Genomic DNA, 72,089 nt, shown 5'->3' with positions numbered 1-72,089 from the left:
CCTGTTATTTTCAAAAACACAGCACCGTGTGTACTAGTCCTAAAGAAAGCAGGAGATGGGTGCTCTTCAACCTCGAAAAGAAAAGTCCTCTTGCTGTTGGGGTTGCTTTCATCCCGGCCTCAGGTTACTGTGGCAATAAGCGGGAGGGCTGAGGACAGGCTGGCAGGATGAGTAACTTCATTCATCGTCTCCCCACCCATAATTCCCCATGTTCACGTCACTTCCATCCCGTGTGGCATATCTCCTGCCACTCACTGCCTCTGCGTCTCGCATTCCGCAGCCGTGTCATCATCATCCGCCGTGTCAGATCGCCCCACCAGATGCTACCGCTGCAACATGGAAGCAAACAGCCATGTACTCAGGCCATCGGGTTCTATAATAAACTAATCACATTGTATCAACATGGACTGGGTGTAAGCTTTCCACATGCCTCAAACATTTTCATGGACAGGACGCATGTTTGACTGCAGCACTGCAGAAAAAAAATTAATAAACTCCCTTCTGGGTGAGATGATTGGCATGTATAGAAACAAATTCATTATTTTGTATAAATAATCTGGGCCCCTGTGTAGTAATTTCACTGCTTATTTTTCTTTTCCAAGCTGATCTTAATTTTGGGGCCAGACCAGAGAATTTTGTTGTAAACCACCAAGACTAAAAGACCCCAATTTCATTCTCTTTGAAGAGGCAAGGAGGTCTGTAAGGTCCTGGAAGATCCACAGTTATTCGACAGAAGCCGTTTTTCCGCCAGGCCAGAGCTTAGCTTGAAAGAAGGGAGAGATTTCTGAGGTTGAAACTTCCAGACACTGTCGAGATTTCCCAGCGTCTTGTAGCTTACGTCCCTAACCTTATATAGAAGTCCAGATCACTTTGTTTTTTTTCTGACCATTTGCTGTCCTTTACGCCTTGGATGAAACCTGAGCCTAAGTTTATTACTACACGCCACAGGAAACCTGGGCTCCTTAACTGTATAGTGGACAATTGAATTTGAAGACACAAAGCCAACCTACATCTCCCACCCTCCTACCAGCACCCTTTAGTCAAATAAAGCTCTCTCCAGGGAAATCGCAGCCAGGTCATGCAAACACAAAATACTTTCATTTCATTCTGGTTGTGTGTCTTCCGCGATCCACTTTGTTGCAGGAGTTCCTTTCAATCAGATTATATGGAATAACAGAGACATGACAGTTGTTTTGTAACCACATAGCTTACAAGAGTCATTTAGCGGGTTCAAGTACAGGTATGTCTGTCCGTTCAATGGCCTGACAGAATTCGTGGTTTGATCTTATGTTACCTAAGGCTATAGCGATCATAATTAAGCAGGTCTTTGGGTGGAGATCTGCCAGTTCACTCCTCCTGGGGAGTACACCACATTTTAGCAGCTTTGTTATACTGAGGAGAAAAAAACCTGCAAAAAACAAAACATTAAGAAACTACCAGTTATGAAAAAATTTACATTTTAATTGAAATATTTTGAAGTTACATTTGATAAGCGTTAGCAATCTCCACAAATTTGATTCACAATAAATGTTTTTTGACTAGCACATTTAATTCTTTTTAATTCAATTTTATTTTATTTATGGGTGGGGTGGCTGTAGCTCAGGTGGCAGAGCAGGTCAGCCACTAATCAGAAGGTCGGTGGTTCGATCCCAGGCTGCCTCCTGGCTGCATGTCAAATATCCTTGGGCAAGATACTAACCCCATGTTTGCCTACTGGTGGTGGTCAGAGGGCCTGGTGGCGCCTGTGTCCGGCAGCCTCGCCTCTGTCAGTGCGCCCCAGGGCAGCTGTGGCTACAATGTAGCTTGCCATCGCCAATGTGTGAATGGGTGAATGACTGAATGTAGTGTAAAGCACTTTGGGGTCCTATGGACTAGAAAAGCGCTATACAAATGCAGGCCATTTACCATTTTTATATAGTGCCAAATCATAACAACAGTCACCTCAAAGCGCTTTATATTGTAAGGTAGATATTACAATAATACATACAGAGAAAACAATCATATAAACCCCTATGAGCAAGCGCTTTGGAGACAGTGGGAAAAAAACCCTCCCCTTTAACAGGAAGACAACTCCAGCAGAACCAGGGCGGCAGATGGCTGCCTCTCCCTGGCAGATTTCTCACAGTCACAGTTGCATATCAGACAGAATGCAGGTTTAAGAAACTTCTGCATTGGCTTAATTTTTTGAACCTGACAACTAGGGGTGTGGGGTTTAGCACTGTTGCCTCACAGCAAAAAGTCTTGGATTTGACTCCACTATTTGGCCGGGGCCTTTCTGTGTAGAGTCTGCATGCTCTCCCCGTGTCTGTGTGGGTTCTCTCTTGGTACTGTGCTTCCTTCCACAGACATGTGGTTAGTGGGTGATTCTAAATGGCCTGTAAGTGTAAATGGTTATCTTTCTCTGTGTTAGCCCTGCATCAGATTGATGACCCGTCCAGTGTGTACTCCCCTCTTACCCTATGGTAGATTTACACCAGCTAGTGGGCCTGATATGTTATTTCCAACACTACAGTTTTTCTGGACACTTCTAGAGTTGTTTTGCATGATTCACAGTTCAAATTAATCCTTATAGGAACTAAAAACCCTTTTAAGCTCAATTCTATGTTACTTTGAGCCAACTTTCTTTGGATTGATTGTGTGAGGTGAGCATATACTAAAGGTTCTGCTTCTGGATTTTGACTTCTAGTGAGTTCTATAACTTATAGATGCAATTTTTATTTTCTTTTGAGCACACATTTCTGTTGCCTATTCTACTGCCAAGAAGCCATATTTGGTTTTCACTCACGTTTGATGAATTTCATCTTGTGTTTCAGCTTTAGGTGGCTGTGAATTTCTTGGAATTTGGAAAGGAACTGTTTTTGATTGTTTGTTTCAGATGTCAGATGAAACCGACACCTTCAGATGCCATAGACTTGGTAACCAGATGTGCATACATGTGGACATTCCTGTATGCCTGCCTGCAATATCTTTGTGGCTGTGTTGGTGTGTGAGCGTAGTGAGGTATAAAGGAAGCTGTAGTGCTAGATTGGCTACTTCGGGATCCCCCAGTTGCAATATGGCTCATGTTATTACCCGCTGAGCTCCAGCTTGTGTTAACGCAGAGCAGTACCGTCTGCATGTCTTGCTTTACATCAGCTTTCACAAACACTGTGCCCAGAGCAGGTTGTAATAAAAAAACAGACCCCCCACCAGCACCACACCCTACTAATACCTTGTGCCTCCCCTCGGGCTGTGAACTGATATTGTAACAATAGTGTGTATGGGATTGGTGGAGGGGTAGCCTCTTGCTTCCCCACAGCTATAACCTTGACTTCTTCACAGGGCTCAGAGCAACTCCCAAATTCACTTATGGAGATGGATTTCTGGGCTCGTTTTCCCAGGAGGCAGCAGTCCTGCACTCAGATATTTACATTCATCCAATCAAGTGTCAGACAGTAGCACGTATATATATTTCATTGAGCTCATGAGCTGCCAGCCATTACCACCTCCACTGTGTGGAGATCAAAGTCTGACTCCTTTATTTCACTTTCTCGCTGAATGGTATGAGAATAGGGATACACCTCTCAGGCATGTATGAAGCTACTGCCAACAGCTAGTTAGCTTAAAATGTAAACATAGGTATATCATAAACGTCAGCCTAGAACTGGAAGCAGGGGGCAAACAGCTTGCCCGGCTCCAAAGGTAACACAATCTTACCAGCATATTTAGAGTTCACTAATAAACACTTGCCAGACTAGCTGTTTCCACTCAAAATACTAAGGTAAAAATGTGCAGAAGCACTCCTTATCTAACTCTTGGCAACAAAGCAGATGAGCACATTTACCAAAGTATCCATATACCCCTTCAAATCAGACAATGTGCCATTCAGACACATTTTTGCTTCAGTAGCCTATTAACTGACAGATCTGTCTCCCTAAATACAAACCAAACAGGCCATTAGGCTTTAATTCAATATTTTACTGGTCTTCATTCTAACATTGCTCAGCCAAGCTATTTCAGCTGCAAGGAACCTGACAGTTATCATATTTACCTTCTGTCATGGCAACGCTGACAAGAAGCGTTTAAGCTAATGCTGGTTGTGGCCTGGTACCACGAATGCACTGGGTGAAAAAAAAAAAGCTGTGAGGTAAGACTTTGTGCACATTCTGCTGCAGTGTAAATACAACCTCATTTCTGAATGTCCCTTCTTTGTAATGCCGACTCAGGGAAGTATCTCCTATCTGTCTTTTCACAATCACTAACAAGAAGCCCATAAAAATCACAGCCAGACTGCTCCGAATAAAAGCGATACTGTCTGTGACCATATATGTCCCGTAGCAGTGGTCCCGTGGCCATCTGCACCCAAAAATTATAATAAGCATTATAAGCATGTTGATTGAACTCGGAAAGAAGAATTGTTACAGAGTGTCCTCTGTAGCAGTGAAAGGATCATATTTTCCAAAGGCCTCAGGAGGTCTTGTACAGTCCTTGCCAAATGGTGCTAAAGTCACGCAGCAGGCTATAAAGCGCTACTGTACACAGTAACTGAGGTCTCCTTAGAGGCAGATGAACCACAGCTGAAGATAGAAACCATGCAGATGTCCACTTAAGAAACTGGTCTTGGTTTTGAAACGTCTACCTTGGCTACCGCTGGATTTCCAATGAGTCAGGTTGGTCCAAGATTTTAGAATAACTTTGATTGCTTTCCCCCCATGAATTCAGACTTCTGTCCTGGAATACTGTGTACATTGGGTTTATGCAGTCTAAATAGTGATTAGTCCATGTAGGTCTTCTTTTTTTGTTTAACCAAACAACAGTATTTGTGAGAAAAGAAAAAAAAATCAGGCTTTTAACCCTCAGGTGATTGTACGTGGCCCTCATTCATTGGGGTCATTTATGACATCTGTTTTCTTTTACTGTAAATAGACAAAACAAATTGCAATACAATCAATTCAATTCAATTCAATTCAAAGCCTATAATATTAAAATGCATCTATTCCTTTACCCTGCACAACTTTCAGTTCATGTAAGAAAATCAAAGAAGGTGGAAAGTTGAAAACATCTTTTATGATTAAAAATATCACAACAGCAACTATAAATGTAAGACTGGAGTCATGAATGAACCCACTTTGTTACTTAAATAGCTAATTGTGATCTCTACATATGGTTTGTGATATAAATAATAGTCTTTTGGATGATTCCTAAAAAATAAGAATAGCACAAATATACAAGCAGTGTTAAGTATGTTTAAACACATAAACAGGGTTTATAAATTACGGTGTTACGGTTAATGTTTTAGTTGCTAAACACCAGCAACCGTCTCTACAGTCTCCAATTAAAGATAGCAAGTCACACATCACCAGAAGATTAAAAGAATCATTCAGTTTTAAACACAAATAAAAGATTCTTTTAAGAAATATCAACACTGAACTGGAAGTCTTAGCTCTGCTTTTTAAATGTACTAGATAGCTTAAACATTATTAATAATAAGAAGTAATCAAAAAAGTAATGATAAGTAAGTCCATGGCGTATCAAACAACAGCCAAGGAACACAGATGCATTTCTATATGTTATCCCTGCATAAACATAGAAAAACAATGCTAATGGGCTTATCTATAGCCAGAAGTCACATGCTCACATTTTTTGGACTAGGCTAGATATCTGATAAATGTCAGCAGTCTGCTTAAGCAGAACGGTTGTTTGTAACCTGACTTCATCAAACTGATGAAATTCTGAATCCAGACAGCTTCTCTGTGCAATTTCATGCCTAACATGTGTACACATTTATCTGAGTAGGGGGAGAAAACAAAGGGGATCCATAACTAACATCTGGAAGAATGAGCTCCTGCATTGGCCGAGTGTGCCCACTCAATTCCAGATTTATGGTAACATTACAGCTTTGGCTCCGGGTATGTGCTTGAGCAATGTGAAGCCTATTTATTTGCTGGCCTTCGAAACTGCCTGCCACACTCATGCAGTTTGCCAGGTCTGCTGCCTCACACACTGTCGCTATGTCTCTCCTCCAACCTCCCAGAATGTTTAAAAATCACAATATGTTCTTATAAAATGGTAAAATATGTTTTAGCATCTGTGTTTAAGACCTTTTAAATACCACTCTGATTGTTCTGTAATGCCATCGTTTTAAAATACAAACCCAATTCCAATGGGATGCTGTGTAAAACCGAAACAAAAAACAGAATGCAATGATTTTGCAAATCTCATAAACCCATATTTTGTTCTCAACAGAACATAGTAAACATGTCAGATGCTTAAACTAAGCTTTTTACTATTTTTTGAAAAGTATTAGCTCATTTTGAATTTGATGACAGTAACAAAAAAGTTGTGATGAGGCGATCAAAAGGCTGGAAAAGTAACTAAAGTACTAAAAAGAAAAAGCTGGAAGAACATTTTGCAGCTACTAGGTTAACTGGCGACAGGTCAGTAACATGATTGGGTATAAAAAGAGCATCTTAGTGAGCCAGAGTTTCTCAGATGTAAAAAACTGCATCAACAAATTGTGGAACAATTTCAGAACGATGCTGTTAAAAATGAAATTCTGAAGACTTTGAAACTGTTGTCATCTACAGTACATAATATCAGCCAAAGACTCTGAGAATCTGCACAAAGGATAAGACTGAAAAACGATAATTGATGACTGTGATCTTTGGTAAATGGTAAATGGACTGGTTCTTATATAGACCTTTTACTCTTTCTGAGCACTCAAAGCGCTGTACACAACTTGTATATTCACCCATTCACACCCATTTGCACAAGCACATTTTTCTAAGTGCTTTCTAAGTAACATTCACACACACATTCATACTTCGATGGATGCATCGGAGAGCAATTTGGGGTTAGTATCTTGCCCAAGGTGGTCAGACGAATTGAAATTTGAAGTTATTTTTGGACACTGCATCCTCCAGACAGAAGAGCTTATATATATTTTTCTTCAGGGAAAGCCTTGCATATTTGAGCAAGACAATGCTAAACCACCTACTGCAGCTATTGCAATAGCATGGTTTTGTGGTAGAAGACTCCAGTGCTGAACTAGCCTGCGTGCAAAATTTGGCATATCATGAAATGAAAAATTTAACTATCCTCTATCAGAGAACAGTGGGACAACACTCCTCTCCCAAAAGAACAGAAACTGCTCTTTTGGGAGAGAAATGACTGTTGGTAAAAAACAGAGCAGATGTTTCCCTGTCCCAACTTTTTAGAGAAAAGCTGTTATCAAATTTAAAATGAGACAATATTTTTTTTCTTAAATCGTCCATCTTCTCAGTTTAAACATTTGATATATGTTCTATGATCCATTGTGATTAAAATATAAGATTATGAGATTTGCAAATCATTGGATTTGATTATTTACACTTATGGGCACAATATCCCAACTTTTTTGGAATTGGGTTTGTATGTTTCACTAGATCAGGACTGTGTGGGATTTCTTTCAATGTGACCACAAAGATGAGACCCACAACCAACACCCCCCCCCCCCCCGGCAGACCTGACTGAATCCTGCTCAGTCTATCAACAATGTATTTTTGTGTTCCCAAACACAGAAAGTGTTAACGTGACAGGACCTTCCAGTCTCTCTCCAGGCCTCACTTGCTGCCAAACCACATTCCTCCAGCAGCTGCCATTTCTTACATCTGCTGCATTGACGTGGTTACACTTGACTGTAGTAAGGAATTTATTTAGATTTTCTATGATGAAATATTACACAGAGACACCAGGCCGTGCTCTCCTCTATGTCTTATTTGTGATCCCCCAGTTGTCATTATGTTACGGGTGGTTGTGGCTTCTGTTTTACTCTGGAGTGAAACAACATAAGTCAACGTAAGCCTTTATGAGTATTTTGTACATTTATTATCACTAAACGAGTCTTTTTGTTATTTTTTATACAGCAACTTGTGGTTAAAAAACTTGTAAAAATGCTTTTGAATTCTAATTATGCTCACAATAATCATACATAAAGAGTAAACAAAAAAACAAAAAATGCCATCAACAACCTAAAAATATCAGTTAATGGTACATCCAGTGGATCAGTGGCAAAAAATGACTGTAATGTTTTGGCCAGTATAAAACACTAGCACCTCAAGATGAGATCATTTTATCCCAGATTTATAATGAACGTCAATGCATAAGTATAAAAATCCCCATCTAACTTAAATGATGAGCTGGTGTTGTGTCCACACATAACAGACAACTTGTGTCTTAAAGTGTATCTTTAGACACTTTGTTACTAGCAGCTGCCATTAAACATATAATTTATTCCTATTTCTTCAGCAGACTCTGTGAAAAATACCACAGATACACACGGGCCCAATTATTCAGCATGACAATCATCCCAAAGACACGGTCATATCGGTAAAAGAATACCTGGATAGAAGAAGACACAATGAAACAGTATCAGTCGTAGATTGGCCTCACCAGAGCCTCAACATTGTTAAAGGCTGTACTGAGAATTTCAGGCTTGTTAGAATTGCACAAACCCTCTGTGCAAACTCTATATACTGTATTTTCATGTATGTTTGTATGCTTAATAGCACCTGTTTCCTGTTTTTCTACCAAAATATAAAGACATTAGTGTGGCTCAAGACTTTTCGACATTACCTTACAACAGAATGTATTTATTAACTATATCTAAGCAAAAATAAAGAGAGAGAGAGAGAGAGAGAGAAAAGTTAAAGTTGTGTGCCCATCTGAGTAAAAAATCCAAGAACTCCTTTTTTTTTTTACATGTGGAAAGTGGGACCATGATGCACCCACCTCAATGAGGCACTCTGTGTGCAAATTGCAAACCTTGCAAGATTCCACTTTCCTCAACTGCTCAATACATCAGGCTAAAACCCACATTTCAGTGCCTGGCTGAGGTTTTACCCCACATGGAATGGGGAGCCATATCAGCATTGGAGGGCAAAGTGGCTGCTGGTGACACCACAGAATGCGAAAACAACAATCATGCAATCATGGCTTATCGTGCCGCCATGAGTGTTATTTTTGAATTATGCTGCCTCGCTAACTGGCAACACCCAAAGTTCATTCACAGGAACCGAAATAAGACTTAAATGAAAGGTTTCTTCCTGCGGAACAATAAGGCCTGTTTGTAATGAAAGTTATGAAACCTCATGACCATGTCCTTTGCCTGTACACCAAATTTTCTAACTCTTCCATGTTCCAATACGACTGCTATATTAAGGCCTAGAAAAAAGTTGTTTTCGACAGTAGCTGACACTGTTTTAGGTGACATGACATTGACAGTGCCTTTGATAAGACAGCGATAATTGTGCTATTGTGTCCTTAACTACAGTAGCTGAATTTAGACTAGTCTAACCTTAACCTTAAACCTTGATTGATGTCAGGTTGTCATAACACACACACAAAATAATGGCAGCTTTGCATTAAAAAGTACACAGCTGAACAAATGACACTTAAAGCTGGGGTAGGCATCACTGGGGAAACATGCAGTAATAACCTTTCAGCAAACTGTGATTAAAGTTGTCTGAGAGGAAATTTGACTTGTGCACCTCCTGTGGGATCTGGTTTCAGGCTTCAGAAAAAGTGTCCACATTGGCAGTGGGATGTGGTGGATGAATGGGTTAAACAGAGCAGTTTTACTAAAGAAAGTGGAGTTCCTGTCATTTGTAAAGCCAAATGTCTATGTAGTGTTTGGCGTTACTATTTATAGGGTGTTTCTATGCACATGCTGGTCTGGTTGGAGGGGTTAGACGGGAGAGAGAACTTTTTTTTTATTCTAATCTCTCCCCTTTGCCAATTTTGACTCCCAGGCTGGGAACCAGTGTCCTAGCATTTAGACTGCTGATCATAATGGTGCTAATCTATGGAGCAGCAGATCTAGAAAATCGTGTTTGTTAGTAACGCATTGTGAAAGTAAGTACAAACTTGGGGCGAACATTGAGTCCTGAGGCATTTCAAATCCTTCCACGGTTCCCCTTTGGATCTGAAACGAGATGCATTGTACTTTGATGAGGCTGGATGCTGGAAGGCCAGCAGCAAGTTTGGAGTTCGTCAATTCCAAAACAATGACTGTGAATAATCTCAAGTCCAACTCAAAAGAGAAACTGAGTTCAAAACATTCTCAGGGTAATTTTAAGTGCTGAAATATGGACATACCGACTCCCATTGGGGGATTTCATGTGTATATGAAAATAGATATGTCTTCTTGACTTTTGTTTGCACCAACACAAGTAAAAGTACCAGTTCTCACCCCTTGGCTTGCATGTCATCCTGCCTGTCCCTGATCCCTTGTTGGCAGCTGTATGTTGGCTTGGGAACACAACACCTCTGGAAGGGGTGTCATTGTTTGTAGCAGCTGTTTAGTCGGCCTGTCTCAGGAGCTCAGGGGAAGGCCAATTACCAGGATTTAGGCTGTTGGGAAACAGCTGAGGTGCAGGCAGCTTAACTGCTTGTGCAGCATTGTTACTATCACTGTGTGCGTGTGTGACACTTGGATGGACTGAAAAGAGGGATCCAGGGAGGAAATTCACAAGCATTGTCCTCCAATAAACAAACAGGGAGCTCTACTTCATGTGGCGGTTCATGGTGGGCTTGTTTGGATGGTAGAGGGAAACAGTAAAAGATCTGACTAACCTCTGGACAACAGCGCTGAACATGAGAGCTGTTGTGTTGCAGGGCTTTGCGGTGAGACTGCGACTGGGATTATGTCAGTTTACGGAGGAGAGGAACACACGATTTGCGTGGTTGGACTTTGTGTAAGCATTTTCTTGCCGACAACACGGCGCGGCACATGTAGGAGCGCCTGCGGTCAATGAAATCATGTGAATGAAAGCTGAAAACTTGACACCAGGTATCAAAGCATAGATTTCCTGCCCCCGAAGACCCGTTCGTGTTCCGTTTCACGAAGAGCATGTCTCTCTTTTCTGTGAGAGGAGTTTACTCTGGCAACTCAACCACCTACACTTATCCATTTCCTAGTGCTCTCAGGTCAGAACAATGTGCATGCCTCCACATGCTGTTCTTACAAGTGCAACTGACCTTTTTTGTTTCAAACTGGCATGTGTCACAATTTTCCCTCCGACCCTCTCTCAAAACAAAACGGAGATGATGTCCACCTGTAATAACACCCAGCGTGTCCTCGTTTGGCCAAAACCAGTGTTTACTTGCGGTTCCGTGTAAGCACGGCTCTCTCCGTCTTGTTCTCGGTGGTTTGCGAAGACGTTTATTATGAGAAACGAAGACAGGAAATATTTTTCAACTGCCTTAGGTTAGCTCAACAAGGAGAGGGAGTCAGAAACCACACCACAATAAAGCGCAACGCAGAAGAAGTGCAGAGAAATGTGGCTTTAATATAATAGTGGAATCAAGAAGAGAAAGGCGGAATGTGAGTGATTTGAGGAAATGATACATAATGAAAGAGAACGTAAGACAAGACAAATGAAGCGTGAAAGGCAGGAGTCGGATTCCTTCTTGGGTGAAAAAAATGTTGTCTTCACTGTGAAAATGAAATATCTACAGGTAAAACAAAAATCTGAAATAATGAAAGTAATTCTTTTAGTTTGTTATCTATGCGCTCACTGTGCAGTGCAGTTCAGCTCATTCTTGCATGTCTACTCAAAGCTCCCAGACTAATGCAAACTTAAAGTGAAACTGATCTACAGTACAGATGTGCCCATTGGGAAAACATAATAATTTATAGGGTCTAATTTGTAATAATAAGGCTTCGCTGACCCTTTTTCCCTCCCATGTGATTAGTTCTGTTCACACAGTGTCCGTGATCTAAGCGGTGGCCTTAATGTCTCGCCTTCTCAAACACCCATGAAGTTCCAGTTGATCCAAAACAGTCCCAAACCTGAAATGATTGCAAGGCCGGATGAATTTTTTAATCAGTCAATTCTTTCAGGAATCTAACAATTAGGCCCAGCGGTTCCCTTGTATTTGCATCCAAAAGACAAAGTCCTGGTTTGAATGAACAGAGGCTCCTCGAAGCATCCTTCGCAGCAAGGTAACTAATTACTTCAGCATGCCACTGGAGTCGTGTTTCTTCATCGAATGGGGAAATGGTTTTCAGAACGTCTGCTTTCTTAGATTTCCCTCTGTGTGGTTTTACCTGGTGTCAGCGAGAGTTTAGTTTGCAGCAAAATGGCGAAGGTGAAGTCCAGAGAAGTCTGTCTCATGCGCTGAGATAACCGTGCACTTCCATGCCTCCTGTCAAGTCCTTCACCAGCAAATGCAGAGAAGCCACAGATAAAAAGGTGACTGGGAAAGCTATAGGCAGAGTGGAATATCACTTAGGTTTTCAATGGAAAATGTTGCTCAGGGAATCTGGGGTTTGGCCAGCTAAGTGCAGTGAGGGATGAGAGGTCAAAAAAGCTGAAAGGATTCTTTCAGGAAGTGTCAGCGAGAGCCATCTCGCAGGTCCAGAGACAGCTGTGTAACAGGAAAACCGAAGGGACATCCTGATTGGTTCTGATTCGTAATGAAACCACAGGATGCCTCTTGCAACACTAGCCAGATTGTGGTGTTCACTCCCTTCAGTTTGGTAAAAGCTCTGTCACCATCTTACAAAACCCTTGCAGCCTTGTTTCCTCTAGCTTGTTACCTCTCCTGCCAAGAGAGAGGTCTTGGCCTCAGCTCCGTGGCAGAGCTCAGGTTTGGGAAACGCAGTGGCATGGTAGAGCCATTAATATACAGGAAGGACTGAGCCCCAAGGAAAAGGACACACCTCGGAAGTGTGAGGCATAAATTCAGTCTTTCCCCTGGACTTCCTGAGGTGCCACATCACTGTATAAAAGCTTGTTGCTTTGTCTGTTGGCTTTATCATGCAGAATCCACCGTACCGCAAATGTTCAAATTATAGTCGCAGACTATAGTAGGTATCCACATCATGACAGAGGATATAGAAAACCAAAACTTTATGAAACCTATATTCAAAGCCATTTATCTCCTTCTGCTCTCTTCAACTGCAAAGAGACAGATTTTGATGTGATCCCAAGTTGAACAAATAAAGTCAAACATTCTCGTTAAGGTAGCAAAAATACACATGAGATAGCAAACGCTGGGGCCCAAACCACTAATGTGTGGTATGCGGTTGACGCAGCTAACTGCTGTGTACATTCAGCTCTCCCAATGGTTTGTCATGATTAGTTTGTTTAGCTCTTAAAAACCACCACGCCTTTTGTGTCATAAACAAACATCTCCTATATTACATTTAGTGTCGAGCCGTGGCCCGTAGATGGAATTAAAACTTTGGCCTCCTTACATATACAAAAGAAGGCTAAAGTTGCCCAAAGTGACTGTTTACAGAATTTGTGTTTGCATGTTCTTCACTCATCAAAACGTTTGAAATGATAAAAAATAACACTCCTGTGTGTAATTTGCGGCACTTTCATTCTCTCTAAATACTCTTACCATGTAAAATTTCTTCAGTTTGTGTTTAAATCTGGACTATAACTGAATAAAGTAACTGAACGTACTATTAGAGGTTTCGCTTATTGTTGTAAACCCAAATAGATTTATTACAAATCTCCTCAGTTCCACACAGGCTATATACATTTTTGTGTTTCTTCTTTTTTTTACATGTAGAAACCCTACATTTGATCGCACATTTCTCACCAATGTTCTTTACATCTACGATGAAAGCGTCACTTCCGGTGATTGCTGATATTGCTAACAGTTTAACATGTTAGCAATTTTTTAACATTTAAGCTTTAATTGTATATGCATGTACCCACCTTAACCACCTGTAGCTTGTAATAGCCTGTTTTAAAGCCTTGATTTGAGAATTGCCTTTTTGTTTTTTGGGGTGTGTTAAAGGATCAGAGGGTGGAGTGCTAAGTTATCAGTTAACACTAGGAAGCTTGGTTAACAAGGCCAGATGCACGTAGTTGTAAGTAATATCACAGCTCAGTCACACTAGAGTGAAAATAGAATGGCAGCCTACTTACCACTAGGAAAAATTGTTGGTTTCTTGTTTTTTTTCTTCTTACTTGTTTTTACTTTCAGCAGCTGATTGCAAGTAGTTACAGTGACCTGTCTCCAAACAACAACAGTCTGACTGCAATCACTGTCAGACAGATTGTTGAAGGTTTGCAAATCATTGCCAACTAATTTCAAAATGTGGACAGATTGCCAACGGGTTGCAATCAGTCAGAGTCAGCTTGCACAACATGCATCTCTTTGCAATAGGAGGCTCAACTTAAAAGGTTGTACTCTTGTTTTCTTTTCAAACCTATGAGCTTCTGGCTTGACCTGCAAGCTAATGTGAAATTCCATTTGGTGCAACTTTTGTTGTGTATGCAGACAACAGCAGATTTGTGATTCCTCTTCTATTTATCACAGTTAATCGCCCTATCAGCACAAACAGATACCTGTCTGCGAAACAGAGGGCCTCAATTGGCCAAATGAGGAAGGTTACAGGAACTTCCACATTGGCTTAATTTTCACCCGTGGAAGTTGTTGCTTGGTATTAAGTTCGTTAGTGAACCAGTAACATGGAAAAAAACAAACAAAAACAAACCCCAAACCCCATCGATTTCATTTAGAGGTTTATTCATTGCTTTCATCAAGTAACAACTGTTTTTATAAAAGATATTTTACATGAGAGCAAATCGGACAAGATGAGATATGTGTTTGGTCATTGGATTGAAAATCCAGTCTCTATCAAAACAAACAAACAAATAAACATAACATTTCAATTTATATAACTTAACAATAAAAGAACCAAACTATGGTCACCACTTTCTTTGTTTCGACAAAGTCTGAAATAATAATTTATAAGCTTTAATATACGTTTGCTTTCCATTCGTCAGCATGGTTGTGAAAGCATGGTTTGTGCTGGAGAAAGACATATACAGTACCAAAACTCGTGGCTTTGTTTATACTTGTAGGGTTTTCTTTGGGGGAGGGGGGGGGGGGGGGGCAGGTAGGAACAACAAAGGCATCTTTGTTGTCTCTGAAGCCTCCGTCCTTTTGCTCTGCCTCTTCCCAGAAAGCGGGTATTGTGTGAGGTGTGAGGGTCACGAGCGGCCCAGAGGTTCAGAAGTGCGATTAGAAACACAAGGAGCGGGTCCGATGGTACCCCGCAGCCACCCTGCCTGGATCAGGTGTATAAAAAACACATGTGGGAGCCCCCCCACCTGCATAAGCAAATAGTGCCTGGGGAGTGGCTAGTGCGATTCATTCCATAATACTTCCATAGTCACACTAACAGGAATAACATAGAGTTGTCCTTCATTTCTCTTTACTTCCATTCATTTTTATGTAAAAACACCTCCACTGAAAACTGTAAGTGCAGCTTTTTTTTAAAACAGTTTGCACATTCAAGACACATAAAAAGGTCAAAAAGTTACTTTGTGCAGCTTCACTCCCTCTCAAAGTCCTTGACCAGATGCACAGTCTGGGTTTGTCAAAAAAAAAGAAGGAAAACTGCACAATTTCTGAAGGAGTGTACATTTTGACACATATAAACAGTACCTTGAAGATATACATAAAATTAAAAAGTCAGCACAGAGAGCCAACTTCAACTTCTCCCATTGACTTCAATTTCATTCCCCCTGTTTGTGAAGTTGGCATCGGTCCCCCCAAACGTTTCTAACATATGCACCGTACATTAGTACATTCTAGATTCTTTCCATTGGATGACAGAAGAAGCGCTTGATGCTTAAGAGAAACTGAGTTTTGATCAAGAACAAAACAGACACACACACACAGACGGACAATAACAAATACTTGCTTGGCCGACGAAAAGATAATACTGAAATGTATTTTTGAAGTCAGGGGTAAAAAAAACGGAGCAAAGGGGAAGAAAGTCAAACTTTTAAGCCTGTCCTCTGGCTCCTTGTAAACAGCAATTAGAATGTAATGCTAAACAGCTGAGAGGGCTGAGGATCAAAAGGCTGGGGGTGCTCGTGGCGGTGGCTTTTTTTTCTCATACTGGACCATCTTGTTCTGAGCGCAGACGTGAAAAGGCAACAGTGTCCGCATAAAACACTGATAATGCAAAGCAAAAACATCCCTTTTAGGTCATGGCATTCCTCCACTGAGCCTTAAAGCACGCCTCTAATGCGTATATCTTTGTCACCGCGTCTTCATTTGGGTCCAGCTGAGTGTCATGTGCACATTTGAGCAAGTAAAAAGCCACGATAAGAAAGGAATCCTTCGCTGGTTAATGAAATCCAAGGCCGAGATGTGGACAAGGAGGAGAGAGCTGGCTGCTTATCTGCGTAGCCAGCAGTTGCTGTTGGCCCGCCATCGACGTGGCTGGGACTGGGACAGAGTTCAGTTTACAGTCAAAATGAAGACTCCAGTCAAAACAAGAACAATGCCTTCAGAGGATTCACACCGGGCATTTTCCCAAGCCCAGTGCGCACCCGTACAAGTGTGTGCCACTCGAGTTCGTCGGCGCCTCGGATTGCTGAGCTCACTCAGCCCTTAAGGCACATGCTGTTGCTGGGAATTTTCATTCACAAATTGAATCCTGAATCCTGAATCTTGACTGGGACCCTAAAAAAGTGTTCCAGAGGCACGTCAGTATCTGTGCTCCACATCGACCACAGTCAGTGAGTTATTTGTCTAAACAACAAAGGCACTTTGGCAAAAAGACTCAATTTGTAGCGTTAAAAAAAGAAGAAATAAAAAATAAAACATGAAAAAAAATAAGTTAACATTACAAAAGTTTTTTTCTTTTTTTTTTTTAAGGAAATACTGCTGCTAAAACTAGTACTCGCAAAAGAGAAGATAGCCAAGGCCTCTTATGAACCTTTTTTTTCAGACATCAATAACAACCAAAAAGAATGAAAGTTCTTTTTCTGCCTCACACTTCCTGACTTCAAATACCCCCACCCCACGACCACCCTCCCTAAACAACAGTTCTTTTCATTTTGGGGTGGGGAGGGGGGAGTTTATTTGGACTCTGGTGAGTTTGCTGAAACAGGAATGTTTGCTGGTTTGCATAGAGGGGACGGGAGGACGACGTCCAGGCTAATATTTCTGCACCAGCGGCACTTTGACAGTCTTGATCTCTGCTATATGAGAGGACTTCTGGATAATGCAGCTGGTGGTCCCGGAGGCACTGTCCTTCCCCTGTGCCAGGTTGGTCAAGGCCATGGCGGCGTTGATCTCCTTCCAGTATGTCTCGTCTTTGCCTTTCGCCTTTTCTTTCTGTGTGGCTCTGGGGCCACCGCTGCTGCTGATGAGCGAGCTGACCATGCAACACGAAAGGACAAAAACAGAGAGCGTTACGATCAGCTCGCAAATGCAAATGACTCGATCTGGTCTGCAGCGTTAAGAGAAAGGCTGCTCACCTGTCACATTTACTTGATCCATGCTCTGTGGTTTCTGAAAGCAAGGAGAGAGAGAGAAAAAAAGGTTAATTTTGCTGAGTTCATCGGGGTCAATGAGGATTTATTGGAATGTCGCTGAACATACACTCTCGCAGTGTGTGTGCAGTAGTGTGTGAGGTCTATGCTGTGCGCTCTTATGCGTACACCCTGCTTTGTGAAAACATGTGTTGCTCTGTTTTCTCTCTTCGCTCAGATGCTGGACAAAAAGGACGTTTTTTTTGTTGTTTTTGGGGTTTTTTTGCAATAAGCCGTCAAGAAACAAGGTGACTAATAGGATCGAGTTGAAAGATGTTTCTTATGACTCACAAGCTCCATTCTCTAATATTTTGTTGGAAAACAAATGGGCCCGGGCCAACGTAATTGAGTTGTCTGAGGAAATCAGATCAAAAATGACTGAGCGCAGATTTAAAGGGGGAATGAAAAGGCAGCAAGTGAGTCAGTGAGAGAAAGATGGATGCCTGCTCTCCCTTTCTTTTTTCCTCTCTTCAAATGGGAGCAATCTTTATCTCATATGTGAAACATTAGCAGAGGGAATAGCAGAGTCATTAAACAATGAAACCCAACTTCTCTTCGGGGCAACCAGTGTGTTTATTTCAGCGTGCTCTTGTTGCCTGAATGCGTGTGTGTGAGTGAAAGAGGAGTTCATTTGGGTGTTTGAGCTGAACCTGTCCTGCTGTCTTGGTTCCAGCCTTAGGTGAGATCTGCCCAACAGTGAGTATGAGGACACAGGCTTGGCGTTTCATGAGGCATTAACCAAAAAGAAAAAAGCAGAGCATCTGGATTTTTCTAGTCGCGTCGCCCCCGGGCGCTCTCTTTAAGTTAACTAAACATGCGTCTGAGGCCCCATGAGCTTTTAAGAAGTTCGGTCTTGACCAGATATAGATGACTGGATGACTCAAGAATGTTCAAAGGAGGGCAAACTCTCCCCAAATTTTCATTTCGTCCAAAGATAACAGAGTTCGTCATACCTGGGTTGTCTCCTGCTCGGCTGTCAATCTGATTTCCTGAATGTTCTCACCAACAGCACAGGGTCACCCAGTCTTTTATACCCCGCCAATGTCGCATTTCCCCATAAAGCAAGTGTCTAAACCTGAGCTAGTGTTTTAACGAGACCCTTCCACCAGCCACCGTCACCACAAGGCAGCAGTTGGCAGGCGTGCATTAACATTCTCCTTTGCTAATAAAAATCTGCACCCTTCATTCTCGCTGGAATTTCATTTGCTATCGTGGTAAGAAGGGACTGGAAGAGGTTGAGCGAGGACACTGTGTTCAGGCTTCGACATAGCCAACAGAGACCCACTGAGAGCAAAGGAGCCAAAGCTCGTTCAGCGACGGGGAAAGCACATGCAACATTTAACCGTTCTGTTGTGTCACCTCTAACCTCGCCAAACCCTCCGTAGATTTTCCAAATATCTGGATACAGCGTTCAGGCTTGAAGCGCCTAATTACTCCCAACGCCGCGCTCTGTTCCTCTTTCATGACAGCGTCGGGGTTCAAGAGGCCCCAGAGCTAATGCGAGCCTGATTATAACATTTCCTGCGCTTTTCCCGCTCATTCCGTAATAGGTGTAATCCACAGAGAGAGGGAGAGAGAAAGAGACAGACAGAAGAAGCCAATCATTCTTAGACAGAAGAAGAGCAGGAATGTGTGTGTGCACGTGTGTGAGAGCGATGAGGACGTGATAACCCAGTACTACAAACCACAGGATGAGATTTGGGGCTTCAGCGTGTAAGTGTTCCAAAAAAAATTCTCTCATTCCCATCCGACCACAACTCCCTGCTGTCCCGTCTTTTGCTCTGCCTTTATCTCACTTCATCAGCGAGTCCCCTTTTCCTTTACTGATGTCCCCCAGGTCGACTGTTCACCTTTTGATTTGCTGTAATACCCCCTGATTGAGGTACTCGTCAGGAACCAGCCAAAACAAATGCAATGTTTCCCGTCTGTTTTAATAAAGAGTGACTCTGTGCTATGTCAAGAGCAAGTTTTTTTAAAGCCCCTGATATTATCCATCTCTTCTTAGTCTCCAGTTTTTAATCCCTCTATATTTCTTCAGCCATTCTTCAAATTAATTGCCTAAATTGCCAGTGTCAACTGAATACTTGAAAACTGTGAAGCCATCCTCCCTGCACCCTATCTCCATCTTTCTTTCCTGATTGTTGCCAGGGCTCCAAAACAGATTGGTCCTGATTAAAAATGTGCACAACACTCCGTAATCACAGTGCTGTAATTAGAGGCCAAATTACACAGTTTTCATGCGCTGTTTATGCCCCCTGCCCCCCTGCCCCCCTGCCTTCGAGATACATTAGCTCAGTGTTTACGGCTGTGGTGCCTGGTGTAAAGATCGGTTGGTGACAGCAACTGATAGCAGCAACATCAAAGACAAACAACAGGCAGAAGAAAAGTGTGTGTGTGTTTGTGGGATCTGAAGTGCAGCGTTTGAGACTTTCCATCCACAGCTTTAAGTGTTTCCAGGGTGTGTGAGGCAGCCACTGTCCAGATGATTCCTTTCAGAACACACACATAAAACTGTGTTTTCTGAGCTTTCTAGCAGGTGGATGCAAGGATGACCTTTGCCACCCTGCACTCCAAGGCCCTCATTGGGGACTAGACACCAGCTCTCAACCCCTTGGACCCCAGATTTTGAAAATGCACCACTGCTCGCAGAAAAACTCTGTTTCCAAAGCCCTTTGCCTAAAACATCTAAAACTGGGATTTTTAAAAACAAGAGCAGCGCCAAAGACTCAATAAATGGCCAATAAATCACTGAAGATTTTTTTTTATTATTTTCACTTTTTTTTTCTTTTTTAAACTCAACTACTTTGCTACTGAATACTCAGTCAACTTTGCTGTTGCCTTTGGGCTTCACTGACAGTGGGGTTGCACGGACCGCCAAAGGGGAAAGCTAAGAAGTCTGATGGTTTCTGGCATTGTGCTGGAAGTCCAAAAATACTAGCTCACTTAACATCACAGCGGGACGATGGAGGGGAAGGGGGAAAAGAACATAGGAGAAAAAAAAAGAAAAAGTAGCTTTAACAAAACTTGGTGAAAACGAGGGAAACAAGCAGGGGCTGACAAATTATTGAGGTTATGAGGTTCCACCTGTTAAGATGGCTGCAGAGGAGAGTGGCTGACTATCATCATTACCATCTGGAGCTGTTGTTAGCAACTCGCAACAATAAACAAGGAAAGCTGAGTTGCACAAACCGTGGGCTGGGCTGAATCCGACAGACAAATAAGCACACACACACACACATACACACACGCAAGGGCATTTTATGATATTGCAGGCTTTTAGCCTTAGTATTATCCAGAATAATTTCTCGTCACCATGGATAGTATAAAGAGTCTAAAAATAAGAATGGAATAGAAATTGAAAACAAATGATTACCTAGAAACAGAAAAGATGGCTCAATTTTAAAGCAAGAGGGTTTAACAATTCTAACACTTATAGGTCTTTTATGCTAATTTCAATCTCCATATTTTTATTCTCTGGCTCTGCTAGAGTAGGTCTGCATGATTCACAGAGGTGTATAATCCTTATTCATCTTATATCATGCATTGGTGCAGCCCTGTTGACTGAAACAAGTGCTCTCCCTTTAAGGCAACACTCCCTTTAAATCTTTCTTCTAACAGGCTTCTCCCTGCAAAGAGAAGGGCTGAGGTGCATGCAGGTTGGTGGGGCTTTGGTCTTCAGTTTGAGGTGACTGCATTAGAGCTATCAGCACTTTTTGCTTGGAATGTTAGAAGCGAGGAGAAACAGCTAGCTTGGCTCTACCAGCATGTCTACAGCTTAAGTATTAAGATAAGATAAGATAACCTTTATTAGTCCCACACGTGGGAAATTTGTTTTGTCACAGCAGGAAGTGGACAGTGCAAAAGTTATGACGCAAAAATTAGAATACAATAAGAATAAATACAGTACACAGCTGTACAGAATAGAATAAAATAATATACTATATACAGTAGAATAAAATAGAATAAAAATATACAATAAGATAAAAATAGAATACGAATGCTATATACAACTGAGTAAAAATACAACGATGCCAGAAAAGATTATTGCACTTAGTGTTATTGCACGTGTGGATGTGTGTGTTTGTTCAGTTAAAGTCTTTGTTGTGGAGTCTGACAGCAGTGGGGAGGAAAGACCTGCGAAATCTCTCCGTCCCACACCGTGGGTGCCGCAGTCTCCCACTGAAGGAGCTGCTCAGTGCTGTCACAGTCTGCTGCATGGGGTGGGAGACGTTGTCCAACAGGGATGACAGCTTAGCCGCCGTTCTCCTGTCACTCACCACCTCCACTGGGTCCAGAGGGCATCCTAGAACAGAGCTGGCCCTTCGGATCACCCTGTCCAGTGTAACACACTGGATCTTCTTTTGCTTAATCTGTACATCATAGGAGCATTGTATCAACTGTGTGTAGGGAGTCCTTAGAGAAGCCTAATCCATTTGAAACCTGAACATGTGTTCACTTTAGATACATTTAAAGATGATGCAGAAATGATGTGCTTTGTCTGGATATGTAAGACTACCAGTATGGATGGAAAGCTAAACTAACAATTGTCTGGGCTGCCAGTTTTGAAATAAATCATGAATAAATTCTGTGAATCTTAAAAAGTTCTTCTCAAAATTGGCTAAACTGAGAGATCTGTTAATTATTTATTATTAAATGTATTAGGCTATACTAATAAAGGCAGTGTAGAAAGTCACTGGGTAGAAGGGAAAATATGTTTACTTTGCTCTGAATGAGAAAATATTCCACCACTGGACGAAGGCCGGTGAATCTGGACGCAGAGACAGAATCCAAACTCGACTGTTAAAGTAGGAAATGAGCTAAGCTGATTTCCCCTAACAGGACCTGATGAGAACCAGAGTGGTGCTGCAGACTGGACAATCTGGTCACCGCTGACCTGTGCAACCACAGGATAGGAATGGACCATCATGTCATTAAGCAGCCTCTTTGAAGCCCGCCCAAACTCGAGGATGAGTCAGAAGTTACCATCACCACAGGTGAATCACAACGCTGCGCTCGACCTACAGGATAGAACTGTGATGAGCTCACCTGATGTGAAGTCAAATCAATATCAGAAGATGCATTAATTACTTTTAGCCAAGTCAAGAAGACTTGGCTAAAGGAAATGCCAAAAACCCTCAGGTGCTGCGACGCCTTTTTGAGCTTCTTTCTTTCTGCCACTTTAAGCCCGACGTGCGAGCCTAAGATTTCTCTTTTTATTATATTTCTCTGATGCTCTGTGCTTTTTTATAATGTCAAGAAGAGTCTGTAAATGAAGTTAGGGATGCCTTGGCACTCAGCTTGCCTCGTGCGCTGCCAACCCTACTTTTATATCACCCCTCCCAGCCATTCCTTTCCCCGTCTCTGCCGCGTTTGAACAAAGTCTGAGGCTCCAACGAAGCAAACTGTCAATTCCACTCAGCTAGCCAAAGACATCATACATGGCGTGAATTTAATGCCTTCTCCATTCGCCCTGACAACACTTTCATCGCTTACAAAAATATTGAATAATTAGCTCTTAAACTATTAAATCCAACATACATGCGCTGACATGGCCAGACAGATACTGAGCTGCTGCCCAAAAACGACGTTCATCTCCTGCTTTTTCTGTGCTTTCTTTTTTCTTCTTTTTTTTTCCTTTTCCATGTCTGCCCGGCAGATGACACACTGGTGCTGTGGCTGCGGTTGGGGGCAGATAACCAAGATCCTAGCATTGAGGATTGCCTTGTGTCTTCTCGCTAGATGGAGAAATAATAACAGTGCTTGAAATGTTTAAACGCTGCCAGGTTGTCATTGTGTTTACGAGTGCCAGTAAACAGAGAGTAATCAGGGCCCCCGTAAATCAGCCAAAATAAGGAGCGCGTCTCGACGAAGAAGAAGTAAATACGATGTTATGGCAATGTGTGCAAGTGTCTTGTCTGTGTGGCTGTGGGTGGACTGCCACAGCATCCAAAAGAGGAACCAAGGGGAATTAGGAAGTGGAATGAGATGTGAGCATGGGTGGCCGCAGAAAGATTAAAAACAGGATCACGTTCGACTGGGACACATCGCTGATGATGAACAGATGAGCCTCTTATCACCGCTTTGACGCGGCAGGTACAAAAGAGATTTAAAAAAGCGGGGCCCAGTCTCCTCAGGCAGACCCTTTCATCACAGCTTTCTCAGCGACATCCTCGGGGATGAACGGCAACTGCTTGTGGTGCAGAAAACACACAAATTAGGACGGGGGGGGGGGGGGGGGGGAAGGAAAAGCGAAAACCACAAGTAAACATTATTCAGATTTTTAAGTGTTTACATGTGTGCAAAAATAACCTTTTTTTCAGGGGGATCTGGCCAAATGATATGTTTGTGCTGCACACACTGCATTATTATGTTGCAATTGTCTGCAGTGGTAGTTGCAGGGCTCTCTCACACTCTTGGGGGATTTCTGCGTATGTGTGTTCCGCGTCCTTGCTGGGTCACACCTCGGCTCGCTCGTTAAACTCTCTCCTCTCTCCTCCATCCCGTGGGAACGCGATGGCAAACGATTGTTCTCGACACGGCTGGGTTTTTAAAATGGAAACAATTTGTGTTTTATACGGAACAGGGCAGCGTGGCTCGGTTTCTCTGACTAGGCAGGCAGCTGTGCTTTCTGAATCCGATGAAATGATTATGTGTGTGTGTGTGTGTTTGTGTGTGTGTGTCCGTCCCTAGAAGCCTTGGTGTACTGATGATTTAAAAACTATCAGCTTGTGAGGGCTTATTATTCTGCCCTCTTCAAGTTCTATGTTAGGCAGTTGCGTATAAACAGTGTCTGTGCTGGTGTTTGTCTGTTAACACTTCTCCACAGGATGAGCACTGTCTCAGTCTGCTGCTGTCCTCTCTGGTTGCCTCTCATCCAGCCTCTGTTTAGTGGTCAGAAGCCAATATCCCATCTTCCAGTCAGAGAGGTTCACCATGAGGGTTTTTTTTCTTCCTCTCTGTCTTTTTTATCCACCTTTCCATTTGCCTGAAGCTGTCCCACAGCTTAATGCCAGGATTATGCCTAACTTTTGCCAACTCCTAGTTGTTCCCACCGTTGGACCAGCCACACCCTGAAGGACACTTATGTGTCGTATTATGTGTGTCTAATCTCGTCCTTTCTTAGTTCTATTTTCTGCTGTGCGTGACAAGACGGAAAAAAAAACACAGCTGCAGCGGTAGGACACTTATATACCTTAATATACTATGTTAAAGTGGACCTATTACACCCATTTCTAGCTCAGTATTTTTTTTATTATTAATGAACTCTGCTAGAGTAGCTCTACATGAGTCACAGTTCAAAAATAATCCTTATTGGAAGGCTTGGTGCTGCTTTTATTTTGTTCCATTGTCTGAAATGAGCCATTTTAGCTTCTTCTCCCTTTAAGCCAGCTTTCCTCTGATTGGGCATGAGTTCCAAACAGAAGTTTTAAACAGAGGGTGGGTGGTGGAAAGGTGGGTGGAGCCTCTTAGCTCACAGTTAGAGCTGTATGCCTAAAATAACTGTATTGAGGCTGAAAGTCATACAAATCAAAGACCTATCAAAGTCAGCTATTGGTTTATGGGGTTTACTTGGAGTTTGCCAAGTTTAATATGACCGTCCACCACTGTAAAAACAGAACATATAAAGAAAGATAATAGCTGCTTTCAAAGAACAAATTATACTGAACATTACGAATGCATTTTTATCTTGAAACCTTTCGAATTCATCGGAAAAAATGCTGGAAAATCATTACGTAATACAAACAAGAGCAGTCCAAGCCTGCATACTTCCAACAAAGCTCAAAATTCATTTTGTACCACGCATAAACTGAGGCCCTGGATCTAGAAGGACATCCATATTAATTTGTGATATTTTCTTGGTAAATTCAAGCAATGTTTTGAATGTTTTTTTTCTTGTTTGAATTCGATACACGTCTGTGAAGATGACATCTTCACAATGAAAAAAGTAATCCTTCCAAAAATTCCTCTATTCAGATCCAGCTCGATGTTGGGCCTCATCCCATTTCTGCAAACCTGTCCGTAACTTTTATGTTAACATAAGTATTTGCAAACAAACAGACAAGCCAAAACCAATCACACAAGCTCCTTGGTGGAGGCAGCAAATATTACTCTTATTAGGGCAATAAAACTTTAATAGCTTATAGTAAATTTCCTGAACATTCACGAGCACACAGATATCACTGATGTATAGCTATAGCTTTGCATAAAACAACACTGATTTCATAATGCTTATTCATACAGGCTTCAATCCACTGTCTACTGCAGTGATTCCCAAAGGCTCTGCTGTGTGGCAACACTGAAACAAACTATATTATCACATCAAAAATTTAAATCATCTTCACTATCAAGAAACCTGCTTTTTCTTGTAAGTGAGATCAAGCTTACATAATTTCACTCAATCCAAAGTTAGTCTGAATATGCATACTTTACATCATTGTTATGTCTTTAAATTAAAAAAGGGTTTAAACGGTTTCAACAGTTGTTACTGGAGCTCCTTTCTACCAGAAAATTCAGTTGGCGGTGAGTTCTTTGCACCAGGGGACACAGCTTCTTTGGAAATAATCACTGCTGCTTTTTTTTTTTTTTGAAGAAATTTTTCAATGCTCTGAGGAGGACAAATAAAATTCCAACCATCTCCCAAATGAGTTGGAAGACTTTTCAGAGGCGTTTGTTATGGTTATTAACAATCTGCATGACCAGACACCGCAAGGGGTAAGTACAAAAATATATAGATCACTTTTGTAATTTGGATGAACTTTTCCTACACCTCAGTTTAATTGTTAGTAGTCTCACCCAATCCCCAAGTCCCAGTCCTGTGCGAAACAACCCCATCACAAAGTAAGGGCCAACCAGATGTCCCCAGTTTTTCCCCTCATCTTCCTATCTTTTTGAGAAAAAAAACAAGAATGCACACACATGCACACACTCACTTCTTCCAACCACACTCTCTGTGTGTCTTAGTCACTGCCACCACGCTGTCTTTTCTCTCCCAACGGGCCACTTCTGGGGAAACTCAACTCTTGATCTGGATGGACCAAGCGCCTCCCTCTCCTCCCTCTCATGCTGTCCAAATTGATTTCTAAAGCCCAACCTGAACCCAGTCAGTCTTGGCAAAAGCTGCCGCCTTGGAACAACATCTCCAACCTCCTCCTCTTTCTGTCTTCCCTTTCTTCTTTCCTATGAAATTGTGGAAAGAGCAAATTGTAGCCAGTCTATCCACATCTTTGAATTCCTGAGACAACGAGTCTTCATCCATCACTCGCCAGGAGTGGCTCATTGTCATCAAGTGTCCCTGTATCGAGTGCTGTCTTTCCTGTTACTCTGTGGCTTACAGTAAATTACCCTGCCGCCCAAGCAAGAAAGACATTAGAGCCTTAAATCAGTCATAACAGCCGGCATCCCTGAACAACACTGCTACAAAAATCATCCCAGTCGGGTTTTTTTCTTTGGAGAGGAAACAAGAGAGAGTAAGGGAAATCCAGTTAAGTATATCTTGTTAGTCGAAAATATGAAAACAATCATGATAGAAATCTCTTTTTATCGGCAGTGACCATCACATCTCTCTACCCTTCCACCTCACGACAAGGAATCCAAACACTCTGGGTGTTTTTTTCCACAATGAGACGACTTCTTCCATTCACCTGGACAAGTCGACAGCTCCTTAAGTGCTACGAAACTCTCCAGGATTCAATAACTGTCTGGCACTTGCTCCAGCCTAATTTGAAAGGCCCTTAGGACCTCAGCGGCTCCTGTCAAGCACTGCTGTTTTCATTGAACAGGTTTCTAAGAATCCTACGTGTTAAAAACCACCAGTTTTAGATTTAAGTCAGTTGAATGTGATAAATAATGGGCCAGTTTGTTTCTCTCGGTGGCAGAAATCCTCTAATTCATAGACTTATTGATGGGAAATGCAATAAATAGTGGAAGTATCAAGTGGAAGTGACAAAAATAAATAATTACACGATTTTGGCAGGTTTCGACACAAATATTTCACTTTTAGCTGCTAGATATTCACGTTCCCCTCAGGAAGAATAACTTTTACCTCTTTCTCGCAAGCATATTGCCGGGGCTCATGCCAAGCCAGTTCAAATGGCAGTACCCTTAAAAAAACTTTATTCGTCCAAAAAAGTTGATTGCATGTAAATTTTCAGTGTAATTTTGTTACATAATTACAACACAAGATGTTAAATCTAAAGGAACCTGTTCAAATGACTTGTATACATTCAGTTTGTACTGAGTGCATTTTTCTTAAATATTAATTCTTTGAGTAAATAAACCTTTGATTTTATAGATTTCAGTTGTATTTTACTCAAAATTATCACGTCATCTTGAGCAAGAGTGAAGAATCATTTCTACCTTGGCACCTGTTGATAAGCAGACCACATGTGGACAGGTTTGAGTACCAAACATGACGTAGCCTTGGTCTGGGTATTTTTTATGGCCAACAGAATTCTCTGAGAATCATTGTTGAGTTTATTGTAGTAACCTCTCCCATACATGTTATCACTGGTTGCAACTTTAAGCCCAACAACTTTACTGTGCCACTTTCTTTTTTTTGGTGAAAACGTATGGGACAGGTTCCAGGAATTCACTGGCAGCAAAAGGGGAAAGTGTTCTACGGTTGACTTTTTAACTTAGTTCAGTGCTTTTGACCAATCGGCCTCAGCTGAAAAGAAAGAAAAAACTGATGATTTCTAAAAGGCTTTTTTCTCTAATTTTGTGCGGTTGCACAAGTACTTTGGTCCAGGCTGCAATATCTCAACAACTTTTGGGGGAGTTTCACGATACTTCATGGGTACAATTATGGCAACTACAAAATGAATGATTTTGTGGTCCTCTCACTTTGCATTTAGCGCAGAAATGACATCAAAACGTTTCTAAAATCATCGAAATGCAGTGTCTTCACAAAATCTGTGTATGAGCAAATGTTAGCATGCTAACACCTACATGCTGCCATTTTTATTCTGTTTTAGGATGGTGATAACAGCTATTAACAGTATCTCAACCTAATAGAGGCATGACTTTAAAGAGGCAAATAAAAATCTCATTACTGGGAACTTGCTGTTGGCCGCTGACTAGGTTGCAGTTATTGGGGCTTTCCCACATCAATAGATGCACTGGCAAGAACTCTACATTCACCATCAGGCTACTGTACTCAGCTGTAACCAACGTCCATAAAGGGTAGAACCTGAGAAAATGCACTACTGTCAATCTCATGTAAAACGTCTGACCAAGATCTCTCAGTCTTCACCCGCAGAAACGTTGGGAGTTATTTGGCGTATAATGATCTATCAGATGGGGCGAAATCTGGTACCGAGCAACAAGAAAAACACTCGGCCAGATTCCTGCCATTTAATATCCCATTAAAGGGTAATTTGGCATGAAACCCCTGGCGTGTGTGATGGAATTCTATTGCTCCTTGTGTTCAATGAAATTCCCCACAGGCTTTGGACTGCAGTGTGCATGTGTGTGTTTGTACTGGATGTGTGTGTGCCTATGCTTGTATGAGGCCTGTGAATTGTATGTGAGTCCTTTCAAGCTGGCAGAAGTTTAGTTTTCCACTGGGGTAAATCTACACTCACCATCTCCTACCACGTCTGACTGCCCTCTGTAGTCACAGGGGCTCAGGCCACAACAACCAACTGGCCTATTAACGGACTTTTAGCCAATGGCACAATGGTTGCCAGGCACGCCACTTTTGCTTTGACCAATCGCAAGTGGTTGTTCACAAGCTGGAATTCGGCAAAAGAATGCACCGAGAGACATCGTTTTGTGTTTAAGCTGTTGTTTTTCTACGTTTAAATTCTGTTTCTCCCTGCTGAGTGAAAATGTCAGACGTTTTGTCACTGTCAGAAAGAAAGCAGGGGAACATTCAGAGAGCTTAAAGTTGATTTATTCTGTCTTCTTTTTTCTCTGCGTTTCTGATGTAAGCACAGATTTATGTGAAATCAGGTACTCGGGGAAACATTTTTCTCTTATTATAAAAACACAATAAAACTATTTGCAAAAGAGGAATGTGTTCACTGCACAAGTATCTGGGAAGCGGAGCCCACAGGAGGAAAAAAAATATTCAAAAGTTGCAGAGGAAGTGACGCAAGCCCGAGCTTAAAGTGATTTCTCTCTCTGCTCTGTCGGGGGAATCAGATGCGGTATTAAAATTTCATCTTCTCGACTTTTTTCTTTTGTTTCGTTTCTTTGAGCAGGTCGATCAGATCGGAGAGCCCCCGGCAGGTGTTCGATCCCATGAGTCAACGCCGCCTCTGAGAACTTTCCATGTGCGGATTTGAAAGCTTCTCTTGCATGTAAGAGAGTAACACTTTTGTAATGGTGCCAAAGCCCGAGAAATCCAAGAGGGACACCTCAAAGCCAAGAAGTTATATCAGCTATAGAGATAAAATAGTTAGCCTCTATTAAAAACAGCAGGTCAGCCAGATGAATTAATCCTTTTTTGGGGGGAGGGGAGTTCTCTTATTAAAATCTGGTAGAAAGGAGTTATAAGTCTCACTTGGTCTATCCGTCTCTTTCTTTCTTTCTCCATCTGTAAGTCTCAACAGGTGCTTCACTGTGAAAAAAGCCTGATGTTCGTTCAGGTCAAGGGGTTTGAAGTTCTTCTTTTTTTTGATAAAGGCAATTGTACCCGTTGCAGTCGTTGTTGCGTTTCATACAAACCAACCCCCACACGCTCCTTCATGCTCAGATAATAGGAAACACATTTGTCCACGTTTGTCCCCCCCCTCTCACTCACACACACACACACACACACACACACACACACACACACACACACACACACACACACACACACACACACATGCTCTCCATTACTCCACCACCTACACCTTCAGATCCAGGCCCTCCAGGTCCTGTCCATGCTCTGCAGAAAGTGAAAACGTTACTATTGGTTATGAAGTCTGCTTGAACAAATGGCCCAGTGTTCTCAGCTGAGCAAGACCTCTGATTGTTCTCGCCACAGACGAGCTGTGAGCTGAAGCGCCGTGAAAGCCTCTGTAGGCTACAAAGCTTTTGTGATTTGCTTCGGGCTGACAGTGACTTCACGGTTAGAAGAACATCGGCGTCAATGATATCGCTATGAGACATTTTATCTTATTCGGGTTAAAAAGCACAGCTTTCCCCCGGCAGACTTAAAAACAAGCTAACTGCAGTCAACTGGGGTAATTATTTCAGGGTGACTCATTACTGTAATGTAATGTGCAAAAACAACTACGGGTATGCTTTCCTAAAACAACAAAACATGCTAATAGGGCTTTTTTAGAAACAGAATTTAATAACTTCAGAGAACAGTTAATTGATTCGACTCTCTTCAAGTCAGAAGACCGAGACTTAAAGGAACTCATTTCTAAGAACCGACAATGAAAACTTGGAATTTTTATTTTAATTCAAAACAATAATACACACACTTCTTTTAAGGTCCTCATAAAAGATTAGTGACTCCACTAAGTCCCTATGTAATATTTTACCATGCTGCTTTTATTTCTATTAATTTGTTAAAAAGATAAAACTGATAAAGTTAACTCTAGCTTGAAATGAAAAAAAGCAATGCCCTAGATAAAAACATGTAAAAGTTAGGAAACATTTTTTAAGGATCATTTCCTTGTGGGGAATTCCATTCCATGACATTTCTACTAAAACACAGCAGCAGAGTGGAAAATATCAAAATACTAAAATAGGCATAGAAAAACAAAATCTATCCTCTGTTTTGATATGAAAGTGTTTTCATTCTGTAGAAAATGAACGGAAGCAAGTGTCTTCTTCTAGAGGGAGGAAAATGATCCCTCCAACTCTACTGACTGTAAAGACATTAGCAGCAGTGGAAGTGATGTAAAATAGAGCTGACCTTTTAGGATGATGTTGGTTTTGGTGGAAACTGCAGATTTTTGTACGTCAGAGATGAAAAAAAAATCCTTTTTTAGTTAAAAAAAACAAGTTTATGCTTAAAGACACACACAGAGGCTGTTTGCCCTGCTCTGTCAGCAGGACTTTGTGTCACAATCAAAGGCATCCCAAACAGTAGTGTGAATGTAAGCATGATGCACATGGCCCTGTTGTGTCTGGCATTTAGGTCAGAAGAGCTGCTTGTGGGTGGGTGAAAGACACATTTATGCACATGGGTTCACAAATGTGTATACGAGTTTGTGTTAGGGTGCTGGACACACGCTGGATATTGCTATAATTTAATCAAACTCTTCTTAACACTCAAGCTCTGCTAACTAGGTCTCAGTGGTCACAAGAATCTCATTGAGCAAGTCAAACGTCATGTGAAAAGACAGTTAAAGGGTGTGCTCTGGCAACCCAGATAAAGCGTCATATACTATCGACACAAGCAGGGAGGCAAGCAGAGAGACAGACAGCTGGGAAAAAAAGATGGACCAGCTGCAGGAATTAAAACAAAATGTGCAGATGGAGGGGACAGAAAAAGAACAAAAGTGAAGGATGGCGTGTGTGTGTGAAGGAGACTCTTAAAGGGAAAGAATGCAAGAAATGTGGCTTCTTACCAGCCCGATAAACAAAGTTCGCCTCAGCCTCAGAGGAGGACGGCGAGAGCAGCTCATCGTCATACTCGTTGGAGCTGAAAGAGCCGGAGTGGTTTCTCTTTCGAGCGTCCATGACGGCGTTGGCCACCATGACGTGGCGCAGCGAGTCATTCAGGTAACGGTGCAGCAGGCTGCTCTTGTACTTGGGTGGAGACACGTAGTCCTCTGCCAGTGAGGCGGCTTCGGCGGCCGAACGCAGCCCCGCGCCCATACCCATGCTCATGCCCATGCCCATGCCCATGGCCATCCCCACCATGGAGGAGCCCTCCTTCTTGATCACACTCTGGTACATGGGCTTGTTGAGCTCCTCGGGGCTACTCTGTGTCCTCTGAGGGTTGTCCCCATCTGTGCCAGGATAAGAATACTCATTTAGATGGACTGCAGAAATATATTCTTACACTTTCACAGCTGTCAGCAGACGCCGCACTCAACTGCTGTTCAGAATTTGCGTTTGAGAGGATCAGCCGATCAAAAGACTTGAATTAAGGAGGATGATATGGATTTGTATTTGTTGTGTTTCATTTGCTTTCAGGTTTCTGTCATTGTGTGCAAACAATACTGTCGCAGTCACTGACTGCACATAAACCCACAGTTACCACATATGTAGTTCACAAGCTAAACACTGTACTTAATCAGTGCTAAATGCCCAAAATGCATAAAATGTTTTAAAGATTCCGATCTCTACTACTGCACATGGAACTCAGTCAATGCATTAAGGGGAGTTTAAACAGGAATTGCAGCTGGAGCTCCAGTTAGCACAAGTGTATATAACAATCACGCACATTTTCTTCAGCAAATATTGTATTTCTAGAGTTAAAATAATTTTCCAAGTTCTGCGTGTCCCATCTGACTCGGGTGCTGGTTATTTTGAGCTGAACTTGAATCCAAATACGAGGCAGGGAGATTTGAACCTGGCACTCCTGCCCTCCCGTTGGCTCTCCTTCAAGAGTGGGAAGCACAGCCGAGACTTAAGAAGCATTACTGAATCATAACGGATGGTAGTCAATTTCCTCTCCATCAAAAGCAAGCTGCCCCTAAGTTCCCCTGCAGAAATAAATAATTTCCAGGGTGCTGCTTTGCAACTGGAGACACTGAATTAAAGCACAGGTCCAAACCTGATGAAAAGGTGGGGGGGTAGGAAGATAAAACACTGCACAGAAGAACCAGATATCCTCTGGCAGAAGGGAAATTAGGGAGAAGTTCGCTCTAGATACCGTCTCTGCCAAGACCATAATTTTGTAATTTGGACAGGTTGGACATTTGATTCAGCCGGAGCCAAATTAAAATTATAGCTCCCACATATCAGAAACACATGGATGGAGAGTATTTGCTCTCCTTCCTATGAGCCATCAGAGAATCAGCATTTTTCCTGTTGTCACTCAGACAATAAAATAAATCTTTTCACATCAAATCCTTGCAGTATTTTAAAGAAAACAGGCCCCTTTTCGCACCTCCATGACACTCCAGTTCACAAAACAGAAAACAACATTTTCTCTGCACTTCAACTCCAAAACAAGCTGGACCATTTCAGACAGTAAGAGGAATGCACTCCGGGTCAGTGGGGTTAGATCTGGCCCCATAAATAGACTCTGGAACAAAAGCATAGGCTTAAAAACATAATAGAGGGCCTTTTAGCGCGTGGGTCAGAAGTGGAAGCAGGCTGCGGATAGCTTCATAACCATAATATGACAGGGAGAAGAGTCAGGGAGATATACAGAGCCTCCGGTGGTACAGTGGCCTGTGGCAGACACAATGCAAACACCATGCACACATTCTTCTGTGAGCCGCACACGGCTTCTGCTCCTCAAAAATCTAATTAGAGATCACTGACACCACAGCGCTCGTCCTTTCTCTCTATTCTTTCACTGCTCGGGGATATAAGTTGTATTTTTTTTTATGTTTCCTACCCATGTTTTCTGTGCTGTCATGGAGTACAAAAAGGCAGTCTCTCCCCTCTGAGGATCAACATGTGTTTGCAGTAAATACACTACGCTGACAGGGAGCCGCTCATTTGCAATTGCAGACTAGGAGGCAGAGGTTGGCTCAGCAGGGTGTCCTAATGACAGCGTGTCGCAGCCCATCGGCCTCGGCGTCTCTCAGCTGGATCCCCATTTATATCCAGCCCAGAACACTGTTTCTGCAGAGCGTCGGGCCACTTTAGGAGGAACTCAGAAGGAGGTGGACTGGCCTTTGGCGCCGGTTCACTCCGTGACACTACATTTAAAATTTTGGGGGTACAACAACTATGATGTAAGTTCGCAGGTCAGTCGGTACAGAGTGCATCAGGTTCGCAGCATGTGACCAGTTTATATAAGAGAGCCATTATTATGTGATATCTCAGAAGTGATCTTCCATCAAACTGACTGAGCAGCACACGTTTTCCACTGTTCTTTAATGCACATTATTGAATTATTCTAACATTCAGCATTCAAGGATATGCTCTCAGCGAGAGACAGAGAGCTGCAGAATAAGAGCGAAAGAGCAGGCAAAGGGTCAAACACCAAATCAGAACAACGCTGCTCATACACACAGAGAAGGAGTGGCCTTTCAAATATCATCATTATTAAAATTCTGTTAGATTAACTGGTGCCAATGAAAATGGATAATATGCTTTGGTGAATGGAAAAAGAATTAATCTGCTCTGTGTGCTGTGCATGGGTGCACATGGTACAAGTCTGATTAGTGCATGCTTCTAATGATCATTTCGGGCAGTTCTTTTTTTAAAGATATAAAGTAAAAACAAATTTTTGATACTATGGACACCGAAAAATCTTGTTTCTGTTTCACTGAAAGAAAGAAAAAAACATTAAAAAATATCTATCTATCTATAGATAGATTGATAGATATGTCATCTCTCAGTCGGAACAACACAAATTTGATGGGACACAATGATCTTATATGTGTTCTATGTAAAGTTATATGTGATGGAAAACTTCCATAAATACGAATGAGTCACAAGTGACTAATATACAGCACGTGCACTGTATCTATGCCAGCTTCCTGGGAGAGAAGACAATATAAATATGTTTTTACAGTTCATGTGAACGAAGTTAAACAGGGCACCCTTTTAATTATAACTGTGTGAATAAAACTAATTAATCATATTGTAGATCAAAATTAAACATGCTAGTGGGTAAAGGGTTGTTAGTTATCCATGCCTTTGTTTACACCCGGCTGGATTACTGTAATGCTCTTTATATAGGGGTCAGTGCTTCATCAATGACTCATCTACAGAGGGTGCAAAATGCTGCAGCTCGTCGCACTCAAAAGTGTGAGCACTATTTTAGCTTCACTTCACTGGCTGCCCATTCCTTTGAGGATTCATTTTAAAATTCTTTTATTTGCTTTCAAAGCCCTCCATGGTCTAGCCCCATCTTATCTCTCTGAGCTGTTACAGCCTTTATACACCCACCCGCTCTCTCAGGTCAGCTGATCAGCTGTTTCTGAATGCACCTAGGACTGAGTGTAAACTTAGAGGAGATCGTGTTTTTGCTGTAGTAGCTCCAAAAGTGTGGAACGCTCTGCCTTTAGAGATTAGACTCTTCTCTGCTTGTTTTTAAATCACCTCTGAAAACCCGTCTCTTCATGTTGGTTTTTAGTTTATTTTTATTAGTTGATTCTATGTTGTTTTATGCTGTTTTTTTTTAATATATATATATATAGGTCTGTTTTAATTTAATTTTTATGTATTATGTGTTTTATTTTTGTTTTATTCTATTGTTCTTAACTTACTTACTATACAGCACTTTGGTCCTGTGCTGGCTATTTAAAGTGCTTTATAAATAAAGTTGGATTGGATTGGGGAAATTGAGTGTTGACATTGCTGGCTAATAATCCTTCCTTTGAGGTGAAATTAGTCAAAGGACGACCACTCCCCCATCCCAGTAAACCTGGTTCAGCGTTGCTCAAATGGGATGGCTGACGATTCAGAAACCGTACCTTCTGAGCAGCTGTCATCGCTGCTAACGCTCAGCCTCTCTGCATTCCCCTGAACATATTTGTTGTACAGCTTGATCCTGAGCGCCCAGCTCAGGTCTGGCTGCCTCACTGTGTTCTTCAGTCGCCTCCTGGCATTGGCGAACCAGTTGGACACCTAAGAGAGAGAGTGAGTAAGACAAATAAGAGGGAAGTGGGAACGGACAGCAAATAGAAACATATGTTATTGTTTGGATTCCAAATTCTTCCATATCCAGCAAAACAAAGTCTATCCCCTAAGAAAACGTCTGCTCTCTGCCTGCCATCAGTCTCATTCAGATAAACCAAGCAAGACCGAAGCAAAAGACAGATATAGAGTCGGGTTGCAGAGGAGCTCTTTGAGGCCGAGACTTAAGAAACAACCCAGACGCTCCAGAGAGACACCGCAGCATGCATCCTTTCTGTATCAGTAACATGCAGAAACATTTAACACCATTCAAACGCCGGATGGCCAGCGAACGCAACATTTCATTAACTAACGTTCTAGCTGAGGCGTACATTGCCCATGCTTATTTTGGACTCGCACGGCCTCCCACCAATAAGACATTTTTTCCAACACTGTCTTCAAGATGAGTGTCTTCAAAAGAGACACTTGATCCAGCGCTCTTCCTTTCACTGGGAATGGAGACTATTAGATATTATACAAGAAAAACTTTTCATGCTCAATAGATTTCAAGCAGTTTATGAAGGGGCTGAGACAGAGGCCTTATGCTAGAGTACTTATTTTTCCGATCCTCTCTTTCAGTATCATGTTTCTTGTTAACTAAGACCATCCCACATCCCTCTGTCGCGAGCCCAGCACCGTGGCACACCAGGAGGACGGCGGCATCTTGTGAATTTGCGAGGTGAGACACGAGACAGCTTGCTTATGAGAGCCGGGGAAAGAATGGCTCAGGGAAAAGAGACAGAGATGGTGACGCCTAAAAAGGCTGGACCCAATCGCCAAACCAAGCTCTCTCAGCCGTGGCTTGTCAGCCGCGTGTGTACCGTAGAGGAGACGGCATGCAGGGACGGCGAGGGATTTCAGTGGTGATGGAGAGATGGGACTGGATTTTCAGCACACTTGATTCACAATATTTACATGGAAAGAACAGGCTGTTTTGCTAAAACATGACAGATTTAGTTGTTTTAAACACCTGGTGCCAGGTGGGTGTTTCCAGGGAAAATGCACAGGAAGTGATGCATTCTACATTTCTGGACTAAACAGTGGAAGAAAGGGGTAGCTCTCATCCTCAATCAATGGACAGGCAAAGAAATGTGAGTCAACAGTTAGCTGGTGCTATCATATAACACTTTTTAATGGCTCTATATAAATTAGTTTAGTCTACAAAATGAGAAAATACAATCATCAGATGGTCTCAGCACTTTTTAAAATTGTGGCTTATGTCCCAAATGCCCATTTATTAAAGATTATATCCTTTCAAAAGTTCAACAAATAAGAGAAAAATTGTCTCCAGGTTGATTTGAGATTTTAGAAGCAGTGCATTTGTGGCAGTTTGATGTCAGTTAGCTATTTGATTTGCTGATACATTGACTCAGCAACGCACACTTAACAGAAAATCAATTAAAAATGAATTAATAAAACTTTTATACCTCCTTCATGCTGGAAAATGCAATTATAACTTGCATACCTACACTCACCATCATGAAATATTCCACTGACCTTTGACGCTGCTGCTGGTATTTGAGTGTCAGCTTAAACGCATGCATGCGTGTGTGTGAGGTTGTGTGGTAGTGTGTGTGAGCGGCACAGCACCCCTGTGTCCAACACAAAGCATTCCTCTGCACTCTACTCGCCCTCACCAAAACAAACAGCTCCATCAGGCCCCCAAAATGAGAACCAGATTAAGCACCGTGGCCGGCAGCCCAAAAAAGCCGCCGCAGACTTTCTGAGGCTGTATCAGTGACCTTGTCAGCCAGATGATACTGTACATACACAGCTGCACGTGCCAGACACCAAACACACTCATATTCTCCACTGGGTTTTCCTCTCAGCGGTCAGTCGCTAAAGTCAAGCCGTCCACTGTACTCTGGCATCATCAGCAGAGGGTGCAATAAAGCTTAAAGCGTATATGAAATCTGCATTTCTAACTGCATTACTGCAGATCAGAGGATCCCAAACTCTGGGTTGGGATCACTTCGAGGTCCCGCGTGAAGTCCCAATGAAGTGTTGTCAAAAGAAAATGCAGCATAAAAATACATCCGTGTTACGCAGAAATAATAATAATAAAAAAGACTGATTTCACCATTTTTCCAGAATTCTTATTAAAAAAAAACCCAGAGTAATGCTTCAAATTAATTTCAATTAATTGCCTTTCTTGTAAAGTCAAAAAAGTTACATGACATAAAATTCTATTTGCAACTAAGTGAAGTTTGTGAAAAACTGAACTGATAATTACAATGTAACTACTGTATAATCTTTGTTGGTTTGAAGCTAAAGAAAAATGTGAGGCTTTCTTGAGAAATAAAGGAATGAAAATATATAAATGCGTCTATGTTTTTCACAACTGACCTATAAAATAATGTAAATCTAAAGCAGTCATCGGCAAAGTGTTTTTACAATAGTGTGAAGAAACAACAATATTCAGTGCTGCTGCATAGGTGCACAGTACTCAAGATGAAACGCATGTTCCACTTACTTCAAGTGCAAATGAAAATACAGCTTTTCAATGCTCTCAACAACAGACATCAACCTTAACTGTTAAACATAACTCTAATGCTCTGTATTCACCGTCAATTTCTTTGTCACCTGACCTGGAAGTTTGAAGGATTACCAGAAAGTGGTCTCACCTGAACCAGCGTCATTTGGGAGCCGAGTGCCAGGAGGATTTTCTCTGTCTTGGTGGGGTAGGGATTGTCCCTGTGCTTGTAGAGCCACTGCTTGAGCGGCCGCGCCATGTCCTGCAGGGCCTGACGTTTGTGTCGGACTTTACCACCACTGGGACGACCCCTGTGAAGAAACGGGTAGAGTATGTATCTGGTATTTGAGTTTGTAGAATCTTTTATCTTTTCTTTAAATGCCTAATTTTTAACACATCTTCCTTCTATGAGTAAGATAGGAGATGTGCCCACAGTGCGTTTATGAGTTAACACAATGCTTGTCTTATTTGAATAAAGACTAAAAAGTAAACAAATTGTTTTGCTTTTAAAAATGTGATAAAATCTGAATTTAAAGCAATGAAACAGAATCAGGATCGTGCTGTATACTGAAATGAACAAACGGTGTTATGCGAGCAGCAAGTTGAGTCCTAAGTGGAGCGGCAAGTTGCCTGACTTTGTTAGTCATGACACATAAAGTGAAAACTCTACAGAGTGTGCAATTTTCTCACCAAAAGCACTGCAATTAAGCCGAGAGATGTTAAAGGGATGTAGAGATGGAGAAAAAGAACGAGAGACTGAGTCAGTGAGGGGGAGAAAGAGAATAGCCACTTGCAGTTTATTTTTCATTGCGTGTCCCACAAGCCGCCAACACATGAAACAAACAAAAACATTCTACTCAGGCACAAAGATTTGCCAGATTAACTTTTCACACCCAGCAAAAGTGGATCAAGAACAATGTAACAGAGGCCACGGCTTGAGCCAAACCATCACACAAGGGACGGACAAAAAGCTGAAATTATACTTCTGGTTTTCACTTACAGAAAATCAAAGTAGGGAATATACTCTGTGGCCTGGAAGATCGCAAATATATTTTCTCAAATCCCAATTCAGCAACTCAGTGGTGAGTACAGCTACAACAGCAACTCATAAAAGATCACTACAGTGAAATTACACAAGATGAAAAATGACAATATATGAATTTTCTATGAGCTCTTAAATATATATTAGAAAGTCTTTCTTTGAGTCTGCTTTTCCTGAGCTGTAAAGGACTCAGTCTCACCTGTAGCTCCAGGTCTTATGAACCTGTAGATGTCAGTATGGTGCTGTGCTGCATTTCTCCTTTTATCTCACCAAAAAGCTGCTCTCACTGTAGATGTAACATACTTTAGTCTAACCTCAAAGTCTACCCGAGGTTCATGTTCTACAAATATTTTCCTTGTAATGCAGATCGCTATGAACATCTTAAAGGATATTTCATTCCATGTTCTGAACTTTGGCTTTAAGCACACTCTCTCACACACGCACTCTGTTTAAAAATTTAATGTACTTTGTTAGCCTTATCCATCCCCTGAAAAAACACCTACAACTCACATAAGTTCACACAGAATTCTTTTAATATTACTGAGGGTTTCTTCTTCACAAGGCTCCTTAACATACCTGCTTTGCCCCAGGTTGCTGTGATATAAACTAAAAAACATGGACATATCAGGACATATCTTCACCTACACCTGCTTCCTATTGTAGAAAATATATAGTTTAAAAAAATCAATGGCCGCTTACATGATTGACTAGACCACACAGAGAGCTCAAGGGTGAATTTATTTATTGAAAACAGATGGAGACCTCCGCTACTGAACAAGGCTGACCTACTTATTAACTCTAAGATTAGCTGTGAACATCAGCACCAAAATAAAGGCCAGATTGGGAAATATAAATTCCCTGAGCCCTAGAATCCTGGTGCATTAAATCCACATGAAAAAAAGCTAGACTTTTTTATTATTATTATTACTAATTATTATTATTTTTTCTTTCAGTGCGGAGATCTAGAGCATAATGTTGGGACCTAACAGGATCTGAACCCAAAAGTCTGGCTTGGGTGTTTGGTCTGCTGTCTTTAATTCTGCGCACAAACTGGAGCGATAACCACAACGCTCTGATAACAAAACCAGCATTGTTGTTCCCTCTCTCTCGTTCTGTTAGCTCGTGCTGGGAGAAATAACCGTGAAATAGAGGCACTCCTCATTAGTAACACCCCGGAGGGGAACTCCAGTTAATCCAACTCCGCACATGCTGACCAGCAGCGTTAACCATAACAGAACGCTCCACATACCCGCTCCGCCGGTGTCTGATCGCCTGGTTGTCTCTGATGGTCTGGTTGCTGGAGAGGAGGTCTGGATGCTGTCCGTCGATCACTTCTAGATAATTTCTGCTGCTCATTTCCACCTCCTTCGCTTTCTCCTCAAACAGAACCTGGCTGCTCAACTTGTTAAAGACGATGGTGTTCATCTTTGGTCAGACAATCCACCGTTTTTCTCTGACGCGTAAAATATCAGAAGGAGGGAAGGAAATCCACGGAGTTGTCACAGTGTCCCAGTGTCTCTTCTGTGGAACAAGTGTACATATTTTACACAAAGCGTGCTCAGAAATACCTCGGAGGATGACAAGTAAATTCGCCAGGGAAACTATTACAACTTGACCTTTGGCCACAAGGATCACAAAAAAACAAAAAAACAAAAAACCACTTAATAATGCCAGTACTTTAAAACACACTTTAAAAATTTCTCTGACAAATTGAAATTCCAAACCTTATTAAATGTGCTCGCTCATTTATTTACACTTCATTTAAAAAGCTGATCAATCTGATTAAAGCAGATCGTACCTAACAGCGAAGCTTTGATGCATCAGCTGCTTTACAAACAAAACAACAGAAGCACTTGTGCAGACTCATTATGCACAAATATCCATTGATGTGCAAAGGTATGCGTGAGGAAATTGACATAAATAAAACTGTGAATAATGCGTGCAGACAGCAGATCAGTTATGAGACAAGTAAATAAATGTTATGTGACTCGTTAATGCAGCGCTGCAATAAACTTACTAACTCTTTATCTGATTTTTCTACGTGACAAAATTCCACTCTCTTCAATTTAATGCACTTCCACTTTATTTGCAGGAGACAGCAGGGGAGTGGTACTGCAAGATTTGAACGGTAAACACTAAATTTGAGTTTGTAAAATGTGTTCAAGTGGAATTCACCTCCAAGTATCGTCCTCTGCTCTGTGGTCGCGCGTCAAGAACTCGTGAATGGTTTATTTTGTTTGGTGCTTCCACTCCTCCTCCCTTTTTAAATCTAATACAAACAAACCTACAGCCTTCACAAAAATGTGACATTTTTATTTTTTCCTCCTTTCACCCTCAATTTGTAACTTCTAGTCGAATACTGAATGTGTCCTGACAAGAGAAGCACCTTTGAGCTTTCATCATTAACCTGGCGCAAATTCAGCGCAGCAACAGCACTGAAATAAAACACAAAGCGATATTACTACTACTAGTAGTATTACTAGTAATATTTAAGTTACAACCTGTGTCACGTTTATTGTATTTAGCTTTCTATATGGGGTTACAAGTGAGAATAAAGAGCCATGCAAACTCGGTCCAGTTCATTCAAAGTTGTATACGTGTTTGTCCTCTACATCATCCCTGTCCTGAGTCTCAGTAACGCGGCTCCATTCCTGCTGCAGTAAATCACTGTGAGTGCAGTTACCTGTCCCGGGTCCCTCCTGCGTCTCTCTGCTGTGTAGAGCAATAATCCTGTTTCCAGTCACCCATTCCCTGCTCACATGTTCCCCTCCTGAGATCCTGAGCTCAAACCGCACGGACCGCCGTCTCCTCCTCCGCTTTATCGAGTGGCCTGCGCCGCGCTGCCCGGGACTCTGAATATTTCACCCTGCTCATGTTTCCTAGTACACAGCCTGAGACTGCGAACATACTGTTGATGGCTTACGCCTGTTCTGGGGCCGGGGCCAGCAGAGGGGAGGAGAGGGAGGGGAGGCATCACGCTGCAAAAAGTAGGCTGTCTAAATCACGAATCCACGGTGGAGTCTGAAATGTTACTCTGAGTTGTCAGCTTGTGAAAACCCCCTTTGGCTGGTATTTAGTCCTTCTGTTTGGAACATAATACTACAAAGCAATATTATAAATAGTCATTAATGAAGCCTGAGTAATTAGAATGATAAATTAGTAGACCTGAGTACAGATTCTCTTCAGTCTTTTCCAGAAAATAAGCGCAAAAACTGTGAAAGCAGCGCGAAAAAGCACTAGGGGAGACCGAGGATAGTTGTAACGTGGGTCAGTTGTAACACTTCCAATTTCTCCAATCAGGGCTAAGTTTCAAATGATGTGACTCATCTTGTGCATGCCCAATTCAGCTCTGCTATCACATGTGAAAAATCAGCACATTTTGTCAAACACAGACAATTTAACACGAAAAAAAGTAATTTGTATGCCAAAAAGTAAGTTTTTCTACTTTATTTCAATTTCTAATAGCATTATCTGCTTTGCAGTTAAACTCATCAAACTTAAATTGTGTTATTTGTATGTCTATGGGGATATATTCTGTGTAGGTCTTTAGTGCTAATGTTTTAGCCGTTGGCTGTAATGTTAGCTAGTTCATGGCTATAGGAGTCTGGGTCAGTTGTAACAGCAACAGTCTGGGTTAGTTGTAACAATAATGCAGATGTTGCAACTTACCACACTATTACTTTAACTTATATTAAACAAGTTGGGGCAACGACATCAGCAGAGAGAGGTTCACTGGTCGCATTTGTATATGTGGTTAATGCCATTGGCAACACAATTCCTCCACTGTTTGTGTTCCCACACATACATTATGCAGACCACTGTGTCAGAGATGGACCAGTAGGAAGTACTGGTAGTGGAAATAAATCAGGATGGGTGCAAGAAACAGATTTCCTCATCTTTCTGAAGCACTTTGCAAACCACACCAAGGTAAGCCATGATAAAAAGTAATGGAATTGCGGTGCTGGTGAACAACTACATTTTTCCAGCTTCATTGTTATGTTCAAAATTGGTGCAAGAGTTGTAGGTTATAATGCCCACTGAGCCAATGAGGCCAAACTCAAGGAAGACCAACCAAAATTAATGAAATATTCAGTTGCAGAAAATTCCATAATTTGTCTTTTTTGGGGGGTTGGAATATGTTCAAAAGCTAGATTTCTGCATTCTGTCACACACACACACACACACACACACACACACACACACACACACACACACACACACACACACACACACACACAGCTACATAAATGGCTCTAAGTGCATTCATGTGTTGAATAAACAAAGATTACATGTTAATATTTTGTTAGTACCCTTATTTCATTGTGTTACATTTCACCCCGGGATATGTTACAACTAACCCAGACTATGGGGTTAATTGTAACATTTCACTCTTTGTGTTTGAGACCATACCATGCAATGGGTAATTGTGCTGCAGAGAAAATAGCTGCACTATTTAATAGCAGAGACATGTAAATACTTTGCATTACATTTTGAATCCACTACCTTAAAAGAGCTCCAATTTACAGACAGAAATGTCAAAAATGTTACAACTATCCCCGGTCTCCCCTACTAAATCCAAATGAGCAAATTTCAGTCATGTGCTGCTTTGTAAAAAACAATGTAGCACCTGTGTCACATACATGTAGTGTCCTAGCTGTGCAAAGGATTTGCAAAATGTGGGATTTTGCTAACAGCAGAAAACTCCAAATACTGCAACAAGGTCAGTCATTATGGTTTCTTTTCTTTAGCTCCTGCAAGATGTAGACTGAGTCAAACCCACTGTCTGCTACAGACACTTTACAGTGCAATAAACCTGTTGTGGATGCTTGTAAAGAGTGTATCATGCTTTATCCCTGCACGATCACACTTGGGTCCTAAATGGTCCTGTGTCAAGAGATTTTGTCCCCTTCTAGCAACCACTTAGTGCACTTTTTTATACAGCTGCCTATCAGTGTATCAGACCATCTTCAAGGTCGTATGTTTTCCTTGTAATGAGAGTTATTCCATCAGATTCAGCACAAAAACACAATCCTAAACTATTTTTGGTAACACTGAAAAGAAGAAAGAGAAAAAAAATCTAACTGTATATAGCCATGCCACTGCTGATTACTCCTGATGCACCCTCTCATTGACTTTCATTATAAACCTGTCACATTATGGGCTCATGAGTCACAGATTCTGAGGTTCTCAGCTGTGTGTTCCTTTGGGGTTTATCCAAGGTAGTTATTCGAAGGACGTGACTAAGCAGCAAGAGCCATATGAAGGGTTCGAGCCCTGTGTAATTATTGTTTATTTGTGCTTATTTTCATTTAATGGGGGAAGTTAACTTTTACTAACAGCTTGTGCAAACATACCATGAATGGCCCAGTCATGTAATGGTTTTAATTAAGAATAGTTTATTTGCTTGGATTATACACAATATGTATGTTTGACTTCTCACCTGATGTGAACTCATGTTACCTCCCATGACCTTGCCAGTGCTATCTAAACTTGTGGCTCAGCACAGACTTGACTGGGGAAGTTTTGAGGCTTGTAAATGGCATCTCTTTGTTCTTAATCTACCCTCTCCAAAGCCTCTGCTTTTTCTCCCTGAACCTCTCTTTATGAGCTTGTCTGCTTGTCATCCAAGTGTGGGCGTGCAAAACGATTCAACAGGTAGGAGCACAACATTAATCATCATGTCCCACTCTATAAGGATTGGTGGCAGGGACTCTGCAGGCGATCCCCGTACACAGTTCTGTTTCATCTCTGGCTGGAGTTCCTAAACTACACCGGCATCTGTTTTCTTTGTTGTCTATTCTTCGTCATGTGTTTGGGTGTTGCAGTTAAACTATAAACGATTTTTTTGAAACCTGGCACCAGTGATTATATATTTCTAGTCTATAGATATGGGTTACAGCTGAAAAGCTTTGCAGTATAATCTATTTTTCATGAAGTCTTGTAATGCTGAATGTGACACCTGACTCAGTCTTACTCCACTCACAGTTTAGACATTTCTGGAACACATTACTGCTTTGGATGAAAAATTAAGAAAGAAAAGAATTCACCATACTTTCACTGTCTGATTTTAGAGGGTCCCCCCTCAATTTTGTCCATCAGTTTGGTCTAGTCGACCCACAAGGGGTAATTACAACTCAGCCTGTAAAAACAGTTGAATAATATTTTGTCTCCCATGGAGCTCAGACAAGCCCCAGAGATGATGTCATAGTGTCACAACAGCTTGTATTGCAGTCTTTCTGGACTTCGACCCATGCATATTAAGGATTAAAGGGCTGCTGAAAAAGGAAATAAACACATATACTACAACCCATCAGCTCTATATTGTGAATAGGCTCTCACTGTTTGATGGAGGACAAGGACACAGGACAGGGTGCTGGAAGTGGTCAACACCTTGGGCTCTTTCACGTGTTCCTTATGTTTTGCTTTATTTTTTGCATTGATCTGCTTGAGTGGTTAGTGGTTAAGTAAGTATGCTTTGCTGAATTTGTAAGTTTGCGTTATCACAAAAAAAATTAACAGTCACTAATATTTATGGTATTCTCGTGGTAATGGAGAGAGTGACAGAATATCAACCAAAAAGTCAAGTCATTGAGTGAAATAAGTATTAGATCTCCTACAACCCAGCCAGAATTCTGGCTTCCAGAGATTGTACTCGAATGTTATTTAATTGACTGATCTCAAATCATTACATGTATAAAGCATGTGTGTCTGCAGAATCAATTTCTTCAATTCTAACCTCTCCACTGCCATGGGTAAGACCAAAGAGTTGTCCAAGGACATCAGGGACAAGATTGTAGACTAGAGCAACAAGACTATCAGGAAGAAGCTTGATGAGAGGGTGACAAGTTTTGGTTTGATTATTTGGAAATAGAAGAAACAAGAAATGATCATCAATCATACTTCTTCTGGAGCTCCATACAAGATCTTGCCATATGTGGTGAGGATGATCATGAGTAAGGTGGTGAATCATCCCAAGAAGAGAAAGCAGATGAAACCAAAGTTGAGCAGCATCTACTTGTTTGGAGAAAGGGTAGGGGTGGCTGTAGCTCAGGTGGCAGAGCAGGTCAGCCACTAATCAGAAGGTCGGTGGTTCGATCCCAGGCTGCATCCTGGCTGCATGCCAAATATCCTTGGGCAAGATACTAACCCCATGTTTGCCTACTGGTGGTGGTCAGAGGGCCCGGTGGCGCCTGTGTCCGGCAGCCTCGCCTCTGTCAGTGCGCCCCAGGGCAGCTGTGGCTACAATGTAGCTTGCTATCGCCAGTGTGTGAATGTGTGTGTGAATGGGTGAATGACTGAATGTAGTGTAAAGCGCTTTGGGGTCCTATGGACTAGAAAAGCGCTATACAAATGCAGGCCATTTGCCATTTGTAATGCTAAGTATGACCCAAAGAACACCATTGCCACAGCAAGGCACAGAGGTGGAAACATTATGCTTTTTGCTAAGGGTAGAGAATGACTTAACTGCATTGAGGGGCTAACAGATGGACCCATATACCATAAAATCTGGGATGAGAACCTCCTTTCCTCAGCCAGAACATTGTTTTCCTGGAAGACCCATCCACAACCCATCTAAATCATCCAAAAAGTACCACCAAGACAACAAAGGCTAAAGAGGAAGTGCATTTAGGCCATGGAGTGGACTTAGAGATTTAGAGAGTTTCTGTAAAGAGGACTGGGTCAAAATTCCTGTGCATGGTCTTGATGACCAACTACAAGAAATGTCTGACAACTTTCCATACTGATGTTTGTGTTTGTATAAAACTAAACCCCTGATGTTCTCTCATAAAATACCAACTCCAGTATATCCATACTGGTTCATAGATTCATGTCAGTATATATCAGATCCCTTATGCTTAGTAAAACAACATCTGGAGCATTTTCATACAATACCAGAAAGTAACCATTAGTTTACCCTACACTCCATCCAAGACTCATTTATTTAAATGTTGTACGTCAGTGTAATTGTGGGAAACTCTGTTCTTGCATCCAGTGTCTGTATGTTTTATATACCAATGACAGTCTCTCTGAGTTCATTTGTATGTGGGTTTGGTCTGGCTTGCCAGAGGGGCGTTTGTAGTTAAAGTTTTATACACTTTCGCTCATAACATTTGTTTTCTCCTTAAACTTCCACTTCAGCTCTAATCCCTAAAGTTCCAGAGGGACTCAAATGTGTTTTATGTTTAATTAACAAAATGCTGTAGTAAAGAAGCTGCAGAAAAATTGATATGTAGCTCTATATGCCATGGCCTAAAGACTTCCTTTTTAGTGTCCCTCTCTGAGGCAGGGATTGTAAAATTAAAAAGCAGACATTCATTACATGTCATGGATCCAACAGGGAACACCCGGTTTTGCCTTGAGCTACTTCATCATTCAGTGCACATTAAAGGATCTGGCTATGAAAAGTGGCCATTACTTAAAATCAGTGTCAACACCTTACGCCATTTCAATCCAAATTACCTTACGCCATTTCAATCCAAATTATTTTTTAAAGCTGCAGCCTCTGCACCCATCATCTGCCCCTCATTTAAGATGATGTTTTCACTCCATGCTTGGGCCTAATTGCCCCATGTAAACCATGTTGCAATTACATAGTATAACTACTTGTAAAGCCAGAAACATATTTGCTCAAAAGTTTTCCAGCTATGGTGGAAAGTGTGACTGAGAAGAAAATTTGCAGGTTGTATAAAATGACCCAATTGCTGTTTTCAAAGAGGGGTTTCAGACATTTGGGACACTAATCAGTGAGCTGAAGCGTGTGCTGTCTGTACATGTCCAGTGAAAGCAATCAAGTTCCATTAGCAGTCACTGGGATTGATCCCTAAAATTACAGTGGGGAATAATTGCAACTTGGAACACCCAGTACTGTTTAACCCTCCTGTCCTGTGTTGCATCTCTAAATATGGCGTTCCAAGAATACACGACTGGCTACTAAATTGGCACATAGTACTCTACAGTGAGGAGATACCACTTCACTATCCAGCATGAATGGTGGTGATGGATTCATCTGTCAAGCTTTTGTTGCAAACCGAACCCTCTGATTTTCATGCACTGTCGATACAAGCTGAATTAACAAATCATGCTTTTTTGCACACTTAAGCCTTGCCAAAAGTCCTCAGTCATGCTGGAATAACAAAGAAGCATACGTGTTTGACTTGTTCATTTATAATGCCAGTGCTGTTAAAACTTCAGTGAAACTTTTCACTTATTCGTGTGTCATCACCTCTATAATTCTGCTGCTGCTATCTTTGGTTCTCGAGTCTCCAGATATTTTTCTCCGTGAGCAGACAGTTGCAAAGCTCTGAAGTATTTGGGAGTGCTTGGGCAAACTGACAGCAAGAGGTAGACTGGGACAGGGGTTATTTATGCATAAGGCAAAAAGAAAGGGCATTTATTAGTGTCAGAATTAAAGTTGAACAAACACGTTTGAGTTTAGAGGTCAAATAGAAGAGGAGGCCACATCAATGAGATGTTGTGGCCAACACGCCAAATAAGAAGAATGCACTTTTGAGTATAGGCCTAATTGACCACTTTTACAAATATTACTGTTAATTCAGTGAAGAAATTTAAGCCACCGGTGTCTACTATGGTTTTGTACTTTGTCTTCATGTCTTAAGGTGCGCAATCTGTTACAGATTTAAATAGGATGTTCTATAATGCCTTGCTGATGATTTGTTGATTTGGTGCTATTCCCCTCAGTTACATGTCTTCCCCTCAGGTCCAGAGTTGTGATAGTTTGATGAAAAGAGCCTGATGAAAACTCTGGGATAATATAATTTTTGGTGGGGTGCCATACGGAGCTCTCAGGTTGGTTCGCGATCCAGTGAGGGGAAACCTGGCTGGGCTTATGGTTCACAGCTGTGCAGCTGGGAGCACACGCCAATTCATCACTGTCTGCCGTGTGGGGAACTTGGCATTTTTGAGTATCTTTACTATCCTTTGTCTGCAAATAAATATAACTGCCTGTTGGCTATCAGGATCCTCTCCTTTCCAGTTTAGTGTTAACACAAGAAGAGAGGCTTTAGGTGAGGCAAATACAAAGCTGAAAAGTGCGCTGAGCGTTATCACGTCATATTTCAAAAAAAGAAGGGGGTTGCATGTTGCAGTTACCCTATGAGGCCAATCAGTGTACTAGAATCCTACATTTAAACTTTCATCAAATCAGAGCACTGGTCTCTAAGATTTCACAATTTCCTCGATTTCAAGGACAGGTAAGGAAAAGAGCTATGATCTGTTAATGTGGCTGACAGGCATATCCTGGTCCAGGTCCCCCCTCCCCTTCATCTACCTTTACACTGACTACAACAGACAGATCCGGTGAGTAAAGAGCGTTTCATTAGAAATGCTTAGATGTTAAGTGCCGTAACAGTTCAGGGTGATTGCTGCACGAAGCGTCATCCAGTCTGTTCTTCCTCTCATATTTACGGGAGAAAAAAGTCAGGGGTTTTAGCAAGAAAAAAAAATGTTCCGTTTACTACAGTATAACATAAGGATCCTGATCTCTAAAGGCTTGGCCGCAAACAAACAGATCAGTCACATGGAAAAACTAAGCACACCTCTATAATTATCACACTTTCAAATCCATAATATGATCATCAGTCGTTCCAGACTCCCAAACTTGTCCTATTTAAACCTCTGACATCCAGGGCCTGCTGTTCTCTTTGCTACTAAAGTGTTTGGTGTCATCATGCCAAGATCTAAAGAGCCCTCTAAGGCCTTCAGAAAAGGGGTTTTGGATGCCTATGAGTCTGCTAGGGGATTTAAAAAGATCTCCAAATTATTTGAAAAAATAAATCATTCTACTATAAGGAAAATTATCTACAAGTGGTGTAGATTTTAAACAACTGTCAGCTGGTTTAGGACTGGCCATGCCAGGAAAATCCACACTACAGCAGGCTGTTTGACACAAAAAAAGTCTCCAAGAACCTACAAATTTTATAAGAAGATCTGAAGGTAACTCTTCAAACTGTGGGTGTCAAAATGCATACTTCGTCAGTCACAAAAAGCATGCATGTGATATGTGGAGGGTGTGCCAGGAAAAAGCCTTTGCTGTCCACGAGGAACACTGAAGGGGAACTGCTTTGTCAAAGGACACAGAGTCAAATGTGCTCTAGACAGACACTTTCAGTGAGGAGCTAGAATATCAGTAAGATGGTCAAAATAATAATATATTGTCAGTCATGCCTCCAAATTTCTTGCTTCAGGTTTTTGCGACTTTCCTGAGTGAATATGTACACGCTAAATTTGTAGCTTTAGCTTGTCTTGTTTGCAGTGTAGCCCGTCTTATCTGAGGAGAATGAAACTGTCATTCTCATCATGAAAGGAACCAACCAGGGACCAAATCACCTGCTCGAAGATCATCAGACAGAGGTGAATGTGTTTAATGAGTCTTTATTTATTTGTGTTCACATTCAAATCACATACCAAAAATACAAATTCGATTTTAAACCATGTTTGAACACATTAGCAATGCATTTTCCATTTGTTATTATAGAGCTTTTGCCTGTTATATTTCACCTACTATCCACAAAAGCTGGGGTAAAAGTAAAATAAGACATTTTTAGTTCAAGCCTACTTTGCAAGCAACTCAGGTTTACTCATTTGAGCAAACCTGAGTTTGAGCACCCGCAAACCCTCAGGCAATTGCTCAAAGTGTGGTTTTCAGATGCTCTTTGAGAGGGGTGATTAGTGTGCTCATTTATGGAGTAGAGAAAGAAAATATTTGCTTTTTCAAATTTATAGGATATTTGCATAAAATTAAATTTTTGAAAGTAAAAAAAAAAAAAAATCAATTACTCACTAGTGACTCACTTTTTTCCAGGTTTTGCAGTTACATGTGGCTGAGACTTTAAGCTTCCTGTAAAAAATGCTTGATGCTTACAATGAACTGCAGTTACAGTTATTAACCTAAAAAGCATTTTTTTGAGACCTTTATGAAAACATTGTACTTACAACACAGATATTATAGTATTTACCTACTCACTACTCTGTTTATTTGTTGTCGTGCCAGCTTGATACGTTATGAGCGCATGAGAGCTCTTTTAAAAGCATCTTCAAAAAACGCTGAGAAATGCAAGTGCATGAGAGGACAGCATGCAACGAACTGTGAGAAGGAAATGGGTGCAGGGAGCAGGCAGTGAGCAAACAGCGAGCTAACACCACACGCAAGACTCGCTTCAACGGGCCTGATGGTGTGAGCGAGCAGCAGTAATATAAAAGCTAATTTAGTGATTGAGAACAGAAGCCGTGTTCACCCCCCCAGTCCTTGGCTACCAGAGAGCACAGCCGTCTGTTGGATGGAGCTCTAAGAGGTTGTTGTGCACATGCATGTTTTTGATGGCAGCATCAGCAAGCAAACCACACTACTTCTGCCGCTGCTGTGCAACAGTTTGTGATTTTTATATTAAAAATACACTTTAGACACTGGAGGGGACAGAAAGCCACTTCTAATATTTGGAAGGAATTTTTACTGGTCATTAGTTTCTTTTATGAAATATTGCAGCAGAACGCCTGGGGAGATGTGGGATCTAAAAAAAACTTCAAAAGAGCGGTTGCGTTTTAAAACAATTAAGCTCGTATCACAATACAAGGCAAACACTCAAAGGACTGCAAAGACCTAAAAATTAAGCGTTATATATTTACTGCCCTGTCCACCCAAAATAAGGACAGAGAAAATTCACAGCTACAGAGAGGATATTTCCACCCATAAGACTCATGTAATGTTGAATAAAGTAGACATCCATCCATCACTCCCACCTATGGGAAACATCTGTTGGAGTGTGTGGAGACAGGGTGAAGGTTAGGTCAATGGTGAGACACAACAGTTGGGATATATGGGTGTGGCAGACAACAGGGCCCACATGCACCCTCAAAACAGGAGCAACAACATAACAGATATCCCTCCTCTATTTCCATACATTCGGTGAAGCGATGAGAATCATGAGATCTTGAATGGTGACCAGAAAGGCCAGAGTCGGACATAATTGCTGTCCCTGCTGAGGTGTGGAGGCGTAACCTCTCATTTCCCTTGAATAATTTCGCTGTTTTGGACAGCAAGCCAAAGAAAGTGGCAGTTTCTTTCCCACAGGCTTTGTGGCTCAACTAATACATTCTGCTGTGGCTTTATGACCGATGAGGCTGAGGGCCAGGCTCCTGAAACTACTGTGCTCCACAAGGTTTAACATCAAGGCCTTCATTCACAAACCAGCCAACCATCCATCTTCTTTGGCCTATCCAGTTCAAGGACATCAGGGGAAGCCTATTCTAGCTGCTACAGGATGAGTGGCAGGGTACACCCTGGACAGGTTGCCAGTATGTTGCAGGGCTAACACAGAGAGACAGGCAACTTAGGATTGCTAATTAACTGTATGTTTCTGGACTGTGGGAGTCCCCAAAGACATGCCACGGAGAACATGAAAACTCCACACAAAAACAGGGAAGATGGTTGAGTCGAACTCAGGACCTTATTGCCAGGAGGCAACTGGTCCAACCACCACACCACCATTCTGCCGAGCTATTTGCAAATCTTCAGAGAATTCAGGAAAACTTTCACAAAAAAGAAAGTGTCTGTAACTTCTGTAGTTGGGTTGTGAGGTTGACCGTATTGCTACAGTAGAGAGATTGAATTCAGACAATCCCTGATGTCTGACATATGTCTGTGAGGTATCCTGTGGAATCACTGGTTAATAGTAGATTTATACAACTTGTTTTTCTAAAAGAAAGAGAGCTGATGGAAACTTAATGAAATAAAACATCCATGTGAGCAGAGTTGCCACTAAGTTGCTGCAAAAGAAGAAAACAGATTTTCCTCTTTGTTTGCTTTATTCGCTTAAACATTTCTTAAGAATGAGTTTTGACATTTGCTCATGTTGCTGAAGCCACAAATCTCACTACATGGAATTAAAGATCCATTAATCACTTAGAATTTATTTGCTCTGACTGTTTTAGAGACAGTGGCTGCCTCCAGCTCCTACTTTTTGTGTTTTTGGGAGGAAGTCGCTTCTTCAGCGTAATAAACTCACTCATCCACTCCTCCTTCATCTGTGCTCTTCCAGTGACCCCCACAAACAGCTGGGAGTGCTTAATCTTTAAATGGCAATGACAGTTTTCAACCACACATTTTCAGCCTTTTGCTAATTTTTAATTTTTGCACGTGGCTGATATTAATGATGGAAGCCCCGTGAGAACTTTTGGCAGCCCTTTGTGGTTGAGTGCTTTGCATTTAAGCTAACTGGGACCAGGACAGCGGGAGCAGAAGAAACTGAGAAACAAGTGAGAGGCAGCGAGAGGCAGTAGAAGCCAGCAGTCTTTTACTGCAAGACTGTTGAGCCTGACATGGGCTGTTTATAAGAAACAGGAACAGAAAACAGGAGGATCAGACGAAGGAAGGATCTACTACTACTGCATTGTGTAGGGGGGCGAGTACTGGATTATTATTATGGAAATAACCTTTAAAATAAACTCAGCAACGAAGGCAGACAAAACAAACAAAAAACTACTTTTGGGAAAAAGCTCAGTGTTTTTCACAAAAATCCTTCATTAGATTGTTTTATAGCTGCTGCTGATTTCAGGCCAATGCAACTGCTTTGGTAAAGAGATGATCCTAACTAGCCAAAAATCTACAACATTCTAGTTTTTACTGAGAAAAATAATGAGCTTGTTTATAAAATGTATTTTACTATTTATAATAAAAGCCCTACAAAATCTGAAAATACTGTAAGTAAACAGTGGAAAATTATGATTTAAATTCTGGTACTCTGCTGGTTGCTGACGTGGAGAAAAAACACTCTATTGTGTTCCTAACTGTTATAAACATTTCTTATCCACTTGTGCTAACAGCACTTGAATTTATGTGTTCAGACTGTTTTAGGGTACTTATCCAGAACATTTCTCAAGATGTCCTGTATTCCACATTGACGCCATACGACCAACAGTGAGTTATTCTGTTTCAGTGCTTTGTTGCAGGTTTTGGTGGTTGGATGTGTTCAGAAGTCAAAGGAGCTTGCAAAGAAAAGCGTCTGGACTTCTTTAAGTTGCTTGAAGATGTTTCACCTCTCATCCGAGAAGCTTCTTCAGTTCAAGCTCCTTTGACTACGATGACCTGGATGACTGAGAACCTTCACAGACGATGTGTTCAGAAGCAAGCAAATGTTGTTTTGACCTTGAGGTCTCTTTTAGTAACTTAGTGGAGAGAAGGTAACTCCAAAGAGTTTTACTCTTACATACGTATGAATTTGGAGAAAGAACTAATGTGAGAAAGTCAGATTTATTTTTGTGGAGATGGTCAGAGAGCGAGGAGGGCTTCCAAAAATGGTTGCTCGAGCTCCAGATGAGGTGAATGATGTAAGGTAGAAGTTCAGGATCAAAGCTCCCTGCGACAATGGAAACAAGAAAGCAAACAAATACACCCTGATCGATCGAGGTAAAGCATTTTATTTGAAACCCTTCTCAGAAGAACATATTTAAAAAGACTTACGGTATTGATATTTGTAACAATGTATCTTAAGCACTTTAGTCAACAGTTTCAGTGAACCACAAGACAAAAGATTTCCATGAACATAAACAGTATTAGTACAAACGTTATAGCAGGGAAGATGTGAAGTAACAGTAGACATTCGTACTTAATGAAAGGCAAACTTGCTTTTTTAAAATATATTCTCTTGTTACAATACTGGCTGTAAAATAATCTGAACACTTGCAAAAATAGGGGATGTGCCATTTGAATGTGCTGTGGATGAAACTGCATACTGCCTTAAGCAGCTTTCAGAAGCAGTAGATGTGGATCATTAAAGTATCATTAGTAGAGACTGAACACAATGAGCACGTCAGTTCTGTATTATAACAGAACAACAGAACATTTACTTAGTGTTAAACCATAACACAACGTGCCAACAAAGCAGCTTTAATGTGTGTGAAGTGAAAATATTATGAAACAGTAGCAGCCCAAAGGATTTCTTCCTCTAATGATCAAAAACAAAGCTAAAATAGCTAAAAAGATCACGCTATTTGTCATGTTTACCAATATTTCGCAAATGCTAATTTGACTACTGTCAAACTGTATTTTGGGCTTTTGCAGATATTTTCTTTTATGGCAATTAAACAATTCAAGCTGAATTTAATAACCCTGCTGCTGTGATCAGTGTCTATAAGTGAATAATTCCTGCTGGCCATGCACAGTAGTCAGACGTTGTGCACACAGTCCTCGTCATCAGAACCAATCATGTTGCTCATGATGGTTGTGGAAGTGTTTGCCTGCTTTAATTGCTGGCCTATCACATAATCCTTCCAGAGGGAAGGAAAAACAACGAAGATTAACTTTCACACATAATCCCACCATTATCAATTATTTGTCAGTAATGAAATATAAAGGAAACCTATCATATTCACACATACAGAATTTACAAGTAACTCCACACATCACTTAATTAGTTTGATTGGTTGACAATTTCTAGAAATTCAAACTCCTACTCTTACCAACTCACGTCCTATAAAAGATCTCCATTTGAGGCGGGCGTCCACTTTACCTGCAAGACAAGATGTTTGCCACAGAGGTTTGACCTGAGTGGCCTAAACTAAACATTTTGTTTATGCGGTGCTCCACAGAGGTGTGTTTAGCACTCATTTTACAATGTTTGAGAACCACTATAGGGGAGTTAGGCAAGGCAAGGCAAGGCAAGTTTATTTGTATAGCACAATTCAACAACAAGGTGATTCAAAGTGCTTTACAGAGACATTAGAAACAAGAACAAATAAAAAGCATGATTTAAAATTGATTAAAACAAGCAAATAAACTAACTAACTAATTAACAAACAAACAACAAACAACAGTATATAAAATCAAAACAGATAAAATCAGAACAGTAGATAAAATCTGTAGTTAAATGTAAGTTTTGAAATTTAAGCTTAAAGTGTGGATTTGGTGCTTTATTCAAATGCAGCTGAGAACAGGTGAGTCTTCAACCTGGATTTAAATAAACTGAGTGTTTCAGCTGATCTGAGGCTTTCTGGGAGTTTGTTCCAGATATAAGGAGCATAAAAGCTGAATGCAGCTTCTCCGTGTCTGGTTCTGACTCTGGGAACTGATAAAAGACCGGATCCAGATGACCTGAGGGATCTGGATGGTTCATACTGGGTCAGGAGGTCATTGATGTATTTTGGTCCTAAACCATTCAGAGCTTTATAGGCCAGCATCAGAACTTTAAAGTCTATCCTTAGGGACGAACTGTGTTAGGGATGAACACAGTGATTCCTAACATTTGTGAAAGGCCAGTTTGAATTGAGAAGGCGGACTTTTGGATGAGTAAGAGATGGGGATGGATGGGTTGACATTTTGGAAGTTGCTGCTTGTGTAATGATTAGAAGGCAATAAACTGACAGCATCTGCTGTTAAATCAAGTCAAAGTGATGTCTCCCATTTTCCCCACCACATCTTAATGTGTGATACCCATAAAATCCCATTTCCTAAGCAGAGTTTCTCCAAAGTGAATCGAAACAGTAGAAAAGCATTAAGTCAACCATATCCAGGTGACTATTACATCTTTGGAAAAAATTCCACTGGACTACTACACCTATTTAGTGAACTTATACACCTTTGGAAAAACATCTTTGCATCTTTGAAAAAAACCCCACTAAAACATAGGTGTCAAACTCTGGCCCGTGGGCCACATTTGGCCCGCAGTGTAATTACATTTGGCCCGCGAAGCCATACCAAATTACTACTAGAGCTGGCCTACTGGTATTATACAGCTAATATCTATATATATATCGTTTAGTATTAAGCCTTGCTTGTTCCATATTCAGTTTTTCAGCAAAACTTGTTTGAGTCAATAAGAAAAGATTGATTCTTATATCTGGAGAAAGATTTTTTTTCAATAAATATTAATGTTAGCCCGCAACATTGTTCCAGTTTTGAATTTTGGCCCACTGTGTATTTGAGTTTGACACCCCTGCACTAAAACATCCAGTGCCTATATAAATAACTTCCTCCTAATGTTTCCGTGTCAGCAGGAATCACTGCACACCCCCACTGACCAGAGGGGCCTGCAGAGCGGTGGCTGTGCAACGACTGTCTCCAACTGCACTGGCACGTGTCCCCCTGTGTGCATTCAGTGTGCATGCGTGTATATCCCACTTCCAAACCGTGGCTCAGCAAAGGGGTTACAGCTGCATGCGCACATGCTTCTGCAAGTTTGTTCACATGAAAGTCGTGCAGGGTAGGCTCGACATTAAAAACCTGAGCATGAACCACAACACTCGACAGCCTTTCCGCCGCTCCAAAGGTCAGATTATATCCGACTATTAGTGGCTTGTATAATGGATCTCGTTAGGTCTTATTGCAGAACAAAGTTTTGAGCTCTCCAGAAATCTCTAAGTTTGGAAGTTTATTTTTTGCTAATATAAAATTGAACATTTAAAATGTTTTCGTATGTTCAAAGAGGTATTATTATGTGGAGCTAAGCAAAAAGGAACAAACTGGATATATGGAGTACCACAGAGTGGCATGTTTTTTTTCTTGTATCTGCAGTCAAATCACTACATTATGTTTGTGGGCAGCTGTGGGGCTGAATCAAAATAAAAGTAAATGGATGGATTCAATGGATGAATCTAAATTTGTACAATGTGTGCTGTGTGGTAAAATTACAATGGTGTACCACTGAGGTTTCCAGTGACACACTTCCAGTTCTTCCACATAGGCTTGTTTATATAGATAACGAACCAATGGCAACATTACATCCCTCGGCTAAGCACTTAAACACTGCCAGCTCCTGAACATAATGAAGCCCCAATGAATACATTGCTTAGAAGTCTGATGCACTTTTAAGGTCCACATATAAAAGCTGTGCTCTCTGGTGGACTTTGAAAAAAAATGACTTTAACAAACTGTGTAGCAGCAGGCTTAAGTGGTGTGTTTGTTCCCCTCATTTCGCTGCTGCAATGTCACATCCATGTTGACCGGGAGCAGCACAGGGGACAATATCTAGACTGTCACTGTCCAAAGGACATGATCCAAGAAGCAGTCAGTCTTACTCTACTTCTGGCTAATCTCCACCTGCTCATTGTCTGCCTCTTATTCAAAATTCAATTGAGCGAGCAAAGCTTCATTTTTACAGCACGTTTAATTCCAGATGGAAGTTCAACTTAAAACCAGTTTTTCTCCCAGGTCAAAGCATGCATTAGAAACACCTTCCGACCTTTCTATGTTTTACATGCAAATTTAAGACCGCTCTACACATCAGTGTGGTTTGCAAAGAAGCAGAGACAAGGCATTTCCAGGATTTTCAGGGCAAAGACAAACCGTGAAAGGAAAACACGAAAGATAAAGTGAGCCAGCCTATGGGTATGAGCACGAAAAGGCTGTGAACTTACAGCACATGTCCAGTTAAAATCTGAGAAACTGCTGTTCTTCTTCTACTTATAACCACATTATTTTGTGGAAAAAGTCAAAGAGCAGTCTCATCAGTGTCGAGGAGTGTGTGCAAAACATTTGCCCTCCAGTTTTATGTGATTTTTAAATAGCATCCAAAAGACCTCTAAAAGCAAACATACATCCACATGACGCTCACTAAACAAGTCTGTCCTGTGAGAAGAGAGGATGCCTGAGAGGTGCCAGAGGCAGCGTTTTTGCCAACCTCACGTTACTCAGATTTCACCAAATAAAGTCTCCTGAAGTGCACAGCTAGGATAAGACATCATATCTCTCTTTACTGCCCTTTGTTCTTGCTCGCTCTCTCTCCCAGCTGGGATCTCGAGGAATATAATACTCCACTTGTTAGCTACTCCCTGACTGTGGCAACATGAACACTCGTTCCACATTTAAAAACTGAACCGCGAGCTTTTTGCACTTCAGAGAGCTCCAGTGAGTCCTGACTTCCAAGAAGGGACATGTGGACCATGCTCCCCTTCCTGAGGTGAGGTGTGGGAGGAGCAGGCATGCAGTCTGGGAGGGCTGCACATATTGTTGCACGTGTATGCACATTCTGTCACCAATGGAGGTGTCATGGTGTTAAGCGTGCTCTGCTGGATGGTGCCTGGCTGTGGGATCTGAGGTTCAAATTCTCCCGTGCCAGGTCTAGCAGACCTTACAGCTTCACCAGCATCCCCCAACAGGCCATTCCTCCATTTCAGTGTTGCAGACTCCACTGAAGAAGCAAAAAGCACAAACAGGCAGCAATGTTTTGCCGAGGGGAAGCGGGTAAGGGAAGTCAAGGTAAATAACATTCCCTGTAGTCTCCAGTGAGCCAGAGACTGTTGAACTGCTTTTTCTGTGTCTCTAAAGAGGAAGAGGAAAAGCAGGGAACCATTCAAATTTTTAACTTTCAGGGCAGATATTTCGAATTCTTAATCTGAAGAACACAACAAGAAGCGTGACGGCTTAAGGCGACATTAGGTTCCGTGGATGCCGAAAACATGTTGAGCAACAGAGTGCCCGTCTCATCTGCTCACTGCACCCACGAGAAGCATGTTTGACACAAACCCAGAAGAAACTGCAGAAGTAAACCTGTGATGTGCGACTTGGATTTATTTGAAACCCCCCCCCCAAACACCCAAGCTGCACACTTCCACAACCACTGAGCAACATGATTTCACTCTGCCGGGTAAGAAGTGTACTCATGGCAACAAAAGTGCAAATGTTTTTCTCATTTAGATTAGTAAAAGCCTTAAAATACTACATACCAGGACCTGGCAAAGGCTGTGCTTTGGAATGCTTTCAGTTGAAAATTACCAATAATTACCAGTCGCATTTTGTAATTTTCATCAATTTACTTCACAAAGCTTTTCTTATGAAAGAGCCTCTTTAGTACAAATAGCTGGCTGAAGCTGTCTACAAGGATTTATGGTTTCAGCAAACAATCCCCAGTCCCATGGAAGCGATGTAAAGCACAGGGTGAAAGCACACTGATTCTGCGTACAACACAAAATAAAGCACGTCCATATGAAACTGCAAGACACCAAGAGGGGTCGTCAAATAAACTCATCTCAGTCTAACTTGCGTCTTATGTTAATTGTGAGAGCACCTGAAATACTTTTCTTAAACAAGATCTGATCTGATCCAGCACATTCACCAAAAATAAAAAAGCTAACATTTAAACTCATTTACTTACAATCTTTAATATTTGGAGAGCAAAGTAAATAAATTAGAGAACATTTTTTGTGTGGTTAAGACAGACTCACCAACAGACAAGGACGGGTCACTAATGTGTTTTCCAGTGTGAAATACATTCTTTTCAGTGCCTAATTTCCCTCATGAATCTTAGGAACTGGGCCATAGCAGAAGAAACTTTTGCTTATTTGAAACTATACACTGCACATGTTTTTAGAGCTTCTCAAATGCACAGAAAAACTCTTTGAAATACAGTTGCAATAATACAAGAGGCAGACCAGAATTTTACACAGGGCTGTAAATTAAAAACAGAGCCCTGCACCAATAAATCGATAAACCCTCTCCAGCTCAGTCAGAACTATTAGAAATATTATTTTAACACATTCTTGCTAGCAGCTGTCTGTATATCATGAACCACAGCATTGCCGTGCACACTTAGTGCTGGAGATTGACAAGCTCCCTCACTGTAATGTTTCCTCGGGGTCACTCAGGTAAGTATCAGCCTTCCCCGTCCAGACTGGTTAAGACCGTGGTCACACTGAACAATGAGGCTGCCTGTGTTGTGTTTCCATGTCTGAGATTAAGAACAAATGTAATGCTGGTGCAGTTATGTGGCCTTTGGTAATTAAGCTCTTTAAAAGTCCAAAAATACATTATGGAGTAGTGTTGCAACTCTTAACTGGTACATTAATAAGGGCAAACATAGAGACAGATTAAAAAGGGTGGCATTTCTTGAATTTGCACATACATACACCCATTTTCTCACACTAGAATGTCAAATATAGACACACACGCACACTGAGAGCAGAAAAAAAGAGGGCTTGTCCAGTTTTTGTCGCTGCTTTAACTACAAAAGGCATCCAGCTTAATGACTTTTGCAAATTGGACATAACGTGTTCAGAACACCCACTGCTGAGTCCAGCAAACCACTTATGGCTAGTGTGGAACCACATACACTGTAACAGCAAATCAAGCAAAAGCAGACCTTTTAATGAACATGGGAAAAATATTTGGCTGCAATAGCATTACCACTAAATATATATATATATATATATATATATATATATATATATATATATATATATATATATATATATATATATATATATATATATATATATATATATATATATATATATATATATAGTTGTTATTATTTAGGGATGCTCACTCATACTCACAGGGAGACTTCTCATGTGAAAGTTGTATATAAAGTTGTTCTGTGAAACATTATTGAATTAGAGAGGAAGCTAACAATGTTTCCCCAATATACTGAACTATGTGTGTATTATCATCTGTGACAAGACATCAGTTACAGTGTAATCTTAATACAGAATCTCTGCATCACTTGCAGAGACAAACATAAACAGTCTTTGGAGCTGAGCATGGAAACAGCCCGACAGGCTCGAATGTTAAACAAAACAATGCTTGTTCCTTTTTGGAAGAGTGCTACACAACTGCCACGATGAGGAAAGCTGGCGGATGTAGGCTGACAGAGGAGAAAAACTTGACCATAAAAAAAACATTGTTCTCTGTTGGTCTTGAACAGCTCTGACCCCACTCTTTGGCCTGAACCGTATTGCTGCTGCATTTTACCCTCATGTCCAGGAACAGTCCTTAGCAACAGTTACCCCCAGCTACAGCCCTTTGACTTGCACTGTAATGGCATCTAGGGTCTACCGTAGAAATGGCACTTGGCACACACTGAGCTGTTTGCTTTTCTGAATTCTCATGACGGCTAGAAAGTGGAGTCATGTTTCCGCCGTCGAATAAAAACCCACTTTGTTTCTGCTCCATCGGTCAAAGGCTCTGAAAATAGTCACAGCTTTTCAAAGTTTATTACTCAAGTGTTTTTCACACATCAGTAAAACAAGGGCGGTGGGAGAGCAAAGCACATTTTCCTTGGTGCAATCCTGCTAGATTTATACTAAAAGACACCATATAAACTACAAGTAATCACTGTTTTTGACTCTACCAAAAAAGCATTAATATGGAGGCAGAAATCCAGGTACAACCGCAATGTAACTGTAACTACTCCTTTCTCATTGATGGTAATGCAGTTATTGGGGTACTTGGACAGTTGACACAGGGACGTGACATACATTAAATGTATGTGTTACAAAGCAACGTGTTACTGTATTTAAATTACATTTTTAGTAATGCAGTAATGTAGCAAGTTACTGTACTGAACTCAGTACTTACATTACAGTTATTACTTCCATCACAAAGGTTCTTCAGTTACCTGCATGGTGGGTGAATAGAAAGAAAGAAAATCATGAAACAAAGTTGTTTTTTATTCCTGCATACTTGCATTACAATTAGCTGATTTCAAGTTCAAATTTTATTTGTCATATACAGGTAACAATGGCATACCGCTACTGGCAATGAAATTCTTAAGCTCAGAGTCCTCTCAATATTGCATCTAAAAGAAAACAAAATTGCACATAATTAAAAATTTAAATAAACTTTATTAAAAAAAAAAAAGTAGACTAAATAAATACAGATTACTAAGTGTGCCATAGGAGCAAAGTGGTGGAACAGTCTATAGCACACATGTGGACTTTTATTTTTATTGAAGAAAAGGACAAATGTGCAATGGTAAAGTGCACACTCAGCATTATGCTGCTAATACAACTTCTCAAGCATCTGCACAGACAGCATTCTAACACTAAGCTAGCCAAGAACAGCAGCCAGAGCCTCATCTTAAACAGGCATTGAAGGCAGTGATGAGTATGTTTGTGTTTCACTGTGGCTTTAAAGTCTGTTTGAGCCTCCACACAAGTTAATTCTGTTCATCTAAAATTAGGGTTTTCACTCATCCAAGGGACTCATCCAAGTGGCTTCTTCAGTCACAGGCCAAGGGATTTATCTTGATATGTGGGGCTGGAGCCTCAAGTTTATATTGTTAACTGGTAATTATGAGACAACGCATTTCAGGTCATTTTATGGAGGAACCAGCGGTTCATTACTTTTATGAAAAGTAACAAGTAATGTGAAATGGCTTTGCTATGCCACAGCTCCACCTCACCAAATGATGCTAAGTGACTCAAATTCAGGCAGAAACTTCCATCAATCGACTGTTTCTGGCACCTCTTGTGGTTTCTCTCTCCAAAAGTTTGCCGTGATTTGAGTAAAGACTTAAACATGCTCACAGCAGGTCATCGCTGTGAGCATGTTTCAGCAAGATGGTGACAGAACCTGTTATCAGTATCGAGAGAAATAAGATTCTATTGAATCCCAGAGAGCAATTTTTACAATTTTGGTGCTGTATAAATGAAATGAAATTGAACTGAATTTCCCCAGCAGTGAGGTGTTCTTACTGTGTTAGTCAGCTTGGCCAGCAATGGGACGACCTTGAAATCATTGAGGATTGCCAGATTCCCCTCGTCTTTGGCTATTTTGCAGAAATAAATACTAATACTTGCACAAATACTTGCCAGCACCTCATCGTTTGTTGAAATCAGCAATTTAACAATCAGTTGGAATCCACCGATTACTGAGCGTGCCGTTTCTCCTGCATCCTAGAGTCAAAAAGTCTGTTATTAGCTGCAAACAAACACAGAAGATGATGAAGAGGGGAGCAGTCCAATGAATGAGGAAAGAAGAGATGAAAACGGCAGGATCCTTTTTAAAATTTAAATAAAAACAGAATGCAAGCATTTACAAATCATTTACACAAAGAGAAATGATCAAATGCTGAAACTTAATTCATGAGTTGAGAAATGGGTAACAAGAGAAAACTGGAACGGTTGTGTAATGTTAAAAAATATCACATCTCAGAAATGATTAGTTAATAAACAATGAGGCCATTGCATGATGATGATGATGATTCAGTGTAAAACAAGTATCCCAAAAGAGGCCGAGTCTTGAGTTAGCATGCAGAAGGACTGTCCTTTCTGTTTCAGACCACTTTGGAAAAACGGTTCAACAACAGAATAACATTTCTCAACATAAAACTAAATCAAGTACACGTATTACAACAGCATGGATCCACTGTAAAAGACTAATTTTGTGCATTGTTATTATTTACATTTTGAACCATATTCCAGCCTTTTTGGAAGTAGAGCTATATTCAGTGTCATTAATCTCACTGGTGGATGCTATGCAGTGTATTCGTATTCCAGTTTCCTGTCCTGTGTATTGGCTTTTGTTGAGCAAGCCAGATGCTCACAACCTTTTCCTTACTCCGGCCATAATTTGTCATAATGAAAAAGAAACATAGAATTTAAAGCTTAGAGGTGACATTTAAAACCTTTCCCTCAGTGTGAAACAATGTACATTTCATGGCTTCATGGTTTGAGTTCACGGTACTCTCTTCGACTTGTGGGGTGATGCCTACCAAACAACCAAAAGCTGGTGGGGAGCGCTGAGCGAACCACAGCGGAAGAGCTGGCAGAGACACCGGCTTCAGTTTGGTTTGGCACATCAGACCGCTGTTTAAAATCACAACTCACCATATCGTAAGCCACGGAAGAATACATCAAGGTGCCCGAGTCTGTAATGTTCAGTACTTTGAAAATTGAACCGAATTTTTCTCCAAAGCATACAATTATGGATCGCTGGATGCAAATCAGAAAGTACGCTTAATTTTGAGTCTGTCTTGACATCAATCTACATATCCAGAGCTGATGATGGGATTCTATCAAATTCAGCAATGAAAAATAGGCAGGAGCTGATTTACAGTTTTAGTGCACAGCTACTTTGGAAGAGCTTAATGTACTGTTGTGTTCTCCTCTCTTACAGAGAGCTCACAGCTGAGATCAAGCCAGGATGCGGTGTATGGGCCCTGTGATGCTGTGCCAGAGGATGAACCATGTGTGCAGTGCAGACCAGTGACGGGGGTGCCAGAGCCAGGAGCTGACCCCCCGACGCACAGGAAGCTCTTCCTCAGGAATACTGATGATGGCTGGCCAGGAGTCCTTGCGACAGAGGAAGCTCTCTCAAGCCACCAGCTGCGACAGACTAGCCAGAATCTCTTTCATGGCCTGGACGGGCCCCCAGATTTGAAACCACAGCATTATGAGGCTGCACACGGAAAGGCCTTTCTTGCTATCCTCTCTCTCCCCTCCTCTTACCCAGGATGAAATGAAATAGAAAACACATTATGTGCTGTGCGTGATCTCAAGCTGAGGGGAGTGAGCCAAGCCCAGAATGGCAGCAGCATGCCCTGACCCCATCTCTAGAGCAATCAGACTTCTGTAGCATACATGGCTACTATGTAAAGGAAAAATAAATCAAGCATCTAAATGTGCCTCAGCATCCAAGGCAAATTAATGATACACCCCATTACGTGTGAGTGGGAAGGTTGTATTTCCTTGATTTAAGAACAAAGATAAATGAATGATTCACTTCTAAGTCTTTAGAGTACTTTTATGGTACTAAATCAACTTAAGTTGTAGACCTGTGGACACAGAGCATAGTGTCTGTCTATGTCTGTGTCCTTGGAGGGGCAAAAGTACCGTATGGGGCATCCAGCAGATGCATTTATACCATGGCTCTTTCATAAATCCACTATGGAACTGCTAACTCAAACCACATGGAGTTTTTATCTAAATAACAAATGCACCAAAGCAGCAGTATCAGGTTTCCCATGTCAATGGGTAAAGAGCGCTATTTAGCTCTTCTCATTGCTCCTGTCCCAGGAAAATCACCCAAAAAGCATGTTCATGAATTTCCCTAAAAACTGGCACACTGACATCCAGACAAACATTGTCAAACTTTGTTAGCACTCAACGGTGGGTCTGCAGTTCCCCCTCACCCTCCACATGGCTGCCATGCGTACACTTCTAGGCCAGAAAAATTCCCACTAGAAAAAGATTCCCCCCCCCGAAGACACCTGCCTGGGTCCAGTATGTTTAAACTTAACCAGACAGTTCTACTGACATGCTGTTTACTTTTAATCACTGCTATAATCTAATAAAACAACTTTAGGTGTGGCTGGAAACAATACAGCTGCTCAGGAGATCAAAGACCAGATGATATGTAACCCAAATTAAGGTTGATTGACGACACTGATTTGTAATAGTAAGCTAAAGACCTCAAACAACAGCATAAAGATGCTCATTATAACTTAAAAAAACCTAGATTGAATTGGATGGCAGCAACACATCTCAGAAAACCTGGTAAACGGAGCAATGTTTACCGCTGTGTAGCATCCTCTCTTTTTTTTTCTTACGGGGGGGCACCCATTACTGACCTTTTCCCATGTCCCATTCTTGTACAATACAGCAGCTCAACAGCCCTGGGTCTTCTTTGTGACACTAATGCACCAAATATTTTCAGTTCGTGAAAGCTCTGGAGAGCCCTGGAGAAGCTATGCTATTGTAATAGGTGCATCACGCAGTGGCTACAGCTGTATATTCTATAAGAAACATGTCCTGTTTAAAAACTATTATGTATTCCTATTCTGTGCATGGTTCTATCTAAACATATATGAACAACATTCAAAACCATGTAGTGGATTGTGTGCCTCTGGAGCTAGTAGCATGTTAAGGGAAGATTTTCAGCTGGGAAATCAGAAGCCATGCCACAGGATATTACTCAGTCTTTCTCCCCGCCTGCTTCCTAATTCACCAATCCCTTTGTGCCAAGGAAGCTTCTCTGCTTCATATTAGTCCAAGGTTCATGTAAGCCTCTTCTGACACAGCTCTGCCCCTGCTAACCTCCCAGCAGCAGCAGGTTGAAGGAAGGGCTTAGGAGACAAGCTTGATGATATAAGATGGCTTCTGTTTTGTGAGAAGGATAACCCTTCTGAAATGACACGAACACTGCAGAACTCTTTGATTTACAGGATAAATATGTGCTGGTGATGTGCCTCACTTCGCAGGAACAGGACAGAGGCAGAAGGCCAATTAACTTTAAGTCACGGATAACTATAAGAAATATGCACTTCACTGTATTTCTGCATTCTCAACGCACAAAGAGCCCAAGCAGCACTAGACTGAACATCTGCACTGGGGTTTTTTAGCAGCGACCACACCAGACGGATTCCATCAAGCTGGTCAATGATTCTGAAGAAAGAGAAAGACATGAAAGTGTTGTGATGTGAGAGGGAATGAAAGAAAAGAATGAACAAGCAAATATAGAAAATCTTAAAAAGTGTTACATTGTGATTTCATTTAGATCTTTCACTAAAGCTAATTCTCTGCTTGAAAGATATATGATAATATCTTTTTAATCATGTTTATTTCTCAGAGCCCCTGCTGTATCAGCCCAGCCAGCACCAGGCTCAATCCAAATACAACCAAACAGGATCAAAGCGTCAATCGATTTCAGCAGTGGCTTTTCATCGCAACTTGCCTTCAGTTTATCTAGGTTTCTTTCCAGGGTCTGAAACCCTTGTACTGTGTGCTCACTCAAATCATTCTTCATGGAAAAAGATCAGTGATGCTAGGGCCAGAGGTTAACTCACATACATCTATGTGTAGTGTTTCATACATGGATTTATAAATAGAACCCGAGACAAATTTACACTTTACATTGGTGGCTTGTTTTTAAACCAGAACCAAAAAGAGGAGCACTTTCCAAATCAAACAGAGCCAGAGACAGGTCGTTCTATATTTCATTCAGTCTGAGTGAAGTTTACTTAAGCGTGAGCTGTATTTCATGTAGTATACATGCCTGTTTTCAAAACTGCAGTCAAGGTCTGAGAACTCAAAGAATTACGCCACAGTGCACCCGTTGTCTGGTATAAATAACATGTAACGTGTTCCCCATGTGTGCTTCCACCAACAAGGCCGACATTGAATGTTGTCATAATTACTTAAACACTCCCTAATCACAGTATCTCCGTGACTGGCAACGAGTGAACACTCATCAGGGACGTCCCTTGCGCCATCTGTCTTCCGTTTGCACATAAATCAGTCTAGAGGGATCATAACATCAGATTCGAGTCTGCTGGGCCTCTTAAATCCGGCCCCAAAACAAAAGTGAAGCGTCATATCGACCGCCAAAACTGCTCCGTCTTCCCATGAAGCAGGTATGAAATAGATTAGCAATGAAGTTGCAGCCGACAGTGATGGATTAGAGGAGAAGACCACAAACCTTGGAGGCATTAAAACAACGTGTGTTCGCTCTTGTAGCTACACAAGATTCAGGAAGTGTTATGTCATTAACCACACATTGCCTACTGGTTGAGAATGAAAACAAACATGTGAGTATTTCATGGAAAACTTGAAAGTAATCAATGTTTGTTCTGGGTCTTCTGTAGTTATGGATGACCTAAACGACAATGATGATGAGAAAATGATTGTGATGATCAACCAAAGGGGGGTTTAGAGAAAAAGTTTCTTTAGTTATAATGAATTCATGTTAACTGACAGGATTGTTGTAGCTAACTGTGTGGTATCATTCATATATCATCGTAAGTGTTAGCTAGCCAAACACTGTTTATCATTGGTAATCTGAAAAACAGTGCTAGCTGTGTTGGGTTGAAGCAAGAAATGGCCAAATGTGAGTTATGTTAATTGCTCAGCAAACTGCCGTACACATTCACACATGTCTCAAAATAAACTATAGCTGCAGAACATAAAAAGGTGGCTGCTGAAATAAAGAAATGTCTGTTTACAGCTAAGTGTGAAGGCAGAAAGGTTCCACACTTTGGCCTAAATATGATCATCGTGAGAAAACATGGAGAGCGTGATGAACAAATGTAACACATTTTTCCCCATTGTGTGAGACTTACCACAGTAACTGGCTATATTTTATCGTGCTGACAATTTTTTTATTGAGCTCCTTGGTTTTTGACTCCAAACAAATGTAATAGGTTCACACAACAGCATTAACAGCCAACTAACAATGGGAATTCTGACATTAGGCTGCATTTGTGTCCACTGCTAATTAAGACGGGTATTGTAGTCCTTAACAGCCTCGTAAAAGCAATGAGGCACAGATGGAAGCTCCGCAAAGCTCGGCGGTATTGAGGGTGAGGTTAAATGAGCAGAGAATAAAGAGTGCTCTGGCCTCTGCTTCACTGTGTTTTCTCACTCATGTAGTCTTGGACAGGGCAGGGTTTAGGTATGTTAGTCTGACCAGCTCAGCTCCTAACAGTGACCGCAGGCCTATAGTAAAACACTAGGAATTAAACCGCAACCATATTTAACACAGCAGGTACAATAAACAAAGCTTTTAAAATCTGTCATTAAGCCGGGGATAAAAGGGTAACCTACCTGCATAATTACAAATTTTAAAAACAGGAGATTTCTTGAAGCATCAATGCATGACCAGTTAATGATACCGTGTTTAGATCCTAGACTTGATGTCATTCTTTTGTAAAACCGTATGACATCAATGCAAGGTTGGGAATATGTATGTTTGGACCTAATTTAGTAATAACAGTGAGTCAGACATATCACATTTTAAGAGACACCTCATATGAGGCTGTTTGTCTTGTCTGTAAATTATACTGCAAACTTTAAAGATCATGTTAGCTAATTGGATGTACAGAGAGAGACATAGCCTTACAACATATTATCCTAACCAATCACAGTGGCTGGTGAGATTGCCTAAAGTGGATGCATAAATCAGTATGTCATGTTTAAAACATGGCATCACCCTTAAGATAAAAAGGAAGACCAGTTCATGTGATGTTATCGAAGTCACGTATGGGGGACCTTGTTTTCTCTGCCAAGAGCCATGTCTTTTTCTCTTTTTCTCCTTTGTGGTTGACAAGCAGCAGCTGTGGTGAAACAGGTCTGAGTTGGAGCAGCAATGAGCAGATGGTCAGCTGCAGTGACAAAGAGACTGTGGTTCTGCAGTGACAGAGCAGCGCTTGACTGTAGGAGGACGTAAATCAGAGTTGCAGTATTGGGTAATGCCAGCAGCCAAGATTTGATGAAATGTAATCATGCAAAAAAGCAAACTTAAATATCTTTTAATAAGGGTTGCAGGCTTCCTTCGGACCCAATGAGTATTTCTAAAGCTGGGTACTCCTTCCTCAGACATCTCAAGAGTAAAATTTTAATCTGTGCTGGTGCATGATCCAATTGTGCTTAAGCTTCGGGAATGAAATCATGGCCAGACATTCTCCTTAACGATTTTCTGATAGGGAGCAGAATTCATGGTTTCACTGAGTATAGCAAGTCGCCCAGGTGCTGAAGGAGCAAAGCAGGCCCTGACATTACACTATCATCTTCTCTGTTCTGTTGGTTGTTATGAGTTTCTTTGGATGGTGGCATGATGTGTTGTTGTTGGGTTTTTTTTAGATTTTTTAGACTACTTCACTTTATTTGACAGGCTTGATTCTTCAATCACCTTCTAATACGTTTAATAGTTGCTGAGAAATTTCTAGACCACAGTGTGAAGTGGTTTAACCAACGGGGTGGCTGTAGCTCAGGTGGCAGCGCAGCTCAGCCACTAATCAGAAGATCGGTAGTTCGATCCCACGCTGCCTCCTGGCTGCATGCCAAATATCCTTGGGCAAGATACTAACCCCATGTTTGCCTACTGGTGGTGGTCAGAGGGCCTGGTGGCGCCAGTGCCCGGCAGCCTCGCCTCTGTCAGTGCGCCCCAGGGCAGCTGTGGCTACAACGTAGCTTGCCATTGCCAGTGCGTGAATGTGTGTGTGTGAATGGGTGAATGACTGAATATAGTGTAAAGTGCTTTGGGGTCCTTAAGGACTGAGTAAAGTGTTACCCCACACAAGGCATGCATGGCTAGGCTTAATTGCATCTGCAAACCACATTGCAACCCACCTCATCTTTGCTCCTTTGTAACTGCTGTTTTTGACTAAATCAACATAAAGAGCTCTCAGCCACACTACGTCCTATATCTTACTGTAACTCAGCAGTACAGACAGCTTTCCCATGGTTCCTCACAGTTGTCCCTTGTACATTATTTGCATAACCAAAGCTTTGCTGCGGCTTGGAAACACTTCCTCCCTCTTTTGCTGTGATTTTTCCTGTTTGCCACTGCTATAGAGTGGTAAACTATAGTAAACATTTAAAAGGGATATAATGCGGTTGCAAAAACCTCAACAAACCTCTGATGTACAGTTAAGTTCTACGACTGTTTTTATTCACAGTTACGGTTGCTGGCATCGTGGCCTGTAAGCTATTGTAGATGGCCAAGGTCATTTGGTTTTGGTCAGGGTCCACTGACAGACAGCCTATTCCTGCAAGTGAAAACACAGCTAATGAACAGAAGAGCTGCCAAAGATAACTTCAGTGAAATTCACCATAACAAAAAACAATGGTTTTCCTGTGCCATTGCTGAAGTGTCTTCTGCACTTGACTACAGTAGAATTGTCTTGTAATCACAGACATAGCTTTTGATAAATGAACAGTAGGCTGTGTCTGTTTCTGTTAACCCAATCCCAGCTGAAGTAATCACGTGATGGCAAGAGCAACATTACACAAAACTGCCCGAAGCGGCTTTTACTGCAAGGACTGGAAGTTTATCTGAAGACGCAGGAATCACAGTGGAGCTTCTGTGGAGCAGATTTTCTTTTTTTATGATTGATTGTTTGCC

At 41.3% G+C, this 72,089-nt stretch overlaps 1 protein-coding gene across 1 annotated transcript; it reads right to left on the bottom strand.

Annotated features, from left to right (window-relative positions):
- Nucleotides 1-15,703: 15,703 nt before the first annotated feature.
- Nucleotides 15,704-42,346, bottom strand: mkxa (mohawk homeobox a). The gene is made up of 7 exons (XM_085418148.1): nt 42,207-42,346; nt 40,773-41,044; nt 38,633-38,792; nt 35,807-35,960; nt 31,829-32,212; nt 17,262-17,295; nt 15,704-17,158 (listed from the first exon to the last, which is right to left on the bottom strand). Exons 2-7 carry the CDS (start codon nt 40,946-40,948, stop codon nt 16,939-16,941), a joined length of 1,128 nt encoding a protein of 375 aa, XP_085274274.1. The 5' UTR covers nt 40,949-41,044; nt 42,207-42,346; the 3' UTR covers nt 15,704-16,938.
- Nucleotides 42,347-72,089: the final 29,743 nt, after the last annotated feature.

The sequence above is a fragment of the Rhamphochromis longiceps genome, linkage group LG9, assembly GCF_057381845.1.
Source record: "Rhamphochromis longiceps isolate RC_006_pf linkage group LG9, R_longiceps_female_GT1.1, whole genome shotgun sequence".
NCBI classification, from domain to species: domain Eukaryota; kingdom Metazoa; phylum Chordata; class Actinopteri; order Cichliformes; family Cichlidae; genus Rhamphochromis; species Rhamphochromis longiceps.
The sequence above is the reverse complement of the archived record's forward strand: the minus strand, read 5'-3'. Positions and strand labels throughout refer to the sequence as shown.

Excerpts from the sequence above, each read along its gene's own strand:
- mkxa (XM_085418148.1), bottom strand. The coding sequence starts at position 40,948 with ATGAACACCATCGTCTTTAACAAGTTGAGCAGCCAGGTTCTGTTTGAG. Across the intron at positions 35,961-38,632 it reads CCCAAATGACGCTGGTTCAG|GTGTCCAACTGGTTCGCCAA; the intron begins GTGAGACCACTT and ends TCTCTCTCTTAG. Across the intron at positions 32,213-35,806 it reads CGATGACAGCTGCTCAGAAG|ATGGGGACAACCCTCAGAGG; the intron begins GTACGGTTTCTG and ends ATCCTGGCACAG.